The 60,948-nt window shown below is 49.2% G+C and overlaps 5 protein-coding genes and 1 long non-coding RNA gene across 11 annotated transcripts; 1 reads left to right on the top strand and 5 right to left on the bottom strand.

The window, feature by feature from the left end:
- Window positions 1-2,012: 2,012 nt before the first annotated feature.
- On the bottom strand, window positions 2,013-10,123 carry LOC147257971 (dynein axonemal light chain 4). 4 transcript variants are annotated; one of them, XM_086210288.1, is made up of 4 exons: window positions 9,868-10,095; window positions 5,381-5,460; window positions 4,727-4,810; window positions 2,019-4,304 (listed from the first exon to the last, which is right to left on the bottom strand). In XM_086210288.1, exons 1-4 carry the CDS (start codon window positions 9,959-9,961, stop codon window positions 4,140-4,142), a joined length of 423 nt encoding a protein of 140 aa, XP_086066414.1. In that variant the 5' UTR covers window positions 9,962-10,095; the 3' UTR covers window positions 2,019-4,139. The 4 variants fall into 4 exon arrangements, with proteins under 4 accessions (XP_086066415.1, XP_086066414.1, XP_086066417.1 ...); XM_086210291.1 differs by having other exon boundaries at window positions 9,863-9,925; XM_086210290.1 differs by lacking the exon at window positions 9,868-10,095 and adding an exon at window positions 5,913-6,011 and having other exon boundaries at window positions 2,021-4,304.
- Window positions 10,124-10,867: 744 nt separating this feature from the next.
- Window positions 10,868-34,676, bottom strand: LOC147257970 (uncharacterized). Its single transcript, XM_086212251.1, has 10 exons — window positions 34,124-34,676; window positions 32,649-32,692; window positions 32,107-32,172; window positions 31,371-31,437; window positions 29,056-30,343; window positions 20,224-20,987; window positions 18,675-19,029; window positions 17,599-17,840; window positions 15,246-15,425; window positions 10,868-12,775 (listed from the first exon to the last, which is right to left on the bottom strand). The coding sequence occupies exons 1-10, from the start codon at window positions 34,190-34,192 to the stop codon at window positions 12,530-12,532; spliced, it is 3,321 nt and encodes a 1,106-aa protein (XP_086068377.1). The 5' UTR covers window positions 34,193-34,676; the 3' UTR covers window positions 10,868-12,529.
- Window positions 34,677-36,589: 1,913 nt separating this feature from the next.
- LOC147257969 (transcription factor IIIA-like) lies at window positions 36,590-37,989 on the bottom strand. The gene has a single exon (XM_086212250.1). It carries the CDS (start codon window positions 37,830-37,832, stop codon window positions 36,801-36,803), a length of 1,032 nt encoding a protein of 343 aa, XP_086068376.1. The 5' UTR covers window positions 37,833-37,989; the 3' UTR covers window positions 36,590-36,800.
- On the top strand, window positions 37,912-43,541 carry yju2b (YJU2 splicing factor homolog B). 3 transcript variants are annotated; one of them, XM_086212247.1, is made up of 10 exons: window positions 37,912-38,032; window positions 38,674-38,724; window positions 38,835-38,888; window positions 39,173-39,255; window positions 40,676-40,731; window positions 40,819-40,879; window positions 41,316-41,458; window positions 41,546-41,718; window positions 42,132-42,270; window positions 42,367-43,540. In XM_086212247.1, exons 2-10 carry the CDS (start codon window positions 38,722-38,724, stop codon window positions 42,834-42,836), a joined length of 1,182 nt encoding a protein of 393 aa, XP_086068373.1. In that variant the 5' UTR covers window positions 37,912-38,032; window positions 38,674-38,721; the 3' UTR covers window positions 42,837-43,540. The 3 variants fall into 3 exon arrangements, with proteins under 3 accessions (XP_086068373.1, XP_086068375.1, XP_086068374.1); XM_086212249.1 differs by having other exon boundaries at window positions 38,013-38,105; window positions 42,367-43,541; XM_086212248.1 differs by lacking the exon at window positions 37,912-38,032 and adding an exon at window positions 38,129-38,333 and having other exon boundaries at window positions 42,367-43,541.
- LOC147257967 (aspartate aminotransferase, cytoplasmic-like) lies at window positions 43,440-50,392 on the bottom strand. Its single transcript, XM_086212246.1, has 9 exons — window positions 50,124-50,392; window positions 47,735-47,916; window positions 46,370-46,493; window positions 46,151-46,263; window positions 45,621-45,725; window positions 45,354-45,504; window positions 45,064-45,229; window positions 44,504-44,646; window positions 43,440-44,407 (listed from the first exon to the last, which is right to left on the bottom strand). The coding sequence occupies exons 1-9, from the start codon at window positions 50,230-50,232 to the stop codon at window positions 44,268-44,270; spliced, it is 1,233 nt and encodes a 410-aa protein (XP_086068372.1). The 5' UTR covers window positions 50,233-50,392; the 3' UTR covers window positions 43,440-44,267.
- A 1,741-nt stretch (window positions 50,393-52,133) lies between these two features.
- LOC147257966 (uncharacterized) lies at window positions 52,134-55,522 on the bottom strand. Its single transcript, XR_015117504.1, has 3 exons — window positions 55,411-55,522; window positions 52,339-52,493; window positions 52,134-52,156 (listed from the first exon to the last, which is right to left on the bottom strand). It is a non-coding gene; the product is annotated as an uncharacterized LOC147257966 (long non-coding RNA).
- Between the last annotated feature and the right edge of the window lie 5,426 nt (window positions 55,523-60,948).

Below are 60,948 nucleotides of genomic sequence, written 5' to 3'. Positions count from 1 at the left end.
GGAAAATTGATTGAAACACTGAGCAGGAGAGGAAAATCGAAGCACTCAGGACCCGAGGAGAGTTGAAGCGAGGGCAGCTTGAAGCTCTTTTGATGAGCAGTGGAACAACGCGGTTGCTGGGGTAACCCTGACACGACTCATTCATTATGAACCGTTCAGACAAAAAAAGACTCCCAAAACTCCTTGTGGGGACGTTACTCAATTTTTGGGAGATTTCCAAGGAGTTGGACATGCTTGTCTCAGACGGGTTTCTTTTTTGAAGAACTCATCGTAAAGTTGTCAGGTGGTGATGGTGTGAGGCCACATTCATGTAAGATCACGTCAAAATTATGAATCTGCATGACCGCCGGGGTGGAAGTCAAGCTGGCAACAGACCGATAAGCAGATGTTAGCGTCCCGTCAGGGCAAACCTGTGAAGTTCGGTGGTGTAAAACGTCACGTTTGCAAAGATTTCAGGGGGAATAAATGGAACTTTTCGTGATTTGTTGGCTGCTTCACTTTCTTTGGGCTCATCTTTCACCTCAGCGAGGTCACGCTGACCCACATCTACTCACGGTGCAGGTGGACGAGTACAGAGGTATGATGACCTCATAGAAGGTCTTAACGAGGAGGTTTCGGTGTCAGTCAGCAGAACTGGCGCTGGTGCGATCAGATCCACCGCCAGCTTCGTCCCATCTGTGAGGCCTGCGTACACCCTGACCTGATTCAGGGTCAGTGTGTTCAGGTAAACAACGCTGACGTTACCAGATCCCTCCTCTGCAGGGTCAGAATGACCTCCACTCTGTCAGGGTGCAAGAGGACAGTTCATGAATCAGTAAAGGTGGTGCACAAGCGGTGACGGGGCCCTCAGGTTTAGTCAGATTACCTCCACCGATGAAGTAAAGAGAACGGGGACCCACCTTTAAACATTCAACAAATACATGATAAAAAACCCCAACACATCGACTTCCTCCGTGCTGCTCCACCAAAGTAATCCAGGTGTCCTGACGCCTGGAGCAGCTGAGGCGTTCAGAGGAGCAGCGCTCGCTGAAGCTGGCGTTCCCTGCAGTTGTTTGGGAGACAATGACAGCGTCTTCTCCTGTGAGACTCCTCCAGTGCTCCTTGGACTAAAAGAAAAACTTCCACCCGACCTCCCATCAGCAGAAGGGAGGGAAGAGGACGACTGAGTCTTGGTTTATGAGGTCACCATCCCCCTCGTATGGTTCGGAACTGTTTCCTTACACCTGTTTTCTAGTGAAGTGAACTATTTTTTTAGATAATTAACATTCAGGTACCAGTCATTTTTAAATCTGGAAGCCTTGCTGCCGTGCCGGCTGTACAAATCTGAGGTTTTGAGTCTAAATGAAGACTTCCTCAGTCGAGCACAACTTAAAGTCTCACTTCCTCTCATTGTGAGTCTGTGCTCAGCACAACCATCAACCCTGATCAGACTCTAGGAGCTGCTGGGAAAACTCCTGCCTGCAGGTACTCGCTCTTAATGGCGCCTGGTAACTGTCGACTGAACGTTTACTGTAGTTTACGCTCGTCCTCCTACACGCCGCTGAGGGACGGGCTGTGAAAAGCCTGTTTTATGGAGACAAATTTTCAGTCGTGAACAAAGGCAGTGATGCATCTTTAGCAGCCTGAATCCACCGGAGCGCTCGTCATCAAACCGGCGAGCGGCTCAGGTTGCTCTCAAAGGGAAACTCCACAAGGGCGTTTCAGGAAACCTGACAGGCTGGGAAAAGTTTGATGCCAAATACTTGGAGAAAAACAACATTTTAACTGCAGTTCAAAATCGTTTTCAACACAAACTTCTTTAGTTTCTCATTGAAAACTGCCTGATCTAGTTTATTTTTTCTACTTTCTTTTATGAACAAAAAGCTGTGCCAAGTTATTTTTGGAGGAATCTGGTCGTGTCCGCTGAGCATTTGTTCAAGAATTTAGAAAAAGAAGCTGCCGGCATCCGATTCCTCTGTGTGAAGCATTTATTTACACACATTAACATTTCAAAACCAGGCATTCAGGTTTGAAATTGATCAGTAGATGAGAGCAATGACCTGTGGAGACCTCACAGTACTGGAGACGCTGGTTTGAGTTTAGAACTGTAAAAATCCCCCCAAAATATCCTTCATCTGACGAATCAGGCAACTACAGAACTGCGTTTGTTTACATGGCGATGCTGAATGTCACTGAAAAACTCACCAGAGTGACTTTTGGTGGAATTTTTAATCAAACATCTGTTTTCTCATGTCAGGAGAAGACGACATGGAGGTTGGACGCCGCTGCAGCGCTGCAACATTTAATTTAAAACCGTATTTTACACACACACTTTACCGAATATTGCAATTTCCTTCGATCAATGCTGCGGCCCCTGGCATCACGCTCAGTCAGCAGAAATTAAAATACTCTGGGAAAAAAGAAAGAAAACTTTGTGGATCCCATTGCAGTTTCATTCTGATGCCACTATGACGACCTCAGGGACCCTGGGGGCCTAAGACACACGCGCCATGTCAGCAGCTCTTCTAGTTCCCAGCGAAGGTTTAAAAAAAAAAAAAAAAATCACTTACGGAGATAAATGATGTCAAAATGCATTTGGGACACAGACGGCTACCAAAGTTCCTTTTTCACCACATTTCAGAGTTTATTGTACATTCAGGTCAGTTCACACACACACACACACACACACACACACACACAGGTCTGCTGCGCTGGCGCACTTTGACCGGCATCAACATGAAAACAGTCACATTGCAGATGTCGGCCGGAGAGGCGACGTTATTAAAAACACCTTTACTGGGAGGAAAGGCTGATCTCTGTTGCTGGGCTCTGAGATTCTGAGCTCTCAGCTGTAAGAAGGTTACAGTTGCTTTTAAAAAGAATTATTTTCTCAAGTCGCATCAAAATATATACACGTAAAAAATATCGAAAATTGTATTGAAAGACAAGTGCAGTCGGTCGAGAGAGAAAATGTACAGGTGGCATGACTGTCGCTCAAAATCTAACCGCACGTCTGAGGAAGGTGATGATGCAATGTTGTTTAAAAAATAGTGTGTGTCCAGCACACACAAAGATACACACAGCCCACGCAAGCACGCGCACACACACACACACACACACACACACACGCGCGCTCTCCCTGCAGAGGAAGGAGGATAAAGGACTTTGGAGACCCTGGCCAGCTGTGTTTTTGTAAAAGTTGGACTCTCTCTCCCTCACTCACACACACAAAACCAGAGGTCCCCAACCAGCGGGCCTCAGACCAGCACCGGGTCTTGAGTTGTTTAGAACCGGGCCACAAAAACCCCCCAGAAAGCAAGAGGGCGCATGTTCACACAGGTGTTGTATAAAGGATGGAAGAGAAGCCAGCGGCACCCTACGGCCCTGACGTGACACCACCTGCATGCGCCTCTAACATTCAAAGACTGAAGAAAAACAGTCGACTCGGCTGAGACGGTAGGAAGGTTGTCTCCGCGTCTGTGTTTTGACGTGGTTTAGTCTGCCGTCACGAACCTCCCTGGACTGTAGGACTTCCTGGTTAATCACCGCAGCGTGAACTACAGAACACCAGGCCCACGTGAGGCTCATGGAAGTGTTGATGATCCGAAGCGCTTGGATCCCCGACCGTATTATCCAGCCATCACAGTCCGACTTGGGAAAGTAGTTTCAGTTTGACTGACACGTTCACGTGGACCTCAAAGGTCCCGTTTTAGTTGGGCAGATCGAGATAAACAGGCTTCTTCTTAGTTTAGTTCTGACTGTTGTGTTACGATGCCTCTTATACTTTAACGTGACATCAGTGAAGGACACCCACCCCACCCCCCCCAGCCACCTGGTCCGAGGTTGGGAACCCCTGTTCTAGAACATGGACACAGCTTCAGAGAAGATGCAGGGTTAAAAGCAAAGAGACAGAGGAAGTGACAGATAAGGCAGGATGCTATTTTCATGACTATGAGTGACGGTCGCACCCAACATCACCAACAACCCTTTTCCCTGCCATCTACAGTTTAAACTGGACGAGATCTCTGACGGATGTGGGACTGGAGGCCACAGTGGCTGGTAGAGTCAACAACAGGAGTGGGACCAGCACGCGGCTGGTGTTCAGTCCCTAACCAGTGACCATGGCAGAGCGGCGGCGAGGCGTGGCAAAGGTGCTGCTGCTACGAGCATTTCCACACACACACCGCCAGGCTCCCTCCAAAGAACATGTAGAGCAGGTTCTTCACCTCGTGTGTGACCTCGAAGCCAAAACCTTCCCCGATCACCACGTGCCACGAGCTGCCAAACTTCTTGTCCATGGACTCCTTGATCATCTTCGCTGCACTCTGGGGACACAAGCGCAGAGATGAAACATGGGAAATGAACATGACTCAGGCAATTAACACAAATAAGAGCCATTAATTATAAATGCAATATGGCAGGAGCCAGAGAAGAAGCTAGAGACGCTTCTGTCCTATGTGCTGCATGAAGGAGCTCAGCCTCACGCTAGTTAGCTTAGCACAATGACTGGACAATAAGAAACTTCCCCTTAAATGTGGCGCGTTCCTTTAAAAATGGAGCCATTGACAGTAAAACCTGTGCGATAACAAAACAAAAGATGTAATGATTTTCTTTGACGCCAGGACGCAGGTGACCACGCTGGCAGGTCACCTGCCAACCAGCAAGTAAACACAAGTGGACAATATGAAAGTCCAAAAACACAATCAAATACACACAACAGCGCTGTAACAGCACAACACACACGCACCTCGTTGTTTGTGGCAAACTTTTCGCAGGCGGTCACGCACAGCTCCATTGTCTCAACCCTCATTTCCTCTGGCATGTCCGTGTGCTGAAGACCAACACATGTTGAGAAAAATTGTACATTTTCCACTGTTGATAAATGTTTGGATTGTTTTTCCATTTCTCTACAACTCTGCTCTGGCAGGTCCGAAAGGCCACTCGGTTCCAGGAGCCTTTCAGGCTGCCTGCTGCAGAGTGGATCACATTCTCGTTTGTTTCAAGGAGGTCTCAGTCCTCTAGTTTGGAGAGGAGTACTACAGAAGTCCCGACCACCACGAAGGTGACAGCACAAAGACAGACGGTCACACACTTGTTGCCATGACGCAGGACTGACATGGAATGTGTCAACACGGCAGGACACTGTCCATCCTTGATAACCGTCACATGAGCGTGACAGGGAACCTGACTTCATGTGTGTAGAGGCCATCTATCAGTCATGCACCTGAACTAGTGAACCCGTAGGGCACGTGAGAGGCCGTTTATGCTACCTACAGCTATATAAGTTGTTTTAATGACAGTGACGAAACTTATTCAATTAGACTTGCACAAAGCATCAAGCTAGCGTGGCTAACCAGGCTAGCACAACACAAGTGATGCGCATCTGCAGGTTCTCCCCTACCCTGATGAGGGGGAAGCTGTTCAGTCTCTTGTAGTCGGCCTCTTCTTTCTTCCCCTCGCCAGTGGCTGCCATTCCGACGCCTGGAAACACACATGGCCATCATGATTAACCTCCAGGCTTCTGTTCAGACCGAGACAACGCGCTACTCCGCGGTGTGTCACGTCCTGAGCCGAGAGTCCACTCGCAGCCGGCTAGGTTAGCTAGCTAACGCACTCCAACAGCGCTAGCTACTAACTAGTATCTCGCTCATTGCTTCCATAAAAAAACAAATAGCAGCTCTTAACTTTGGTGCCTTTGATCCGTTACAACTGGTTAATAAACGCGAGCAGCCGGATCAGAAACCGTGAGTTAACTAGCGGACCAGGATCCACGAGCTACCTAATTAGCTTAGCTTGTTAGATGGCGAACAGCTGATGCTACCGGGATTTATTTCCTTCCCAGAATTCTTCAAATCCACCAACGTGTCACTGCGAGTGACTGGACGCTGTCAAAAGTCGATACATGTCAGGCGACGTTGACGTGAGTTACTTACGAGACGTCTGTCCTGGAAAAACTTCTGTTGTTTGACTCCAGGGCGGTTGTTAAGGAGACATTTTAAACAAGACGAGCATGACGTAAACCACGTACAGGGAAACCCCGCCTCTTTCCCCTCGCTGCGTTCCTATTGGTTCGTCGTCCGTCAATCAACTGAACAGGCGTTGGCGCCTCTGCCCGCCTCTAACAAAAATCTGGCGCTTTGAATTTTATCCGTTAAAATCTACACACGATCTCAAGACAACAGGGTCAGGGTTTACGTATTATTTTTTTAATACTTTTTTTTTTATTACTTTGAACATAGAGAGAAAAAATGAAGAAAAACACCGTTTTTAAACGCCACTTTAAAACATGCAGTCTGCTCGTGACGAGTGAGAAAAGGAAGTGGGGGATGTGGAGGTGCTTTTCTTTCAGCACCCTTCATGCCTAAGCATGTCTGTCAGGGTTTATATACTTTATGTTTGCATACATTTGACAGAATACAGAAGCAATCCATCAACCGTATGAAATCTGTGTGTGTGTGGGGGGGGTATCTGATATCTATGTGATGTTATTTTAATTTGGGTAAATTGGTAGTTGTGGAAAGAAAAACCATTCTTGGTCTAATCTGAGGACAGTGATTCTTTTCATATAAGAATTTAACAGCAATATTTCCAGAGTGAACTATGAAACTGAGAGGCACAGAAAGTTAAACGTGTTTATTAAAACCGGATGAACGCGCCCCTTCCTACCACTCTCTATTCACCTGTTTTAAAGCTATTGTTCAGAGGAGCTGCAGTCTTCCTCTGCCCCACTTCATCCGTGCCCTCTCTGAATCTGACCAACATTCCGCTGGAAACATCGGCGTGGAATCTCCCGATGGAGAGATTTGACCCAGAATCCTGAAACCCGCACAAGGACACACAACCCGTAAAAATCCACCGAGGAGCCAGCCTCTCCTCGAGCCTCGTGCGTGTTGTGCATTTCGCGTCACACAGTGAAACCCCACCAATATCCGGATTCATGTGGAGTCAGAAACAATGTCTCGCTCCGGGATTAGCGCGGATTATCAATCTCTGGACAGGCAGATCACTCGGTAATCTCCATTCTCTCTTGTCTCTCGCCCTGCAATCAGAAGGAGGATCCAACTGTAACAAGTCATGTCCCCATCTCATCTGCGCCCACCGGTGTGTGGCGGCCATTAACTAATTGCTCAAGAACAGATTACGTAATGAAACCGGGTGGGAAGGTGAAGCCAGGTGACCCTGTTTGGGTTACGACATCGTTTAGAAACACAAAATAAACAGGTTGATGGGCATCTGGAGCCGTTCGGGGTTCCAGGACTCTTGTAAACTCTTTCCACATACAGGACGTCCTGCTCCGGCTGAGCAACCCCTCGACTGTATTTTTGCTCTACAGAACAGACAAACACGACACCCACACGTGTCATCCCGTAACGTCCCCACAGCTCCGGGGCACCGGCGGGATTTCATGTGACGCTCTGGGAACGTTCAGGATGTTCTGGGATATTTTTTTTTTCCCCCCCAGAGTTGTTTATGGGAATACCGGACATTCCCTCCCGGTTTCTACACTGTAGGATATAATCGATGGTATGTAAAGTCACTGGGTTTATCGTTAAATGGCTGACATGAAGTCTGTTATTAACACGAGATGAGGACGTTTAAACATTTTGTTCTACGGCGTAAAACACATCAGTAAAAACTACTGTGAATATCCTTTGTCAAAATGCGTCGCGGTCTGAAACCGTGGGAACTGGAAGTGGCACCCTGCAGTTGTGCGTCTGCCTGGCACAGTGACCTTTGACCAGCTACATGTTTCCAGTTCCTCCTCAAGTCCTTGTGGATGTTTCTACAGATTTGCTCCAGGTGTTCCTGAGACATCACGCGAACGATAACCGGGGGGCAGGTATCAGCGGCGTGCACGTGAGGTCGAAGTCAACGTTTGTCTTGAATTTGGAGGAATTCTCTGGGGGTGCTGCGTTCGCGGGAGGGAGGGTGTGTGATATCTAAGCGAGAAAATCAGGAAGCAGAGTGAACAATGAGAAAAGTCAAACAAAGCGCAAAAAAAAAAAAAAAGACGGAGAAACAGGGAGAGATGTGGTTGGAGGAGGCGGTTAGAGGTCAAGGGTCAACTCTGTAAACACTGGTTAGCCAAAACATGCTGCCGAAGGGGACGAGGAGCAGGAGTTTGGATCATGGAGGGCAGGTTTGGAGAGGCGAGCCCGGTCAGAGCAGGCAGCAACGAGTACAAAATCAATTTTTAATCTGTCTCACAGGGAAGGCTGCTCCCGGCATCTGAATGAGAACGATTATGAAAGAGATCGGGATGTGTCGTGGTTTCAAAAATATGGACAAATATACATTTGTTTGTTGGTGTTTGGGAACGGTTGTGGTGGGGCGTTAAGGTCACGCGAGGATTTCCATAACGCCTGTCGCGCTAATGAAGGTGTATCTATTATTCAGGAGCGGCAGAGGCAGATTGCCAGGGAGGAGAGAGGAAGGCCCCATGTGAGTGCGCTAACGAGCAGCGACAGCGGCAACACCAGCACAGACCAAGGTGAGAACCTGGAACTAGCACAGCAGCTCCGAGCGACTCACCGCTGAGGACTCACCGCTGAGGACTCACCGCTGAGGACTCACTGGCTGAGTCACACTTCCATCACTCACTGAAAGATTGATTCTGAAATTGATTATCGTCTGGCTCGCTGAGCGGCAGCAGAATAAATCAGCCTCCGCTCCTCCTCCAACCTGTGTTGATTTATTTACTCTCGTTAACCGGCAGCTCCTCGGTTCGGAGACGCATCAGCGACAACTCAACAAACAGCAGGTTACCCTTCGGTCAAGAGTGGGTTGGGTTTTTTTTGCCCAAGATGTTAATTACAAGTTCCACATTTCTGACACTTTACCTTGTTTATGAATGAAAGTTCAAATAACCTCCCTTCTAGTCACCTCTGTCTTCGTTGGTTGTTGTCAATGTCTCGCCAGAACTGCAGCTCAAGAACAAAATAATCCTCCAACCCCAAAAAATCAAAACCAAAAATCTGTAAGAGAAATTAATTTGACTGACAGAAGCTTGCGTTTGAAGTCTGGCTTGAAATACGTGTTTGCTCATCGTTAGGATATAAAAAAAAAACAACTACAAATACCGTCGCAGTTTTATGATACAATGACCTTTGACCATCCCTCCCTCCATGTTCCCCCTCTTCTCCTGTTCAGGGTGGTGGGGGTGGAGCCTATCCCAGCAGCCTTCCCCCTGGACAGGTCACCAGTCCATGGCAGGGCCAACACATAGAGACAGACAACCATTGGCTCTCCCAGCCACGCCTACGGTCAATTTAGAGTCTGGATTAACCTGGTCCCTCTTGATGTCTTTGGACTGTGGAGGAAGCTGGAGTACCAGAGAGAACCCAGCAGGAACAGGGAGAACATGGAGACTCACACAGAAAGACCCCGTGCTGCAGCCGGGGGTCCACCCACAACCTTCTTGCTGGGGGGCCACAGGGAGGACCACTGCTCCACCAGGCCGCCCCCGACCTTTGACCATCAGATATTTTTAGTTCATCCTGGAGTCCCAGTGGATGTTTGTGCCAAATTTTAAGAAGATGTCTAAAAGCAGGGATGGGATGGACTGAAACCAGAACGTCTCTGGTCCACAGAAACAAAATATTTCATATCTGAGAATAATTCATTCTGTGCTTTCCGTCCTCGCAATGAATAAAAGTCTGCTGTGAAACTGTAATGATTACCTCAGACTGTGGGTTTCTTGTTTGCCAGCCTAACATGGCGGCGGTTGTAGCCCGGGTCAGAACACAACCTTAGGGCCAGATCCCGCAGCACAGTGAGCAAGTGTGTGTGTGTGTGTATGTGTGTGTGTGTGTGTGTGGTGGTCTGACCTGCTTCAAGCGCATATTAAAGTATTAAAGGAGGTGGTCTTTACTCCTGCACTCACCTTACCTGGCTTTCTTCCCGTTCCTTCTTGTCTGAAGTCCCTTTGTCTCCCGTTTCCGAACCAGCTCTCCGTGTTCGTCTGTCTTCTGTGGCACGTCATTCATGTCCGGGTTCCTGAGTGATGGCCTGATGTTGCGTGCTGTCGTTCATGACTTGTTTTTATACGGAATTTGTATTTTAACCTGCTCTTTTTTGACGCCGCCATCCCAGGTCTTGTCAGAGAGGTTCAAACCTCAACGTGGCCTCCCGGTAAAAGAAGTGTCAATCATGGCGAAGGTGTGTGTCCTTCAGAGGAGGGCGGGCTCTGCAGATTCCCCGGCTGTCTCCAGTGTCGCAGGGCAAGACGCAGAGACCCCCCCCGGTACCAAGCGCCGCACCCCCAGCAGCCCGGCTAAGTGGCAGCCAGAGTGAACATCTCACCCTGGTGATCCGTCACACTGCTGGTGAGTGACGTGAGTGAGGCGGTGAAGCTGCTCCACCGCTCGTAGAAACACAGTTCCAGATTTAATGTGGGGTTACAGCTTCGGTGACAGAGGGGTTAAACTGAACTTCCATCCTGCTTCTTAGTCACGCAGCTGAAGCGATGAGGCAGCCTGAGGAGAAGAGACGCGAGCGGAGGAAGGTTACACGTCAGGTCACCGCCGAGCGGAGCCCCACGCCAAGAGACGCGCGCGTGGGCGGATCAGGGATCACGAATCAAACCTGTGTGTATTAGACCTCCATTGAAGTTCTGAATCTCTCTCACACACACACACACACACACACACACACACACACACACACACACACACGTCAAACCCAAATTAGTCTGACAAATTTGCTGTACAACTACATGAGATGAGACTAAGACACGCGTCTGTGTGTGTGTGTGTGTGTGTGTGTGTGTGTGTGTGTGTGTGTGTGTACATGTGAATATTGGATTAATGGCCCCTCATTAACACCCCTGCGCTCACAAGGACACACTCGCTCAAACTCGCCAGGAACAACTCCAGAACTGTTTGTCGTGACATTCTTTTTTTTTTTTTAATCCACCGATTTCACAATATCACAGAGAATCCATGAAGATGCAAGTAAACACGAGCGCAACACCGTCACAGCCTTTAATCGTCAAAAGCACAAGAGATGGAAAAAGAGAGACAGAAAGCAGTAGAAGAAGAAGAAGAAGAAGAAGAAGAAGAAGAAGAAGAAGAAGAAGAAGGCGTTCAAGCCCAGACAGGCACTTTACAACCAAAATGAGTGAGGGGCTCATGTCTTGAGGTAAGAAGAAACCAGAAGTGCGCAGCGCTGGAACCACAGCACACTTCACTGCACAGTGACTGGAATCTTGTTGGTGTGGTGGGAATCAAACCCTCACGCTCCTCTCCACTCAACACCCACGACGCTCCTTTTGAGCTTCACCATGAATGCTGCCGTGACCTCGCCACTCACAGCGGCTGCAGGTTTCACCAGCATTTGACTCGGTCGCCGCCCTGCGTTCGTCCGTGTCTGCTCATTTCAGGGACAATGCAGGTTAACGCAGGACCGCATCCAGCCGCCGGGTCCGTTTTAACACACGTTAGCGTTGGTTGCCCGTCCGGGTTCACGAGCACTCGCGTCTGACTCTCACGTGTAAAGGTCAAAAGGTTCATCATGGAATCAGTCGACTTCCTACATTTCCTTCCCCGACAACGACTCAGTGAGGATCTGATTAGCCAAAAAAGATATTTGTGTGCTTCTGTGTGTGTGTGTGTGTGTGTGTGTGTGTGTGTGTATGGGGGGGGGGGGGGGGGCAGCATGGACACCAGTGTTGGAATTGACACATTTTGAGTGCTGAAAACACCTTTCACATGCAAATAGAGTTACATTCTCACTCAGGTTCGTCACAGTTTCAGTGTCGGACGGGTGGACGGGTGGACGGGTGGACGGGTGTGTGCTTGGACATCGAGGGTTGAGGAGGACTGCTGCTTTGCCTTAGCTGCAAAGAAGATGCTGCTACTTAGCTTAGTAGGAGTGTGAGGCTACATGGGGGGGGGGGGGGGGCAGACTAGCACGGAGCCACATTAGCAGGGATACATTACACAATAATACACATTTATAAGACCACTAATTTATCCAATCATGGAATGCAGTAAACTGTGTAAAACCTGAAGTACACACAGTTTGGAAATGAACAGAAGTCATTTAATTCCTCCCATTGAGTGTGAGAAGGTTTCAGCATCCCGGAGATCGGTTTTAGCAATAAACACAACCAGCACGACGAGGACAAACAGGACTCTGTGTCACTTTTCTGGAAAATCAAGACGCCGCTCATCGGTCGACCACGTGTGGTTAACGGACCCTCAACACTCCTACCTGAAACAGAATCAATCATGGAATACGTCCGTTACAGTCCTGCTGCTGCCAGAGTGTGACCCTCCCATGCAGCCCCCCCACCCCCACCCCCACCCCCACCCCCCACTGAGGTGACCCTGGGACTAAACTCACTGCAGAAGTGAACACGTGAGCATGGACACCGACACAAAAACAAAACAGATACACCGCTCTGAACAACTGAGGAGCTCACACGAAGCCTCGCCTCGCAGTCCTCCAGCAAGCTCCCGTCTCCAGACAAACACGCGTGAACTCCAGTGTGACTCGCTTTACATTTCTGCTTCATCCACCGCCACACGGACCTCTGAACAGTCTCCCTTCACTGTTTAGGGCCAGACGGGTTGGATCTCTGGGCAGCGTGGCAGGGATCCAGCGATTCCTTGGTGGCGCCGCCGTAGACGTCCACGTCAAGATCGGTCCAGGGCGCGATGTTGCCGAGGGCCGAGGAGCTGCAGTCGGCCAGGGCCGCCACCTCGGCAGGCTTCAGCAACCGGTCCCACAGGTTGAACTGGGAGAGTTCACCGACCAGAGCTTGAGAGGCATCGAAGCGGCCGCCGAGCGTGTCCTTGATCACGAAGTGTTGGAAAAAAGAAACAGCAAAGGAGAGTTTAGTGAGACAGACGAGCAGAATCTCCTCCCTCAGAGGGTCAAGAGCCTCACCTGAAGACTGAGTATTGAGTTTCGCTGCTCAGGAACACGAAGGCGTCAGTGAACACAGCATTCAACCCACAGCGCAAACGGGAAGTTCTCGTACAAGAATTTGGAATGAGAGTTGAACTTCGGTCCAGTGGGGGTCAAGAATCTCCTTCGCAGCTGAAATACGGCACCAGACGTTTTTAGATGAGATCCTCAAGTCCACCAGCGTCCGCCGGCGCTTGGTTTCTCCACGCAAACATTTCTATCGCGCTTTGTTTTCTTGTTGTTGTTTGTGTTTTGGTGCTCAGCTCATCGACCTGACAGTGACTCGTCACTGAGGGATCAGTGAAACGCCGCTCGCCCTTCTCATGTGGAAGCAGAGTTGTTGCATCATTGCAGCAACTTGTAGATTGAACTCTCGTTCTTATCTATCATGCAAACGTGATGAGCTGGTATTTTAACGCCAGCGAGAGGCTGGAATGTCTGATTCCTAATGGTTATGTAATCCATGTGGGGCTACTGGGGGGGGGGGGGCAGCCCAGCGTGGGGGCCAACGCCGTCAGCTGTCTGGTCGTGTGTGAAAGGCTCTTTAATTAGTCGCCTCCCTGGCGATCCGTGCCCTCCTCGCCCGGCGCCGCGGGACTGCGCTGTCAGACCGTTACAGACTGAAATGTTTATTCTGAATACATAAAGACCAAAAACAACAAAGTAAAAAAAAAAGAATTAAGAAAACACAAACTGATTAAAGCCAGAAAAGAAGGAATAACCTGTTAAAGTCCAGCTCTCCTCCACCAACCCTGATGTTGATCTCTGCATTAACTGCCTTTTTCCCTCCGACACACGCAGTCATTCATATACACACGTATGATCGAAATATAATAACATGTTGATATACACAAACTGTACATTGTTTTACAGTACACACACACACACACACACACACACACACACACACACACACGAGCAAGCACCTCAGCTCGTCTTTCTATAATCGAGCCGATACCATGAAGTCCCACCCAGCATTTATGTGTCCATAAATCCACTCATCCATCAGTTCAACATCCATCCACTCATCCACTCATCCATCAGTTCAACATCCATCCACTCATCCATCAGTTCAACATCCATCCACTCATCCATCAGTTCAACATCCATCCACTCATCCATCAGTTAAACATCCATCCACTCATCCACTCATCCATCAGTTCAACATCCATCCACTCATCCATCAGTTCAACATCCATCCACTCATCCACTCATCCATCAGTTCAACATCCATCCACTCATCCACTCATCCATCAGTTCAACATCCATCCACTCATCCACTCATCCATCAGTTCAACATCCATCCACTCATCCACTCATCCATCAGTTCAACATCCATCCACTCATCCACTCATCCATCAGTTCAACATCCATCCACTCATCCACTCATCCATCAGTTCAACATCCATCCACTCATCCATCAGTTCAACATCCATCCACTCATCCATCAGTTCAACATCCATCCACTCATCCACTCATCCATCAGTTCAACATCCATCCACTCATCCATCAGTTCAACATCCATCCACTCATCCATCAGTTCAACATCCATCCACTCATCCACTCATCCATCAGTTCAACATCCATCCACTCATCCATCAGTTCAACATCCATCCACTCATCCATCAGTTCAACATCCATCCACTCATCCACTCATCCATCAGTTCAACATCCATCCACTCATCCACTCATCCATCAGTTCAACATCCATCCACTCATCCATCAGTTCAACATCCATCCACTCATCCACTCATCCATCAGTTCAACATCCATCCACTCATCCATCAGTTCAACATCCATCCACTCATCCATCAGTTCAACATCCATCCACTCATCCATCAGTTCAACATCCATCCACTCATCCATAAGTTCAACATCCATCCACTCATCCATCAGTTCAACATCCATCCACTCATCCATCAGTTCAACATCCATCCACTCATCCACTCATCCATCAGTTCAACATCCATCCACTCATCCATCAGTTCAACATCCATCCACTCATCCATCAGTTCAACATCCATCCACTCATCCATCAGTTCAACATCCATCCACTCATCCACTCATCCATCAGTTCAACATCCATCCACTCATCCACTCATCCATCAGTTCAACATCCATCCACTCATCCATCAGTTCAGCATCCATCCACTCATCCATCAGTTCAACATCCATCCACTCATCCATCAGTTCAACATCCATCCACTTATCCATCAGTTCAACATCCATCCACTCATCCATCAGTTCAACATCCATCCACTTCCACCCATTTATACACTCGTTAATACACCAACTCTTGGCGGGTGTGTCCTTTCATGGAGGTGCCCCTCCATCTGGACCTCCAGCTCTCTCACCTGCTCCTGGCCCAGAATGAGGACTCCCCCGGGTTTGATGGGATGCCAGGCAGCCAGTCCTTCTCCCCTCCCCTTCATCTTTCCTCCCTGGTAGGCCTTCCACACCCCATCCCTCAGGGTCCAGCTGACACAGATGTGCTGCCACTCGTTTTGTGGGAGTGACAGAGGCAGCTGCGCCACCTACAGGGCAGAGGATGGATGGGGGACAGATCTGATCACACTGGTGGCCAATATTCACTTTTTTCAAATCGTGAGAGATGAGAGTGAGTTGGCAGCTGCGCTCCCAGCATCAAAGCTTCAACCACCGTTACAAACATGAACAAATGATGGACGCCATCAGTCTCCTTTAGCCTCGGCCTCCACTGGGACTCCAGGATGAACCGAAAAGACTTTGCTGGTCAAAGGTCGCTGTGACAGACCCGCATGGCACAGCCGTACAACCGCACTGCAGTATTTCGACTTCAAAGGTCCTATAATTATGTTTTCCTTTGTCTTTGTTGTTTCTTTTCCACGCAGGTTTTCTTATTTATTTCACTACGTTACATCATCTCCTCACTTGCAGTAGCAGACAGACTCCCTCTGTGTCCTCAGAGCCAAACACCCCCACAACCCTAAACTGCAGTCCTCATCGCTCTCCCTCAACTATTAATTGGGGGTCGGGACATCTTCACTTTCATTCTCAACCACAAACCACCGGAGTGGGCGCCGCTGGAGCGCTGCGTTCGTTAACATACCCTGAAACTTTGAGGGTTCAAGTCAGTTCATCCCTTTCACCAAAAGGAGCCATTTATTTCCTGATATATGATGATGATGATGATGATTGTTATTATCATCATCATCCAGGTTTGTCTTTCAGCCACGTGAGGTCTAAATCCTCAGCTATGAAAAAACACGAGGTGGGAATCAGCAACTCCACCACAACTCAATTTTTCTCTGAGTTTTTGGGTAACAATAAATGATATCTGATGACATCACAAGGTTGATCTGACGGGATTCAGAGGCCTGCCACCGGTGTGAGGCGATATCAGATTCCCATTTAACGCGATCTGTTACATTTATATTAAATCACGAGAAGCAACGAAATCATCGATTCGAGGGTTTTATTTCTGAGTGTCAGTCCAGGCGGTGAAAGAGAGACGGGTCAAGAATGGAAGGTAAATGCAGATTTTAATGCATCGATGTTCTGACGTTGATCATTAAATCAACGTTTCCATGTAGTCAGATGTAAAAATTTGATTGCCAAGTGAATTTTATTTCATGTGTTTGAGTCCAGGGAATAAAATATGTCCTGCTGCCAGAAGATGGCAGCATAGGCAACGTTACACACGGCTGTAACAGACAGTAGAAGAAGAAGAGAGACACTTCAGGACCATGGCTGCGTCCGAATTGCCAAGTAGGTCTGATAGTGGGTCTCAGAGCAGGTCTTAGGCTGTCTGAAACCACAACTGGCGCGAGTAGTGACCTGCTTCGCAACCTAAATTCCAGCCTAAACACGCCCACATTGTAGGTTGGTTCCGGTGCACCCTAAGGAGCAACCTATGGCCCACAATGCACCGCCGACTTCTTCTTTGTCCCCTGAAAACTTGTGGACGCGCAAGCCAAGTGTGTGCCACCAACAGTCTCCCATTCTTATGCAACACCAACATTTATAGTCGTTGTTGACGACTGAAGGTGCGTTCACACCAAACGCGACACGTGTGTGAGCACCTTTACAGGTGCGTTAATGTGCTTAATAACAGAGAATGAATGAAGGGTGTGTTCAGAGTGGAGTGCAGTACCACAGTCAGGCCAGCAGGTGGTGCTTTCGTTGGTGCTGTCTACCTATTTACGGTATCCGTGCTCTGCCAGCAAAGGTCGTGCTTCACCACCAATCTTCTAGGGTGTCTGAAAGGTGCGGCCGTGTTTAGGTTGTAGGAGTAGGCTGTGGCGGCAGGTCGTAGCAGTAAGACGTAGGTTACTACTTGACTATTCGGACACAGCCCTTGGAATTGTCCTGAAGTTCCGGCTTTGATTGGAGACAAAGTTAGGAAAACCTGCGTAGACGACCGCAGCAACAGCTGGTCGGTCACGTTATGTTTGCCGAAGCTCGCCTGAGCTACCCCACAGTCATGGGTAGCAAACCGTTTCTGTTTTTTTTTAATTTTTTTATTTTTCCTGCCATATCTAGTGACCCACACTCCAGTCCAGTAGGTGGCGGTAACAAATCTATACGCTGTTCCAATCAGACCCGTAGAAGAAGAAGCGCCTTCACTGTGCACTTTCAAAAAGGCAAAAAAAACCCACCAGGCATGAGTTTTCATGGAACCTTTTTCTAAACTTCCAACTGCTGATGGAAACCCAGGCAGCGGTGTACCTTGTCGTTGATGAGCAGCTCCACAGGGTTGTGGACTCCTTGCAGCAGCACCAGCTCGTTAGGCTGATCCGGCACCGAGTAGGAGAAGGGGGTCCCGATGCCCCCCTCCTTAGCCTTCAGCCATACGCAGGCGGTGAAGGCGTACATCTCGGTGATCTCCTTCCTCACCAGGCCGTACATGTAGTTGGTTCTCATGGGGAAGGAGAGGACAAAGCCGTCGGGGAAGGACGGCTCTGTCAGCGCTGCTGGGAAAAGGAGGAAAAGGGAGAGAGAGAGAGAGAGAGAGAGAGAATGATGATGTCTTTATGGCCACACACACACACACACACACACACACACACACACACACACGCACGCACGCACACACACAAGATTTCAAGCAGTCCAGTTAATGATTGTCCTCTCTTACTCAAGGCCACAGCGAAGCTCGGAGGAGATGGGAAGGCCATCGGGGACGTTGGGAGAATAAAACGGCTTAAAAAGGCTCATGGAAGCTTTACGGCGTCTGAACAAACGCAGCGACGACACGAGACGCAGACAGGAAGCTCAAGGGCTCGTAAAGCTCAGCTGTCAGGGTGAGTTCAAACCCCCGAGCGGCTGCCCATCATCATCATCATCACCATTTGTTAATCTTCCATCCATCCATTGTCAACACTGCTCATCCTTTAAGGATCACGGGGGGGTGGAGCCTATTTCAGCTGACGTTGGGTGAGAGGCGGGGTTCACCCTGGACGGGTCGGCAGTCTGTCACAGGGCCATCAGGAGCAATTAGGGGCTCAGTATCTTGCTCAAGGACACTTGGACAAGGTCACCAGGGAAGGTGGGGATCGAACCGGCAACCTTTCGGTTGCTAGACAGCCACTCTACCTCTGAGCCACGCCGCCCCTTGTTGACCTTGTACCTGCCAAAGTTTAATAATAGAAATCATAATAAGGTGATATTTCTGAAGATTTATGGTTATGTTAGTGTTTCTAGTCATACGTGAGCATCTCACACACACACACACGCCCCAAGACAGAGGAACACACCACACACACACTAAATATGTAGCCAACATCTTGCGCCCCCCCACTCACTGTGCTCCAGCTCGGTGATGCGGTGGTTGACGGTGTCGATGCCCTGGTTTATCTTCTCATGCTGCCCCTGCGTCTCCTTCCTCATAGCCTGCCGCTCCTTCTCTAACATCTTTATCTTCCTCTCCAGCTCTCCCTCGAGGTCTTCCACCCTCCAGGGGCCTTTTCCGCGCCCAGGAGGCCCCTTGGACGGGGGCCTGGGGGCGGAGGAGGTGGGGCGGCGGCCCCCAGGGCCAGCCACAGCAGGTGGAGTGGAAGCATCACCGGTAGAAGCAGCGGGAGCCTTGACAGACGGGTTGCTGCTACCGGCGCCCACAGAGGAGTCGGTCAGGTTCAAGGCAGCAGGGCCGATCTCCGCCTGCAGGGAGACATTTGAAATTCATGAGGAGATATTAATAAGATCATAAAAGAAAAACTGCACATCGACGTGTGGAGCAGCGGGGACAAGAAGTGTGTCTTAGGTTTCGTTTTAATAAAGTAACGCAGGATTCAGTAGTCAAACCCAGAAATGAGCTCTGGCCTGGAAGGTCTGTGGTGGAGCCGCAGGGAGGCTGATCCTGCTGATGTTTCTTCTGGGTCAGTGCGCTTGAGAACCACACTACGTTTTCTGTGTGGTGACATTAATAATACACGCACATAATTCAGGTTCTGGGTGGTTCTAATGGAAGTAGAGTGGGAGGAGGGAAACAGCCACCCCACTTGTTGTGGTAATGACGATGGCCGGGCAGTGTTAGTATTCACAGCTGAAGTAGAAAAACATGTAGGAGAAGAAGTGAAGACAGAGATGCTCTGTAGACGAGGAGCCTGCCCTGCACACACACACACACACACACACACACACACACACACACACACACACACACACAGAGGTGCTGAGGCAGGAGTTGATGTTCAAGATATAAATTCACACTGACAGAGAAAACCTCACTGTGCTCAGAGAGGCAGTGATGCAGCACTGTGTGTGTGTGTGTGTGTGTGTGTGTGTGTGTGTGTGTGTGTGTGTGTGTGTGTGTGTGTGTCCACCAAGCTTCATCTTTTATTTATGTCTCTATTCTGTTGCTGGATGCAGAGGTAAAAGGTGGCCGTTGACAGGGTGGTGGGGGTGGGAGGGCCAGCAGGTGGAGAGATTTCCCTGGGGTGGGGGCGGATGGGGGGAGGGGGCTTCTGGTGTCAGGAAGGATGAGAGTTGAAGATAAAAGAGGAGTGGATGGATAAATGGAAGGGAGGAAGGGAAAGAGCAGCGTGCTGCAGACGTTGAACAGACTGTTTCCATGCATCCACCTCTCTGGTCTGAGCTGGATGATCGGCGGGAGGTGAGGACGCAGGTTTACCTGGACGGAGCAGCCTTTCACATCTAGTCTGTCTGTTGATGGGAAACCGTTTCCTCTGTGGGATGAATAAACTTCAGTCTTATCTAATCTAATCTAATCTAATCTAATCTAATTAACTATGCAAACAAGCTTCATGTTTTTGGTTTAAATCCAAAGGCAAATAATCAAAACTCAAAAGGAGGATAAAGAGCTCCAGAACAACAGGTAGGCTCTGTTCTTACCTCCAGTTTCTCAATGCGGTCCTTCAGGTCCATGATGGCCCTGGCCAGCTCCTCCACGGCCCGCGCCGTCTGCAGCTGCGCCGCGGCGGAGGAGCTCACATCGTCGCCGGCCATGACCCGACGGTTGCCGCTCCAGACCCCGATGCTCCGCTCCGGGGTGCTCTTCTCGTCCTCCAGGCCGCTCTCGCATTCACTCAGCTTCCCGGTGAGCTCCCGGATGGTCCTCTGGTCCATGAGGATCTGGTCGTTCTGCTGCAGGACCATCTGGCGGAGCTCCTCCGCGGTGGTGCGGAGGTAGGTCCAGTCCTCGTCCCCGGCTCCGTAGAGCGGGTCGTCTGCCTGCTGCTGTTGCTGCTGCTCCCGCCGCTGCCTCAAGTCTTTGGTCTTACACTCCCCGGCGGGGACCGGTGTGCAGATCAACCGGCTGAAGCTGAACTGCTTTGGCGGGCCGCCGGCGTTCTCCCCCCCGAGGTTCAGCTCGTTCAGAGTGGGGACCTCCAGGCCGATGCCGCCGAGCCCGTTCCCTCCATCGAAGGACTCAGAGCCGTGCAGAGCTCCCAGCGGACCGGCGTGGGCCACCGAGCCGGGCTCCAGTGGCTGGAGCAGCGTCTCCGACGTCAGGGTGCCGTTGTCGCTGAGAGGCGCGGCGCGCTTCCGCGGATAAACGCTGGCGATGATGCAGATCACCGCGCCGAGGAAGGCGAGGGTCCCCGCGCCCACCAGCACCACCACGAACTTCATCGAGACTGCGGGGGTCGAATCAACCAACACGCACGCGACCGGACACCCAGCGAGGAAATATCGAGTTGTTAAATCTTGGATCTTAAAACATCAACTCACGCGAGACTCCCGGAAACGCCGCCGCCGCCGCCGCTGCCGCTGCTCTCTTCCTGCCTCTACCTCGGTGTAATATTGATGGCACCGCGCTGTCTGGAGCGGAGCTGATATGAGATGCTCCCTCTCTGCGTTGCTAAGCTGCTCTCCTCCATCCGTTACCATGGAGACGGCGAGAGAGAGCGAGAGAAGAGGAGGAGGAGCGAGGTTGCGGGTATGCGTCAGTGGTAGGGGTGAACCTCCAGCAGCAGCGTGAACAAACAAGACATGGATCAATGTGTGTGTGTGTGTGTGTGTGTGTTTGTGTGTGTGCATGAGAGAGAGAGATTGTGTGTGAGGGGGCAGCGGGTTAAAAGGCTGTCAGGTGTGTCGTTGCATGCTGGGACAAGGATTTTCTTGAGTGGTTTGACTTTGTAATCAAGTTGTGAAGGGCCCACTGATTCAGACTGAGAGAAAAAAACTAATAAAATATAAAAACACAGGAAAAAAGGGGGTAAAAAAGAAAAGAAAGAAAAAAAGTGGCAAGAAACAAAATCTAAAACCCAAACATATTCCAACAGGTGGTAGGGAGAAACTCTCCATCGTCCCAGAGCCAGACGTGACGACGGACCCCTCCTCCTCTCTGTGCTGCACCAGGGATCTGAGCCCCACTCTCGTTAGCTTAGCACAATGAATGGTAGTGGATGGGAAGTGTTAGCATACCTCCATCAAGAGCTATCATACATTTTTCACCATTTTTAAAAAAATCTTTAGCATCATAAAAACAATGAGAGTAATTTGTTTAAATTTTAATTCACAAGATCCTGCAGTTTTAGAGTTTAGACATGTAGCCGGAACTACTTTCCTAATTGTGGGGACTATTTGAATCAGCGTTCTCTGCCTCCTCCGCTTTTTGCGTGCGGGCCTTCGCTGCGTGAAACAATGGCGAGCTTGTAGCAACCTGAAAGTAGCAAAGATCATAAACTACGGCTGGTGTTTTGTTGGGTGTTTTCAGAATGGTTGTAAAGGTAGACGATAAAAAGCGAAGCACCGCCCACCTTGAATGTGATTGGCTGACAAACCACACATACAAACAAAGTAGGTGGAGCCAGAAGTTTATTCTGTGTCTGAACTCTGAACTTCCCACACCCGTCTGATGGACACGCCCACTCCTGCAGCCTTTGACGCAAAATAGAACCTGAAACAAAACACGCACAGAGTTGTAAACATTTGCCGTTGAAGCGCAAACCGGCGCTGCTACGATGACTTCATCAATTTTAGACGTGACACATCACAGCGCCTCTGAGAGAGAGAGCAACAACCAGCGCCCGGACCTGCCGACCCAGGACTCCCCTCCAGGACTCCCCTCCAGGACTCCCCTCCTGGCTGCATGAATGAAGCAGAAGCGGCATGAATGTGAGACTTTGTACTGATTTTAACAGTTCTGGTGAGGAAAAAACAAAAGCCGCATCAGCACAAGAGGCAAAGAAGAATCAAGTTTTTTTCCCCACAGGAGCTTCAACGTGACTCGACTCAGAGGTCTTAAAAGGCTGTACCTGCAGCTCCTCGTCTGACCGACACCACCTCGATGAAGTCACACAAACTCGTGTCTTTTTGTCAGATGAAGCTTAAACATCGACCACAACACGATGAGGCTCAAACACACCAGTCTGCTCAGTCTATGCTGTAGCCCAGATTGTGGATTAATCCCCAGTGGTGGTTGATGTTGCTTTTATACTCACTCTCTCTCACACACACACACACACACACACACACACACACACACACACAGAAGTGGGCCAGTCGTACAAAACCACAGTGACTATTTTAGCTCCATCTGGCTTCTAAACTGAGTGGTATCCAGCCTGAGAACATGGATGAACACTGACGTATCCCTCCTCCGCTCTGTTTTAGCCTCATTACAACATTCTAAAGAGTAGAAAACTAGAAAAAAACAAACAAACAAACAAAAAAAAAACCTAATCAAAACCTTAAGAGATGAACACCCCAGTGTTGTGACCTTGTTGTCGGGCTGAAGTCACAGGCAGCAGCTCAACAGCGCCTCTCTGTGGGGTGACGTAAACCTACAGCAGCTGGAGGGAAGGAAGCGGCGGATGATCAGGCGCCACAGATGCCAGCCTTCTCCCGGGCTCTCAGCAGCTCCTGACAGGTGGTCAGAGGTCACAGCGACCTCACGTCCACACATCACCAGCACTGTGACGACTTCGAAACCCCTGGGGGGGGGGGGTTTATCTCGTCCGCCACAAAAACACGCTTGAATGATCAAAGTCACCGTGACCTCACACGTTTTCAGCCATGACCCGAGGATCCAAATGCTGATTTTAACTGCATTTCACGTGAGACAAAGAACAATGCGCCCAGTTTGTTGACACATTCCTGACTGAATTAAAGAAGGTGTCACAGAGAAAGAGAGAAGGAAATGCAACAATTCACCGTACCTCCGCATCAGGGGAGAAGTCCAGTTCTCCCTGGAGACCCATGCAGGAGGGAGTGACCTGAGGTGGTTTGGACGTCGTGATTCCACCTGGACGCTCCCCAGGCAGGTGTTGCATCCACCTGGTCCCCGGTCGGCCCGTGGCCTCCTCCCAGCTGGAAGGACTACATCTGGTGCCGGTCTGGGAACAGTCCCTCAGTCCGGGCTCAAGTGATCGTTACTTTTCTGGACTCTGAGACATTTGGACTGAACCGTCATGGCAGAAAAACAAAAAATCAGTATTTGAGGGTTCTTTTGGAAGGTCAGGCAGCGATCGGGCCTGCGTCAGTGCCCTTCAGGAGACCCAACTTACCCTTCAGTCGTGTCAGAAAGTGTCAACGCATTTTGGAGCAACAAATGTGGTGACATGTTTGACAGGGACACCTCTGGGTGGAAGGGAGCAGCTGAGGTGGCTCGGGCATCTGGGAAGGCCACCCCCCCTGTCAGGTGCTCCAGTGAGGACCAGGTGGAGGGACCACATCTCCAGTCAGAGGCGGCTGCTGTGGCCAGGCAAGGAGAAGTCTGAGGTTCCCCCGCTGGACCTGCCACCTCTGGAAGGAGGCCCCCGAACCGCAACGAGAAGACCGGGGGGGAGAACCTGGAGGACGTTAAACTAAACACGGTCTCTGACAGCCCCGCCTACAGAGGGCAAAAACAAACTCTTTGGGTTTTTCCTTTTTCATTTTTTTTTTTTGTGTCGTTGGCGTAAAAATAAGAGCGCATTTAAAAAAAAAAAAAAAATTCTTTTAAGGAGCTTTTAATCAAAAGCCTTGTACAAGAAACACACTGAAAGCAACAACAGTAACATGTAACATGACACTGAATACATAATCTGTACAATAAGGGTTTGCAAAACATGCTTCAGATACAATACAACGTCGTCCTTATCTTCAGCCTCCTCGCCATCGCCACCGATACAATGGACATAATTCATATTCACCCGGACAAAACTGCAGTCCCGTCCGTTGGAGTTGGCCTTCTTAAAAACCCATATTGGACCTTTGAAAGTTGCATTCAAATAAACAGCATCACATTAACATAATTATGCATATTTCAATAAAAGTATTAAAAGTACAGTACAAAGGAAAAAAGGCTTTAAAAGCACAATTTTCAATTCATTAAGCATCGTTATCCACACCTTCAAACAAGGATCCTTCTTTTGTTTCGGTTTTTTTTCTTTCTCCAAATTAGTGCCAAACATCGCACTTCTAAATGATATCACACATGAATGCAAAACAATTCATAAAGGGAACGAAAGCTTTAAAAAAAAAAAAAAAATCAAAAAAAAAATCATCACATAATAAAATCAAGAGCCCTATTTGGTTGAAAGATAGGCCACTAAGTTGAGTTGTGCTACCCCATACGAGAGAAAAGAAACTTGCTATCAACAGTTGGAAACAACACCGAGCAGCCTAAGACGGCACACATCTACCAACCGCCAGTCACTTCTACCCACAACTTAAAGATATCAAAGATAATAGTCGATGAAAAAGTCTATTCCAAATCCACAATGTATCCATTTGGAGAAGAAAATAATGGTTGAACCCATCGGTTGCCGGAAAATATAAAAGGACACGGTCTGAGTTTTCATTTTGTCACATGAGGACTGAAGTGAACGACTGTCCTTCAGGGAAGGGTCAGAATTTAAATTTGCGCGAGAGACCATTTCAAGAACTGTCACTTTTCTTTTCTTTTTTTCTTCGTGCAATGGATGTGTACGTTTGGAATAAATCCTTCCATGTGTAACCTATGAGTATTGAAACAGTATCGACGACAACGAGAACCATCCAGTACATGACAGGAGAGGAGGCGACTTCTTCCTCGTCAGTGTTCAAAAACGCCGCGCTCACCCGGACCCGGGAGAGCGGACGCCATTTGAGGTTTGCACAGTTTGCAGTGATGTATTTGTCATATTTACCAGGTTTACAAGGGACACTTCACATTTATTGCAGAGGGGTTGTATGAGGTTGGGGGATATGGTACAGGTCTGACCTCCAGATGTTCGCTGCAACCCGGCTCACCTCTGCAGGGGGATGAAGGTAGGTGCCTCTAAATCTGAGGCCATGATTCAAACGGGAATGAGTCCCGAGCCCTCGGCGCGGGAGCTCACGCACCGAGGGGTCTTGCTCTTGAGTGGAGGGACGATGTGGCGTGAGATGAGCGGGAGAAACGGAGCAGCAGGAGCGGGTTCGCATTCCAGCAAAAGCCAAAAAAGTTGATCGTTTCAGGTGGGCTTTCATTTTGAGGATCAGATACACGCAGATGTCTCATACGACCCCACTTTGATAAATATGAATATCCATTCCAGGAAGTGTGTATTTTAAAGCTGAGAAAGACGAGGTAAAGGTCGCCTGAGGTGCAGCTGGGGTTGAACGGAGCAGCTATAAGGCAACACATCTGGAAGATTTGTATTAAATATTAAAACACGGTCATAACAGAGTAAGAGACAAGGTCTAGAAAGAACAGGTAGCACCAGAGAAGGGTTTGAAGTCTGGGTAAGGGGGCCAGAAGTCCTTCAGACGCACTTAATCGTTTGAAACATGATAGAAAACTTTTTTTTCTGTACATTTTCTGTTGGCAGCCTGGAGTGGATGAGCTTGGCCGAGGTTTGCAGGCTCAGAATGCAACGGGGGGATGCGTCAAACTCTCAGAAGTCAAGGGTGAGCAAAAGGCTCGCGTTCATTGTGTAACGTGACGCCACGAGAAGACAGCACACCGAACACATGCAGGGGAACGGCCTGGGCCGACACCCCTCACCACACATCTGCTCCTACGTCCATGGTTTCTGACAAGGAGAAGCAGCTGAACTCAACCTGCTCCACTGCAGGAGCTGCATCTCAAGTGTAGACACACATCAGCTGGAGCACAAACATTTACAGCTAAAGAGAAAACTCCGCCAATCTGAAGATCCTCTCTCTGTCAGGGAGAGGAAGTCTTGATCCATGCACCCTGGAGTCCAAAACCCCATGTGGCTCCTTTGAATGTTCTCAGGACCATTGAGTCACAACAGAGAGGAATTTACCAGGTCAAAAGGTCAGTGTCCTAACCCAGCGTCCAGCAGGACAGATGCAAGTCTAGACGCTTAATGACCTCCAGAGGCCTGGAGAAGGATTCCTGCACTCTTGTGTTGCTATGGAATGTCCCGTAGTCCCGTAGTCCAGACCACATGTTCACATTTCTATTCTGGCGTATTTAAAGAGGAACCTACGTTCTTTTACTCCTCTAGACACAATCTCAGCCTGCCGACAGCAGACAGAGGTGCCAACGCTCTCCACACCGATTCATTTCCCTGACCAATCAACAGAGACGAACTCCTCTGCCTGAATACAACATCACTTTTAACACTGATGGGCAGCCAAGCCAAGAGCGGAGCAAAGGAACAACCCGCTACGCAGAGATGCAAGTCTTTTGTTGTAGAATCAAGGCAAGTCTCAAGTCTCTGATGGCAGGTACACGTCAGGTCTTGAAGCGGGAAGTCCTCGTAAAGTTGAGGTCTTTGGTCTCGGGTCCAAGTCAAGTCTCTGACATCAGCTTGCAGGGACCGGCACAGGAAAACGTCTGGTTGTGGGAAAGCCAGAATAAACCAGTCTGATCAAGGGTGGGTCCCACTACGCTAGCAGCAAGCTAATGTTTAGCTGATGCACTGAGCTACCAATGAGCAAGTAACCTCAACTTTAATGTCACATGACCCTGTGACTGACCTTTTGACATGCAGGTGCCTGATGGAATTTCATCCATCCGGCTTTGTTTATTTTAGCACAGCAAACACAGCATGTCAGCATTCTGTCATTCCATCCATCCATTTTCTACCGCTTGTCCGTTAAGGGTTGTGGGGGGTGGGGGGTGGAGCCTATCCCAGCTGACATTGGATGAGAAGCGGGGTTCACCCTGGACGGGTCGCCAGTCCGTCGCAGGGCCATCAGGAGCAATTAGGGGTTCAGTGTCTTGCTCAAGGACACTTGGACATGGTCACTGGGGGAAGTGGGGGATCAAACCAGCGACCCTTCGGTTGTTCGACGGCCACTCTACCCCCGAGCCACGCCGCCCCATTCTGTTGTTTTAAGTCTTTATTGCCGAGATTTACGACAAAGGGTGAAGGTGTGGCCGTGTACTCAGGGTCCAAAACCTGAGTCTGGGTCAAGTCTCAAGTCTTTTGAGGATAAACCCAAGTCAAGTCTCAAGTCACATGCGTGGGATTTATGTGCAACTCCAAAATCTCTGCAACAAAGCTGGGCAACAGAGAGAGGATGCATCACACAGCCTGACAATGGCGCTTGGGTCCCTCGTGGTTGTACTCATTGACTGAGAACCTGAGGAGGCTGAACTCTCAGGTCTGGACCCAAGCGGGGTAGCAGGAGGAGACCGAGAACAACGCCACGTAACACCAAAGCAGCTGGAGAGCGGTTTGCTCCACCCGGCAAAGTGGAAGTCAAACCCACAATCCTAGCAACTACTTTTGATTTTTACTATCCAGGACGTAATGGTCACACACTCCACAGACTTCAAACACCTGCCAAGTGGATATTACAAACTATTTTACCTGCATTGAACTGGTGACTGCAGTTTAGCTCACAGCACAAACTGGTTAATCCAGGGATCTTCTAGACCTTGACAAATGGAGGAGTTAAGTAGCGCAATTATGGTGTACAGAGCAACCATCTCAACAAACCACAGGCCAGTTTAGAGTCTTGGTGGACGGTAGAGTCGAGGAAAATGGTGGATTTTTTTTTTTTTTTTTAAGAAAACAAGGCAAGCAGGGAGAGACGGCAAGGACAGCAATAACTTAAAGTCTACCTTTGCAGCTTTTAAGGTTGTGCGTGCATATAAATACTTACTCATACTGTATATATATGCGTGTGCGTTCAAGAGAGCAAGAGAAAGAAGGCATTGAAAAATTGATGAACTACAGAATAGGTTGTTTTTAGATGCAGTCAAGTGCATTGCATTTACCTCGCTGTATTGATGCAATATGAGAGTCCAACTGTGTTGAGTGCAAAACCACATCACCTCATTTATCATTAACAAGCTGGACTTCTGGTGAAATTGGGGGCAGAAATTTGGCACAACAGCCTTCGCAGCAGGGCTCGATTCTAAACGGTATTTACTTCTTCCACTCGCGCCAAGAGTCTCAGGTACAGTCTTCACCCCACATCCCAGACGGGCGAGCCGCTCCCTAAACACGGAAACTTTTGTGTCCCAACAAGCTGGAACGTCCGAAGCAAATGAAGGAAACAAATACCACTTCCATCCAAGTCCGCTCGAAAGAGTTGGTGCTGTGCAAGTGGACAACTACGACGATCTCAATGACAAGAAGGGCATATTAGCTGCCCTCTTTTGAATTTAGGCTCTTCTTTTAAAAAACATATGTTTTTCTTTTTCTACTATTCAATGGCTGGGTACTAAATTAAAATATATTCATTGTTACATACTTGTGGACACACCTTTAGAAAAGGTAGGAGGGACAGAAGTGGCAACATTTTTTTCCCCCATCATCTGGCAATGGCCTTCGTAACTTCTGGTCTCCTATGGCTTGGGCAGAGCGGGGCCATCGCAGGTGGTGCTGGGTGGAGGAGAGGACGCCACTTCAGGGCTGGCAGAGGAGGGAGAGGCAGGGCAAGAGGCAGGGGAGGGGAACTCTTTTATGGTAACGGTGACAAGGTTGGTGGTGACATCGGTGACCACGACATCCTTGCAGCTCGGTGCCATTTCAGGGTGCCAGTCGGGGTCCCCCTCGGCAGGCACCCTTTGTGGTTCGGCAGTGGTACAGCTCTGGTCGCCGGTGGTGACAAAAGTAAGGGCAGCAGGCAACTGGCGTTTGGGTCGGCGCAGGGGATTTTTCCTCACTCCCTCCTGGGGCATGGATCGGTCCAGGGAACCCTCTTCCTCATCCTCTTCCAAAGAGGAAGAGGGTGATGAGGGGAGAAAAGGAGACGCTGACGCTACAGAGTTTGCATCTGGAGACAAGGCAAGAGCCGATGGCTTGGCACTCTGACCTTGCTGGGTCAATGACTGAGGTTTACTGAATGCAGGACCCTTGCTAGAAGGTGAGGCCCCTGTAGCTTTTGCAGCTGTGGCAGTGGTGGGAGACTTTCCATCAGAGCCACTGGAGCTGGAAGGAGAGGGAGGTGACCGGTACTGGGAGGAGGTGGAGTGGGTGTTCCTGGCCCCTGTGCTGGAGCATGATCCCGAGTGGGGGTGAAAAGGCACAGGGCCTCCACATTGCAGGCCAAATGGCTTCCCGTACATTGGGAAGCCAAGCATCTTCAGAGGAGGCTGGAAAGGTCTATAGGGAGCCTCTCCTTTCTTCCCGATGATGCGATTGCGTGAAGGAATGTTCTGGCGGCCTCCTGAAATATTCCTACTGCCTGTAACTGTTCCACCGCGACCAGGCTTGTCAATGACCTTTAAGTTGAGGATGATCCGACCTCTCTTGACCTCCCGGGGTTTGACTCTACGGTTCAGGATGCGGACGGTCTCAGAGAATGGGGATGCATGCGGGCGGGAAGGGAAACCACCAGGGTTGGAGAAGGCACTCGCCATAGGGTCTGAGCGAGGGAGAGGGCGCCTGGACATCCGGTGGCAGCGATGAATGTCTTTCTTCAGCTTATGGGTGGCGGCTAGAGAATTTAGTTTGGGAGAGGGTGCCAGAGTTGAGGAGGAGGAGGATGAAGACGCTAAATGAAGTGGAGCAGAGGAGGAAGGAGTGGCTCGACCAGGAGTGGCGGAGGAGGAGGAGGAGGAGGAGGAGGAGCGCGAAGTTGCCTGGCGAGACTTTGAGGCTCGGCTGCTTGTTTGTCCTTTCTGCGCACGAGCCTGAGAAAGAAGACAAAGTATTTGAGGGTGTGATTTCAATTTTTATCCGACACTGAGAAACAAAAGCCTTTTCTATTTCTAGAGTGCTGCGGGGGGATGCGTTTTTGTAGGCCAAAAGGGAGTTAGCATCTCCACGGGTTCTCCTGACCAAAATGTGTTTTCCAATATTAAATAATATGCTTGGAGAGAGGAAAGACTACAGTAAATTTATGATTTATGAACCGACTTTCCAACTGACTGACCACTTCGCTTTGCTGTAATAATGTGAGATAATGGGCCTCGAGATTCCCAGCTTCACAAAATGCATCGACTGGAGATGCGTTGATCATCTTCATCCAGGCCCTCGTATCATTATCAGATCAGATCTTGAGATGCCTGAAGATCCACTATCAGATTTTTTTTCTGCTCTAAAATTGGGATCCGCCTCGCCAGTCCCATATCGGTCAGGCTCTCTTTACCACGGCTCTTATTTCAAGCGTTTGAACAGAGGACTCATTTCTGCCCACATTCTTTATTTTGTCTCCTCCTTTAAATAATTGACAAAGTCATTTTTGGACATCCCCCCCCCCCCCCTAAAACAACTCCTTATCGTGTTTTGTCTCCAATTTCTTGTGTTTTCTGAAAAACTTGAAGAAAAAAAAATGACTCAGGCGATTATTTTAAGAGGGTGACAATTAAAAAAAAAAAAAAAGTTTGAAGCAACACCGTCTTTTCATTCTATTTCCAGAGACAGACAGAAGCACTGATGTGTTCCCAGCAAAATTTATGTTGTGAGCAGAGACGTTTAAGCGGCTTGACCTCGTTCTTTCTTTAATCGTAGAAACCACAAACAAAAGTTTCCACTCTGCTGTAACATCCTGCGACCTGAGCAACAGAGACAATCTGAGAAAGGCTGGAAAAACTGACAAAGAAATGATGACTGCAATAATTCTGAGACAACGTACCTGCAGACAAAAAGACTCATACTGAGGGAGAACGTTAAAGTACATGCTCATTCCATCATGGTAGCAAACACTACAAAATGTACCTTCATGACAAAGTTTTTGGGTTTTGGCCCCCGTTTCTTTGGCCCATGCATTTCCCTTTCTCGTTCCCTGAAAACAATGTAGAAAACATGATGTCAGTTTGAGAATTCAATCACAAAAAAGAAAAAGACGATGACATCCAACGAGATGAGCTGTGAGTGCGACAGCCATGTTGAGGAGAGCCAGGTTCTGAGGCTTCACGTTCCTGTTTCTGACGTGCCATCCTAGTTTATGCAATGTCCATGAGCCCGGTGTGTTGGGCGTGCCGTGTGTCTTTTTTGAAGCTGCATTTAATTGTTTGTGCCCCCCCCCCCGGTTGCAGACTGGACTGGGACCGCCAATGGCTCAGTTCAGGCTGGGAAGTTGCCCACGTGTGGACTTGAATTTCGTTTCCAGCCAATGCAAGTTCATCTCAAACTGCCGTTGAGTGAATTAGCCCTGATGGACTTTTAACAATCGGATGGAAACGAGTGAAAAGTCACTGAGAACTGATGGCTTCTGACCCGCCATGAGTCAGAGCGCCTGGGAGAATGTCGGGAAGATCAAACCGGACCCCTCAGCAGCCTGACTCTCCTGAAGCGTGTCTCATTTGAAAGGTAAATTATATAATTTCAGATTATAAAGAAACAACAACTGAAATGAACACACCACACATCATGGTGACGCATCTTAAAATGCTGCAACTTCAGACGAAGTAATGGTGATTTTGCACTCATACATCCTGCAGTCTTGACTCACTTTTGCTCGAAGCCGAGTATCAGCCGGTCATCCAGAATGTTCTCCTCCGGCTCCCAGGTGCTGTGCCTAAACAAGAAAGGATAAACCACAAGAATATTAAAAACGAAAGGGAACAATTTTTTAAGAAGGAAATCATTTCAATTTACATCAAAGCAGCATCAAGTGTTCTCCTGGAGGGGACGCTGGAGTCAGAAAACTGACGCATAGTTTGCTGGCGACGAGTTAAAAGACCCTCCTGGGCACAGGCTACATACAAGTTTGATATTTTCATGCTAGCTGGTATAAAAGTACCCATAAGGCACTGGTACTTCCTGAAAACCCAAGGGTTTGACTGCTGAACATCACTCTGTTGTTAGTTCTGCTGAGAAAGAACAACAACCTTCATTAGATTTACAGAGCGACCCCTGAACGGACGTTGGGTGTGGTGTTAACTGCTGTCCCCAAATTACAAATCAAAACAACGATTACTGTTCATCAAATTGCATCTCATCCAGACTTGTGGATTTGGGTGAGGACATTAAAAACACATTTCCAGCACTCACTTCATTGCCCATCCTTTCCACTTGACCAGGTATTCAATTCTTCCCTGCAAAAAAAGAAAGAAACAAACAAAACAGCCAAGAACATGTAAGGTGGGCAAACCTGGACAGAACACAATTTCCTAAAACTAAAACACTGCATTTCCCTTTTGCTTAAATCAGAAATCTGACCTGAAGTGAGGAGAATCTATGGAGTCTTTCAAACACTGTGTGGAATGTTCCAGTACAGGAAGCTCCAGGTCCCGTTGCATTATTTTCTGTAAGAGTCTGATTGTAACTTTGTGTTCAGCTTGTTGATTTCTTCCCATTCCATCAGGGAGGTTCAACCGAGCTGCGATTTTCCCATAAATTACAGAAACGCACCGACTTTCTTCAGTGCCGATCTGCTCCTACTGACACGAGCTCAGATAGCGGAGCTCTTCATCCGTGAATATCAACATCATCCTAGACATTCCGTCAAATGTTACATCATAAGTCCGTTGTGGACATCAACGCACTTTGTTTTACATTTAAAGGCAGGAAAGGCGATTTATTTGAACCATGCATGTATGGAGGGTCTCATATTACATCACGCGATGTTCATTTTCCAGTGCAAGCTACTGTGTGGAAAGGATTCCTTGGCCCCCGGGATCAGAACCATCATTCTGATATTCCTGATCCAATATTCCATACATACACACACACACACACACACACACACACACACACACATATATATATATATATATATGTGTGTGTGTGAACTACTAGGAATCCTGTGTTTATATAAATGGAAGTGGGTTCTCAGTCATAGTCAAATATAAAGGATGAATCCATCTGCACATCTAGTGAGGAGTTCATCCTGTTACCGTTGCTTTTTTTTAAGTTACAAACACACACACACACACACACACACACACACACACACACGACACAAGGGGTCTCAGCAGAAGACGCTGCAGGCCTGCTGGGGACCACCTATATAATCAGGGACTCTGCCATTGTTTACAGGCTTTTTTCCCCCTAAAATACATGTCGAGTTAAAAAAAATACTCAAGTTCCTTATTGACGAGTGTGAGTGTGTGTGTGTGTGGGGGGGGGGGGGTTGCGTTCTCAACACTAATAATCTGGAACCAGCTACCTCAGCCCCACTGCAGACCCTCCTCAGGCTATAATAATAAAATGCAGCTTTAGCGACCATTTGCTGCCAACAAAATCAGGCCCCTCCATTTCAGCGCCCCCCTCTCATCCCCTCGGCTGGCCGGCCTTGTTCCTCAGCAGCGAGCCCTTCTTTGTGTCGCTGGTTTTTATTACCCTGCTAAAACTTGAATGATAGCCTGGCTAGTTAGCTTCTAGCTAGCTCTGTTTAGCAAAAAAGTAAAGGGAGCCACAAGGCCTCTATAGCCCCGCAGCCCCGCAGCCTATGGACTGGAGCAGTGCCGTGCCGTGCTCACCGCGGAATAACATCTGTCAAAATACGCGGGACGGTTCTGGCTCACCTTACGGACGCGGCGCTTCAGTATGGCTTCCGCGGCGAAAATCCGATCTCCCGCCGCCGAGGGCTCCATCTTCCCAGCCCGAACTAAGCTACCCGTGTGTAAGAGTCTCTCCAGGCGGCAAACTGCGCTGTCTGCTCGGGCCGACCAACCACAGCCAAACCGAGTGATCGGCAACAGACACGCATACAAACACGCACAACACCACTAGAGCGGCGGCGGCGGCCAAGGAGCTCTCTTGGAGTCACGTGGCCGGGGTCAGCCCCTCCGGTCGCCCTGGCAACGGCGAGGACACTCACGAGGATGCAGAGAAGCGCGCGATTTCATCCCCGTCGTAGAAACCCGAGGCCAACAAACCGTGAAACGCTCAGGGACCCGGTGGCTGCGGCAGCAAGAAGCTGGTGTTGCTGGCGGGTGGAGGTGGAGGTGGAGGAGGTGGAGGAGGTCAACTCCCGGCAGAAGCAGCTTCTTCTGATTCCTTCTTCTTTTCTACTGACTTGGTGTATCCTGACACCTCCAGCTAGCCAACAAACCCCCGGTGTTAACATTAACAGAAGGTTAGCTTGGCCACGAGCCATGGGGCTCCGTTTCCAAGACAACGACGTCCAACGCAGTGGGACGTCAAACCAGCTCCTGGAGGTTGAAGCAGCAGGTATGGGACGCACTTTGTTTGTTTGTTTGTTTGTTTAAAACGCAAACGGCTAGCAGTGGAAATGACGCTATGTTAGCTAGTGCTAGCTTCTGATTATACTGGGCGCAACCGGGACCAAACATCTGGAAAACCTTTGGGAACATCTGGCTAACCAGGGACTGATCCCAGTTTCGATTATAATATTCTGTTTATGTCGTGGAATCTTTTTTTTTAATTTTATCTCTCTTATTTCACTGTCTCTTATATGTGCTACTATCTGATTATACACCAATTTATTTTTGTATGATTGTGCAAATAAAAAATAACAACTTTGTCCCGAATCACGTGATTTCTGGTGTGCGTCTCGGTGTCTTCCTTCACTTCCAGCAGACTCGGTGGCTCATGACTGCCCTCCACTAACATTTACACTTCATCACATTGGTCTTTCCAGCACGTGTATTTTTCCCAAACCGTGTTTAATTATTAATTGTAAAGCATGAAAATAATTTTTATCGTGATTTGCGGAGGGAAAACACCGCCTTTGCCTCACTGGTACAAACGGAGGGGTCACTGTGAGGTTACAGACCGAAGACTTCTTATTTTCTACAGTTCCTCTTTCGCAGCCCTGCTGATTAAACGATGCAGAACGACTTCTTGATTCCAAGATTCAGGTCAGATTTCATCACCAGCTTTTATAAAGAACATGTGTGCGTTATTACGTCATGATGTAACAATGTTGATGTGATGTCATAGTTTCAGCACCAATAAGGCCATGTGACCAAGCCCCCCCCCCATGTGATTAGTTCACTATTAATTTCACATTAGTGGCTACAAAGGTTCCGAACCTGTAAACCGCGGCCCCCTGGTGGGCCGCAAAGGTATTGCAAGTGGACCGTCAAATCATTTCCAAAATAGTATGATTTCGGGGGGGGGGGGGGGGGGGGTGGAATGTAATTACAAAAAAATACAGAATGTTTTAAATGGTAAAACCCAGTTACTTCTAAAAGGATATGAAAATGTTTAAATATTATTATATATTATCGTATATTATTAGGGCCTGAGCCTGAAGACCCTATTGTGTTTGTCATGTTTTTCCTTGATGTGTGACGAGCAAGTTAGAGGTCAGAAAGTTTCTTGTTGTGGGCCGGACCCCCGTGCAGCGGGACCGCATTGCACTTGACTCGTTTACGTTTCAGGGCCGGCTGAGGCACCAGGGGGCCTGTTGTTTTTTCTTTTTGTTGTTTGTTTTTAAACATATTAAATATCTTAAAGAAGTGACGACATAATTAAGGAATGAATGAATAATTCAATACAAGAAGATTCTGATTTCATGATCCACGCATCCTGTAGACACCTCATCGCCTGCAGAGCCAGACGCTGCAGGCGATGAGGTGCGTTTGGAAGAGATGGTAGTGTGACGTTAAGAATGACACTTAAAAGGAACAAGATAGAGGGTTGTCTGCGTGATTAACGGTGTGTTTGGTGCCAAAATCAAATTCTGCTTAGGGCCCCCTTGAGGTTCGGGCCGGCACTGTCAGGTTTGATGCTGGTGGCTGAAAGTGGAGTGAGGATGGAGCTGCGAGCAACAGGACGAAGCAAAGTGAGAGACGAGACGCTGATGGTGAATCAGCGAGAGCTGCGTGCTGCTACTCTTAAAGATGCTGTCAGTGACTGGAGCCTCCTCGTTGTTTCTCCTGTTTCCAGCTCAGTCAGAAACAAGGAGGACCACCACGTGGCCTCCATGTTTATGGGGTCGGAGGAGACCTAAAAGTGGGCCCTGAGTGGGAAAAGGTTGGGAACCACTGGGCTACAACGTGGATCTGGAGCAGAAACTCTACTGGAGGCTGGAAAGTGCATTTATTACAACTTTGCGTGAGTCAAAAATATATTTTTGTGGAAACAAAGTGCAACATTCATTTGACCTCAGAAAAACAGACGAAAAATAAAGAGTTTGATTCACAACCATCCTTCATCTCTCCAGTGTACACAGTCAGTATCTTTGAGGGGTTTTCAGGTTGATGGACTGCAGGGACGCCGCCTCTCTCCGAGCTACGCCGTCACGGGTGCAGTCAGACCCAGTCCGTGAGAGTCCACAGCCCCGCCGCACACAAGCGTGGCGTCCTGCAAGAGCGACACCAGCTCAACCGACCCAGGTTGACCTTCCGCCTTCTGCCCCGCCCTCTTCTTGCTGAAGCCACTTAACTTGGAGGCCAGAGACCGCTTGGGCCGAGGCCGCTTCTGCTTCCTCCGTTCCGGGTCGTGGACGACGCTGTGGCGATGGAGGCTCTGCTTCATGGCGAAGGTCTTCCCGCAGCCGGTCTGGGGGCAGGTGAAGGGCCGGAGCTCCTCGTGGAAGGAGTTGATGTGGCTCTGCAGGTTGAAGGTGGTGGTGAAGGACCTCTGGCAGCCGTTCCTGGGACACCTGTAGACTCGGCGTGTCTCCGAGTGGACGCGCTGGTGCTGATGCAGGAACCAGGAGTCCCTGAACGCCTTCCCGCACTGGTCGCACCCCCAACTGGGACGGTGCTGCTCCCGCTTGTGTTTCAGGAACTCGGTCCAGGTTTTCCCCGTGAAGGTGCAGCCCTCTCCCTTGCAGGGGTACCCTCTGTGCACCTTCTCGTGTCGCTTCAGCTTGCTGGGGCAGGTGAACTGCATCTGGCAGCCCTGGTGTGTGCAGGGGAAAGCAGGTAGCCGCGTGTGCTGCTCACACACGTGGGACTTCAGCTGCTTGTTTTTCTTGAACCGGAGCCCGCAGCCCTCGTACTTACACTCGTACATTTTCTGGTCCTGGTCGTGGACGCGGATTACGTGTCGGGCCCGGTTGGAGTTAGTGGTGAAGGCCTGACTGCAGCCATCCACGGTGCAGGGGAAGGGCTGCTGCCCGCCGTGAGTGAGCTGGTGCCGGGCCAGGTGGTAGCGGCTGCAGAAGGACTTCCCGCAGCCGTCGAGCTCGCACGCGTGCGGCTTCACCCCCGTGTGTTTGCACAGGTGAGCGTCCAGCTTCCACTGCTTGTTGTAGGCGGCCGAGCAGCCCGGAAACGAGCAGATGAAACGCTTGTGAGGCGGTGGGTTCTCCTCCATGTCTGAGCCGGTGGCGAATTTACTCGTCCGAGACGCCGCCGACACGTTTTCAGCCTCGAACGGACACTTCCTCAATCCCACAATCTCTTGCGACGTGACATCATTTCCGAGACCGGAAACGCTCCACGGTGGAGGAGATCCGCAAACAGCTGTGTTTTGGTAGAGGCTGAACACCGCTAAAGACTCTCACAACCGTGGAGGTAACGGATACAACAACAACCGGACGACCTGTGTGTGATTGTGACAACATCTGCTATTCCGTGAATACTTACGGTTTGTCTCACAATTGCAGGTGTTGCGACAGTCTGAATCTCTTTACAGCGGACGACAGGACGTTGACATGTTTACAATAACAGTTACAAACGACGGCTGAATCCGTATTTATGTGGACTTTAAGACATGTGGTTTATTTCTGCTTTTGGTTCAGTTTGCCGTCTCCCGGGTTGAACCGTCTCCGGAACAACCAGGCGGCACCGGTAGCTGAAGTCGTTCCAGTTGACGGTTCGTTCTGCAGGCTTCCCCTGAGTCTGCGGGAGCATTCGTGGATTATTTTGCGTGTGCGTGTGTTATTGAGCACAATGTGGCACTCGAGACATTTCAAAATGATGGGATCTTCTTCTCAGCGGAAGCCATTCAGGGACGTACCGCTTGCGTGAATAGGATGCTAGCGTGAGCTAGCATGTTAGCTTAGGCTGCTAGCTCGGTTCCTAACCAGCCAGGTTGAAGTTTGACCAACCTTTTACCCTCAGTAACCAACCTAAACCGTTACACACACACCCGTGTTAACATTGCGCATAATTAACATCAACATTAACCTGTGGGGGTGTGTTTTCACCTCTAGGTGTGACCAGGGTGACTCCATCACTGCTGTGGAGCTTCCGGCGTCACTATGGTGAGTCGGTCAGCCGCCTGTGACCTCTTCAGTATAAGTAACCAATGAGGGGAGATTAAAAGGGCTTTGATATTTTCCTAATAATTAATTCTGCGTCGTTTTGTTGACAGGGTGAAAGAAAAGGAACAAATAAATATTATCCTCCAGATTTTGATCCAGCCAAGGTGTGTATGAACACTCTCACACACACACACACACACTAATGGATTTTGGTGTTTTACTTTTTGCGTGTCTGTATTCTGACTCGTAGGGCTTGCCACTGCATCTTATATTTAATTGAGATAAACAGAGGTGATCATAACTGAAATGGAGCAGAATAATTGAGAACATCCATGTGTGGCAGAAAGTCTGTCAAATGATTCTGATTCTAACAGCCTGGCCTGGACGTGTAAGTGCACGAAATAATGGTAGCATTGATCCGATGGGCTCCATCATCTCTTGTCTTTAGCACGGATCTCTCAATGGCTACCACAAAACTCACGCGCTGCGGGAGCGGGCCAGGAAGCTGTCCCAGGGCATCCTCATCATCAGGTCAGTGCACGCGTCCGCCGGTGATCAGCTGACGTTTCATGTCCAAACACTGACATCAGATCAGTTTGTCATCGTCGTTTATCATTTTCAGAGGCCGTAAACACAGAAAATCACCCAACCACCATCAGCAGTGCAGCTGTGCCTTTGTATTGAATGAACTCAGTTACAACTCATGAGCATAATTTTGTTATAAAACACAACGATGAAAGTAATACTTGGGAAGCAGTGTTTTTGGGAGGCATTTTAGATTTAGTTTTAGTCTTTTGGACCAAACGCTTCTTAGTTTTAGTCACATTTTAGTCATTTCTGTCCTTGATAGTTTTAGTCGACGAAAACTCAAAGGTTTTAGTCAAATATCAAAGATCCCTCTTAATAAGGATGTGTGAATGTACTAAATAGGCCACTACAGTGTCAGAATGAAGCACTAAACTGATCCACCTTCAAAGGGGAGTTCTTCCCCTCTTTCTTTCTCTACCTTTTACTTTTATTATTTTGTTGCAGAAGCAGACACCACACTGGCACACAATGGGAGGATTGTATCACAATAAAATAGGATTAAACAAAAATAAAAGCACACTTGACTTCCATGTGAACGACCTCATGTCCTCCATGTTGGCTTCAGCTGCTGTTATTGGTTAAAGCATCCAGGTGTGTTGCTTAGACAGGGAACAGCAGCAGGTCTGAGGACTCCCGTGTTTCCCAGTCCCACAAACGTGGGTCAAAGCATTCCACCTGCCCCCCTTCCACAAATGGACAGGGTTTTATTCCTAACATGCTAAATTAATAGAAGGCTGCTTTAAACCAGCCAACATTAGCGGGCCCATTCATTCTAGCTTTAGCACGTAGCACTAGGAAGCGGTCTCTGCACCACGGGGAGGTGGAACCACCACCAAACTTTAGGCTGAATACAAAAAAGAAACTGCATCTCAGGGCGAGCCTCACAGACTAAAGCTATGCTTTAATCGTCCCTCTTTTCACGACCAGCCGACACCGCTGCTGCTGCCGTGGTGAGAGTCTCCTCCGCGGCAGACAGGCCCAGACTGTTTGTGTGTGCGCGCGCGAGAGGCCTTTAGTGGGTGTGTACTGATGATGGGGGCGTGACCATTAGGACCAACAGCCACAGCTGGCTCCATGCTGATGTTTGAGCTCTTGATTGACATTGCAGGCATGTTTTGAAGCTTTGATCGTCCACCCACTCACAATTTAGTCTCGTCTCGTTCTCGTCAGACGAAAATGAGTACAATTTCGTCACATTTTAGTCTTTACAGGGCGATGGTGACGTTCGTCTTAGTCTCATTTTCGTCATGGAAAAAAGGGGTCTGACGTCGTCATTTTGGTTTTCGTCCAGCGTGACGAAAACAACACTGGTGGGAAGAAGTGGAAGTTGGAATCATTTTTGGCTTTATTTTTGTCCCTTAAGGTTCGAGATGCCCTACAACATCTGGTGCGACGGCTGCAAGAATCACATCGGCATGGGTACGTTGGTACGGACACGCCGGTTCAGGCTCGATCTCTCACGATCGTCTCAGGCATTTTAATAACTGTTGTGTTCCGCCTGCTCAGGGGTTCGTTACAATGCAGAGAAGAAGAAAGTGGGGAACTACTACACCACGCCAATCTACAGGTGAGGGCCGGCGGAAGAGGTCGGCTGCGTTTCACCTTCAGGAACCAGGGTTGTTGATCCAGACTGGGACAGCCCTTGCTTGGGGGGGGGTAGGACTCTACAAACGTCCGATAGCTTTTGGGGGCGGGGCCAACATTACTAAACATTTCTGATAGGTTGAGCAGTCAAAGCATTTTTTTCCCCCACCTGCCATGTTTAGTCTGCAACACTCATGGGTTCCATCGTGCTCGGAGGCTGTTTTTCAGAGACGGTGAACATGCTAACGTTGATGTGCAGCCTAAAATACAGAGTACCTGGACCTAGAAGTTTTGGTAGTTGTGGTGCTGCCTGTGTTGACCGGCCTCCCTGGCTGTTGGGAACTGTTCTTACTCACCAGGTTCTCTCACAGCGTGACAGAACAGTTCCGCATTCATTCAGAGGGTTTGCCTCCACACAGGTTCAGGATGAAGTGCCATCTGTGTGTGAACTACATCGAGATGCAGACGGACCCTGCCACCTGCGACTATGTGATAGTGAGCGGGGCGAGCAGGAAGGAGGAGCGCTGGGACATGGCCGAAAATGAGCAGATTCTTACCACAGGTACACCATCATCTCGACCGCTGATTGTGGCAGAAATCTAGCGGACTGACGGCGTTTTAACGTCTCTCCTTGCACCTCTGCGAACAGAGCGGGAAGAAAAAGAGAAGCTGGAGACAGACGCCATGTACAAGCTGGACCACGGCGGCAAAGACAAAGAGAAGCTTATGAAGGCCCTGCCCTCGCTGTCGGAGATTCAAGACTACCAGTCCAGCTGGAAGGACGACTTTCAGCTCAACAGCTCCCTCCGCAGGAAGTTCAGGGTAACATACTGACCCCTAGTGTTTCTCTCGAGCTACTTCAGATTTGTTGAGGTGGGATTGTATGAGGTTCCTTCAGTCAACAGTGGTGCTCTGTCGCCCGCTTCAAAAAGATCAGAATCTGTTCACACAGTCAGTCATTGCGGCGCCCTCGCCGTCGGACAGGCCTGGGTTTTGGCTCTGCCACAGAACTTCCTTCCTAATCCTGCGCCCTCAACTCGCCGGCCTCACAGATAAGATGTCTGAATGATCGGAAGTTGGCGCCGACCGCTTGTGATCGGAGCACTCGATCACATCTCATCTTTGCATCATTCACATGCGCACCAGCCACATACAGCACCAGGATCTGAGCCCAGTCGTTAGATGGTTTTGCTCGTAGGTCGCTGAGGCTGTAACGACTTTACTTGGTGTTGCAGATTGAGAAGAAAGTTCTGGCTGAGCAGGAGGAGAAGGACAACGCTGTGAGGATGAGGACTAACCTGTCCATCCCTCTGCTGCCAGAGAAGGAGGAGGACAAGAGGTTGGCGGCTCTGCTCACCTACCAGGCACCCGACTGTAAGCAGCCACCATGTCTGAACATCGGTTTTGTTGTCATGCATGTAAACAGAAGAAAGTCTGGATTCCAATCATTGTTTTTCTGTCCCACCTCAGCCTACGAGGACAGGCAGCACAGCAAGAGGAAGGAGATCTCTTCTCGTTCCTGGTTCAACTCCAGCTCAGCCACACCAGGGGGCGCTGCTGGTAGTCTGCTCCACAAGCTGGGCCAGCAGGGGAAAGAAGCAGCTGTGGCCAAAGCCCTGGCCACCTCCCCCAGTCCCCTGATCCGCAGACGAGCTGGAGGACCTGGACTCAAATCTGAACCCTGCACCACCGTCACCTGCACAGAGTCAAAGCCTGAAACCAGCCACCCGGGAGAAGTAGCACAAGTTACTGTGGAACCAACACAAGTGGGACCAGAAGTATCGAAGAAAAATCCCAGTGACTCCCAGGAGATTGCTCCTCCATCCACTTCCTGTGTGGTTGTCAAGGGAGAGAAGAGGAAGGAGCAGGAGGGAAGTTGTGGAGACGTCCGATCGTTGGTGGCAGACTACAGCGACTCCGACTCCGACCCTGCACCGTGAACTCTCCTCTAGGAACTCACTGTTCCAGTCTTACTCTATCATTATGGACACGTTCAACTGTGTTCATCAATTTAGAAGTCAAGTTGATGCAAACACATACCTTGGACAGCGATGTCATAGTTTGACCCCTCAGATGTGGCGTGGACGGCCCAAAGACACCGACTCACTTCATCGTGAATGTCAGCTTTCATTAAACCGCCCTGTTGTATCCACGCACTCTGATCCTCTCCAGATTTCACACATTTTGAGTCGCGCCCTGAAGCGTTGACAGACCGAACGTTGACACCTGCTGGCAGCAGGAGGTGAGCCGCCGCCACAAACTACGTCACAGCTGCTCCGTCACATCAACGTAGAGAAACTCCACATACGTAGAACGTGATCACGTCAGCCGGCCCGCTCATGTCAGATCTGAATATCAAGGTCCTCCACGCTTCTACCCCACATCCATGTCCCGATACGCACAGCAGGAGGACAAACGCACAACTGCAATGAAACTCCAAATTTTAAGTTGTTTTTTGGGGTTTTTTTTTAGAAAATTTAAGGTTTCAATGTTACAAGCTATGAGCTTTATTCCTGCGGTTACCATAGAAACTGGAGAAATGGAGGAAGACAGACTGATTGGTTTCCTGTGATTGATGTTTTATTTGCATATGAATTAACACAAAATTGTATGCCATTAAAACCACCACCACATAACTGGAGTGTGTCTGTGTGGTGAATGGGTGAGCAGAGAGGCTCAGCACAGCCGGCAGGTTTGAGGCCTTTTAACGAACACAAGGGCGCCGCTGGGTGGGGAGACGACAGAGGGGAGGGGAGGGGAGGGGAGGGGGAGTGTACCTCAGTGATTTCATCACAATTAACCGTCATCATCATCGCTGATGTAGGCACATCAGTGTAACAACAGTCCTGGGTTACCCGTTAGCTGTCTTCAACGTCTCTTCTAAAATCAAAAACAGTACTTGTGATAAAGTGACGCGTCTGGGAATCACCGGTGACTCCTGACGGCGGTGGAAGTGATGCGTTACTGGCACAGAGAAGTGAAGAAGAGCAGTTCTGTGACTTTACAGTTAGAACCAGGACTTGAACAGTGATCACCATCTATTTACATCGAACGGTCGGAGCTACAGACCCACACACATCTTAAATACCAACGTTCTGATGTCCAATTTGAAAAGAAAAAAAAAATTCAAGTAAACTTGTTTGATTGCAGAGGCAGGGACCTTGTTTAGTTTTGACCCGGCTCTTCCTTCAATCATTGCACCTCCCGGAGGTTTAACCCTTTATGTGGAAAACTAAGCGTTTGTCCTCCCATTGGTGGAGCTGAAGCAGCTGAACCAATTAGAGGAGAGGATAGGCAGGGTTTGGGCACAGACTTGACGATACTTCCTGTGGTGGACAGGAGGCAGGAAGTGGGCGGACGGTGAAGCGGCCTTACTGGACCTTGGTGACAGCCTCGTGGATGGACTGGGCGATGTAGTCGATGTTCTTGGTGGTCAGGCCGCACATGTTGATGCGGCCGCTGGCCATCAGGTACACATGCTTCTCTTTGATCATGTACTCCACCTGCTTGGCTGTGGGACCGCAACACAGTGTTTGGTTTAGTTGGGGGTGGAGCCCAGTCTACTCAGTGTGTGTGTGTGTGTGTGTGTGTGTGTGTCTCCACTCACGGTTCAGGCCTGTGAAGCTGAACATGCCAATCTGCTGGGTGATGTGGTCCCAGGTCCCTGGGGTACCCAGATCCTGCAGCTTGGTCTTCAGCTGGTCTCTCATCAGCAGGACGCGGTCGGCCATGGTCTTCACGTTCCCTTTCCTAGAGACAGGACAAGAAATATAAATCCCCAGACACCAGTAGCTGGGTCCACTTCTGTAGGGAGTGTGTGAGGTGAGCAGCTGCAGGTGTCTGATGGTCACAGTGGAAAGTTTCCCCAGCGTCTTTTTGACCATAAATGTCAGTTCCTAAATTCTAAAAGTTGATTACATTTGGCACCAAATCTCTGGCGCAACGTCGCTTCTAACGGGACAGCTTGGCCGGTCGCTGCTCGAGCCCAAATATGGCTGCCAGCTCTGATCAATGTGTGCCAAAGCTTTGCATCCTCCAGTGTATTTGGACTCGTCCGTCCCTCAAGACACGGATATTTGCTTCGCTCTACAAACATCACATGTTACAAACGCAAAGGAAGCGTCATCTGGAGAATCCCGAGGCAGCGGCAGTAACTTGAGAACGTACCACTCTGCAAAAAGCTCGGGGCTGTTGAGGGTCTTGCTCACGATGCGCGCTCCCTGAGATGGTGGGTTGGACCAGGTCGTCCTGACAATCTTCTCCATCTGAGACAGGATGCGGGTCAGGTTCTCGCTGTCCTTGGCAACCACCGTCAGGTTACCTACTCTCTCATCTGAGACAAAAAAAAAGGAATTTCATTGAAATGTTTTGTGGCTAAGAGTGATGTTTGTATCAAGAACTAGTGTGTGTGTGTGTGTGTGTGTGTGTGTGTGTGTGAGAGAGAGTGAGTCACTCACTGTACAAGCCAAAGTTTTTTGAGAAAGACTGAGCGACAAAGAGCTCAAAACCCTGCGAGACAAAGTAGCGGATGGCCCAGGCGTCTTTATCCAGACAGCCAGAGGCGAAGCCCTGGTAGGCCGAATCAAAGAAGACGAACAGGTTTCTCCTCTGGAAAAGAAAAGAGAGATGCGTGGTGGGTGAAAGGTGGAGGTGAGGGAATCACTCAGCAGTGCAATGACATCACTACCATACGATGTTCATCTACAGCGACCAGGTGACCGCACCTTCATGACCTCTGCGATCTTCTTCCACTCCTCCTGGCTCGGGTCTGTGCCGGTCGGGTTGTGCGCGCAGGCGTGGAGGACAAAGACCGAATGTTCCGGAGCTTTCTGTTGACGATTATTAAACATGTGACCACAGTGTACTTTTTACTGCATTCTTCCTCGTTTTCTGGCTCATCGAATGTTTTCCTCAACCCGTAACTGCACTGGGCTGCTGCGGAAAGGTTCCCAAGAATATTGCAGTTTTAGGCACGAGGGGTCAACGAGACGCGGAGCAGCACTCAGATCTGTCAAGAACCGCGGCTGAGCACGATGTGCGCCTCCACACAGGCTCCACCCTGGAGGGTGCAGGCTAAAACGCAGAGCATTTTCAGTCGTTTTTATGTTTGTGAGTATTTTTTACTGTCCTGCCATCTGATGTTGGTTTAGATTTTATTTTCAGACCTGGTAAATATTAAATTCAGAGGAGGAAGAGTCGTTGGTTCAGCCACATCACTCATCATGACCCGGAGTAAAACCTGACCCGTCCTCACCTCCAGGTCATCCAGCAGGCCGCTGAGATCCAGGCCCCTCTTAGCAGCATCCCAGTAGTGGTACGGACGGATGTCTTTGAAGCCAGCATCAGCAAACACGCCATTGTGGTTCTCTGGGGGACAAAAAACCCAAAATTTGTCAGATGTTCAAATCCAGACACAGTCGGAGGATTTGAGGGATTTCAGGGGATTTGTAGTTTTCTCCAGCGGTCTACTCACCCCAGGTGGGTGCAGAGACGTAGACGGGTGTGGCTGTGTTATTGACGCCATTGTACCAGCGCCGCAAGAACTCCGCCCCTACCCTCAACGCACCGGTCCCACCCAGAGCCTGGACTCCTCCCACCTGAGACAGGAAACAACAAGAATCTGCTCAAGATTTTTATGAAACCACGGAGAACAACACCTGCCTCCACCTTCCGTTAGCTTTGTACCGCTAACGGTTGCATCGATGCCTCAAGACTCATCCAAGTGGTGTTCATCTTCATGAGTAAACCTCGTCAACTTCTGTTGGAGTTTATTTCCAGCAATAATCCAAAATCTAGAGAAACGATCTCATTGGCTTTCATTTGAGGGAACCCATGGAGATGCTGACTTCTTGTTGGACTACAAAAACAAGTCATCCCTGCAGGGGTCCACTCCAAAAACTGTGTGTGTCTCGTGAGCTGCGTTTCCATTCCCCCTAGAATTGCGCAAAACCGAAATATCGCAATAACAAACTGGTAATGGGAACACCTACATTTTGAAAAACCTCTCGAATATCGCTGAAACTTTTTACACTCTCCATCCATCCATCGTCTTGCGCTACATTAAGGGTCGCGGGGGGTGGAGCCTAACCCAGCATCAACGCTGAGAGGCGGGGTTCACCCTGGACGGGTCGCCAGTCCATGGCAGGGCCAACACACAGAGACGAACAACCATTCACACTCACATTCACACCTACGGTCAATTTAGAGAATCAATCAGCCTCGTCCCCAATTGCATGTCTTTGGACTGTGGGAGGAAGCTGGAGTACCAGAGAGAACCCTGCAGGAACAGGGAGAACATGGAGACTCACACAGAAAGATCCCGTGCTGCAGCCGGGACTGGAACCCGGAACCTTCTTGTTGTGAGGCAACAGTGCTGACCACTGCACCACCGTGCCGCCCTTTTTACACTCTCATGAGGTGGTTTTTCAGACGTGTCGATACAGAAGGATATCGCGAATGTGCAATGGAAACACTTTTTTTCGCTACGTTAGTTACGTTAAATCTCTCATTAATCCCTCGTTGGTGTCCGCCTCCATACATACGGACTTCACCTTTGAACCATCACTCGCTGCCTTCGTCTTGTGATGAGAACAGCAGCGGCAGCAGCGAGAGACAAAGTAGCCGCTCCAAACTAAAGAATGTTTGGACCTCCAGCCTCCTCAAAGTGGAGTCTCGCGGGACGAGATTTCACGAGAATTATGGCTCATGCGCTAAACACCATTCAAAGGAAACACCTGAGAATCACAGTTGTACTTTGTCAAAATTTTAGAAATATCACTTTTATTTTGCGAAAAACCGTAATGTAAACACAGCTACAGTGTTAGCTTGTGCGTCTGACCCTGTTGTCCTTGATGGCGGAGCTGTCCTCTCCCAGGGCGACCTTGGAGGCGGCGGAGCGGAACTCAGGCAGGCCGAGGATGGGCAGGTACTCGTGGTTCAAGCTGCTGTCCTCCACGATCAGCTGCTCCACTTTCTTGACCACCGGCAGCACCCAGGGCTGGCTGTCGTCGGTGCGGTACGCTGGAGGGGACGCAGCCAGTTAGCAACAGTCACCTCCGGACTGCAGTCAACACAATGGACGGAACACAGTGACTCTACAGTGTGACCCTGATGTTCCTACACGGAGAACTCGTGTCACCTGACACACTGCATAATTTAGAAAAAATAAAAGAATCAAAGAGCTGCTTTAATCTCTAGTTTTCTTCCAGTTTTGGTGAGAAAGTTGCAGCTTCTATAGAAGAATTTCAGTGGACCTTCGGTGTTAACAGGGGGGAAGTGTGTGAGCGCTTGTTTATTTCCATATTAATGTCACACTTTGAAGGTCACCTTCACTACGACCAGCCAGGCTGTACCAAGTGTGCGGGGGGGGGGGGTATTTATAAGAGAGTGACTTCTGAAGAACTCTATCTCTGGGTGCAAGTGCAGAGCCGTATCACATATCAGCCTCCAAGCTGAGGACAGACACCATGGATGGGGGGGGGGGGGGTGTCAGTGGTCAGCAGAGGTTTTAGACCAGCAGACCTCCAGGACCACCAAGACCTCAAAACTTACAGAAACATGTCAGCATATTTGGAAATACAGTTATTGTCCAACTCCCCCACCCCGAGACCAGCTGTTAGCTTAGCACAATGAATGGTGGTGGATGGGAAGTGTTAGCATACCTCAGTCAAACATAATCAATAAAATCAAAGAGGGGTCCAGCAGCAAAGAGTCTTATAAACTAGGAGTTCTGACATCATCACACTGCCAGGTTTCTCAGATGTGAACGTTTTACATCTACTGGTGTTCTTAAGAGGTGGCGGCGCCTGCGCTGGCGTCAGACCTCCACCCTCAGCTTAGGCTGCGATAAAGTTCACAGTATCAGAGGAAAAAATTCATTTTGCCTCACTGCTCAGATTTTAAGCTGAACGTAAGCCGTTAAGAACGCTTGTGCTCCTCCAGCCTGAGACTGAGCTGGTGGTTCATTGTAGCTCCGTGTCTGAGGGAACCTGCTGAGTGCCAGCTTCTCACTCAGTGGTTTCAAAGATGTTTCAACACTGTAAATCTGCGTGACGTGAACACTGTGATGCAGACACACGGGAGGCTGAATCCTCATGCAAGCTGAATGGTTAAAGAGTGCCCACAGCTGCTCAGCATCGGCGAACAACCTTGACGTGCTGCTGAGAAGGACCCGCCCAACACCCTGCATAGAGGACGGCCGATGTGACACGGCGAGCTTGGCTCATGAGCTCTGTCATGGTTGTGACTGCTCCTCTTGTACAAGATCAGTAAACTGCCCCTGATGCACCACAGCTGCCTCTGAAGTCCATCCCTCCATGTTCTCCCTCTTCTTCTGTTCAGGGTGGTGGGGGTGGAGCCTATCCAGCAGCCTTCCCCCTGGACAGGTCACCAGTCCATGGCAGGGCCAACACATAGAGACAGACAACCATTGGCTCTCCCAGCCACGCCTACGGTCAATTTAGAGTCTGGATTAACCTGGTCCCTCTTGATGTCTTTGGACTGTGGAGGAAGCTGGAGTACCAGAGAGAACCCAGCAGGAACAGGGAGAACATGGAGACTCACACAGATAGACCCCGTGTTCCAGCTGGGGCTCCAGCCACACCCTTCTTGATGGGGGGCCACAGTGAGGACCACTGCTCCACTGGGCCGCCCCGCCTCTTAGATCTTACAGACAATAACAAGAATATCAGGATTTTCTTTGCAACACGTGGGTATTATTAATCCCGGATGATGTGACGTGGCACACCTGTATGAGGCCGTCACGTGTGTTTGCAACCTCTTGTTATTGTTGCTGATTGTTTATGTCCAGATTTCTCAAGGTAAACCCAGTTCGCTACTCCAAAAACAATTTCTCCATACTTGCACTGTTTGATCTCAGTAAAAAAAATAAATAAAATAAATCAATAATAAAATTGCACCGGTGTTTTTTACAGTTGCGTGTTATTTCTACTGGATCTATTCAATCATAAGGAAATATTCTTTCCTTTGTTGTTTGTAGTCACGGTTTTAATCCCGCGATGCTGTTTCAATCAATAGCAGCTCGTTAGCTTCCCCGCTAGCTGCTGGCCAAGGTCGCCGTCAGCCGCCGCTAATATTTGATCACGTAGTAACAAGAAATAGCTAGCATTCAGACTGGTCACGCGATGCTAACTTGCTAAATGAGCCCCTCTTCCTCCTTCAATGACGAGCTGTCAGAGTAAGCTAAGCTAACGTTAGCCATCGCTTACCTCCAACTCCCAGATTCACCTTCTGCGGGTGGCTGTCCTCCCTAAAGTCAGCGGTCAGTTTGAAAACCGCTACCGGGGGGGCCTGAGGGACGTCGCTGAAGATGGACATGGCTGGAGACACGGCAGGTTACCCCGGGACAGTGTTGGAGGAGGAGCGGGGAGCGGGTGCGTCTGGCAGCGGAGGGAAGAGAGAGAGCGAGAGGCAGGCCGGGTTCACCTTCACTCTGCTGGGTCAGGACGCACTTCTTCCTCCCGGTTTGATTTGACAGGCGGTTAACAACCAGCATTGCGGGGCATTATCGCCCTCTACCGGTGGATCCGGTGTGCTGACAGAATCAGACTCAGAACAGCTTTTGTTGACAAGGGCCTCTCCGAAAGGAACGAAATTGGTGCTGTGCAAATTGTGAAACAGAATAAACTCGTCACTAAAAAGACAATAAAACCATCAAGTAGTCATACACAGTAAATGAAAATAAAATAGTTACACAGGAAAGCTGACAGGTCCATGTGGGAAGCTTCCATCCAGCTGGCGATGGGTCTGAATGCGGAAACTATGGATGCATCATATTTTTTTTTAAAAAAACAAACACTTTTTTTTAATCGATAACGAGAGAACAAAAAACAATGGATTACATATTAATTTATTCTGTCGTGGTCTGTCTAGGCAGACATCCTGTTTCAGCCTGATGTCAGCACCGCCCAGCTTAGGAAGCTTAGGAACACAGAAATACAAATAAATACAGAATCAAGCAATAACATCCCAAAATGTATGGAAAAACTAAAAAAAAACCTTTGATAATAAAAGAAGGCGGCTGCTTCATTTGACTGATGTCAGGACTGCTCGTCTCATCAACATATAATTTAGAGATTCAACACTTCATGACAAGCACACATTAATGATGGTGAGTTCATGCTTGGTTACATAGAAGAGTGTTGATTAAGCATCACCAAGGCACGATTAGTGTGCATTATTATGAGATTATTACACATACTATTATATGATTATTATGTTGATTAATACAGACAAGGCCTGAAAATATAAGACGGCTTGTTTTTTTGATTTCTTGCTCTGAAACAAACTGAGCGATAAGAAGGGGATGAGAGCGGCGGCGTGTGGAACGTCCACAAGCAGAGCCTGAGTTCCACCACAAGATGTCAGCCTGACCAAACCCCAGGAAGTGCAGCGTCACCGTGACGCCAGATTCTCCCTGGACTTCCTCTGCAACTCACCGTGAGTGGAGAGAAGTCAGCTTAACCTCTCCATGCACTTCACTTTTCCTCTATCAAGTGTTTTCTTGTCAACATGTACTACGTGCTTTTCATAGTCCACTGTTCTGTTTAGTGACATTTTTAACCCTCTGTTGAATTTCTGAGAGAATGATCTCCTCTCTGATGCGCCTCCATTTTTTTCCCCTGTCAGGTGGGGTGTTTTGGGTTATTTTTTGTTGTCGTTGCTGTCATTTTTGTAATAAAAATCAAAACCGAGGGCCCGAGGACAGACGGTGTCATACTTGTACGCACTCAAACCCTCCCAGGCAAATATTTTCAACGATTTTTCAATGAGAAGTCCTGCAGATGTCTAAACAGAAAGTAGCATATGAATAAATGATGATATCTGGGGGAAGCATCACTGTAATTTCCACTCAGTGTGTGTGTGTGTGTGTGTGTGTGTGTGTGTGTGTGTGTGTGTGTGTGTGTGCACTGGAACACTTGTAAAACCCTGCACACAGAACCATGTGTCTCGTCCGTCACTCTGCTGGAGTGAGAGGTCAAACAAATACTCAGGTGTGTTTCCTGTCCTCCTCTCTCTCTCGCTCTCCTCTCCCCCGTTTGATCTGAAGGGTTTGATGAATGGCTGCAGCGCCTCGTCTGTAGAGACTCCACTTCCAGCCTTCTGAAGCTTAAGTAACAGGTTTTTGTGTGCGACGCGCTCACGTCTTGGTGTTTCCATCCCTGTGAGGACACCCATTGACAGCGGAGGGCCTCTGGCGGCTCCCTCGCCAGTTACCATCCACCACAACGGGAGCGTTTGTCTGAATAAATAAACAAAACTGTTAGGAATGTGTGGGGTTCGTGCAGCATTTTTATGGTATCCCCCCCCCCCCCCAAAAAAGCTTGCAATGTTAAAGAAATTTGAAAAAAGTGATCCAGATTGGCCCTAAAACTGAACGGGTTCTTCCTGGACCAGGGCTCCAGGGCCACACCAGGTCCTCACCGAGCTGATGAGATCGGAGGTCTCTTGCTGACAGACGGGAGCTCTGAGCCTTTTTGGCCGTCTCTCATGGATCTGCTCCGGTGAGTCACGGCCTCTCCGCTGACGCCTCCAGCAACTTTGGTGAAAACAACTGCCTTCCTCGTTTTCTCCTGATCCTGCAAACAGAGAAACAAACAGCACTGAAAACAGGAGCTCTTTACCTTTACGGAGACCAACACAGGTGAAGGCCTGACCCCCACCTGTACCCTAGGCATAACCTGACCTCTGACCCCTGCAGCCCCTCAGATGAGCTCTGCCCCCCCCCCCCCCCCCCCCCTCAGTTGCAGCTCTGCACTGAATGATTTTGGACCTCCTCGGTTTACTCCCACTTGTGCCTCATTCTGGCTCCAGTCACCTCAAACTGAACTCCCGGGGGTTTTATTGGCGCTGATGCTCCAACGTTTTAGTCACGCTGGCTTCAGTAAACACGGAGTTCCCACACCTGGAGGGTGAGCGCGCAGGATATTTACACCACCTCAGAGACGATGGAGTCATTGTGTTGGTCCGACTTCTAAAATATGTGTAAACACGTTAGTCAGACCGCAATCGCACTTTTCAAAGTGAGACAGTCAGAACTGACATAGTGCAGACCCCCCCCCCACTCACACACTCAGACACGCACACACACACTCACACACACACGCACACACACACGCACACACACACTCACACTTCACTCCTGCTCTGTCATGCTCAGAGATGATGAGGCCTCCCTCTCGCTTCCAGTCTTTTCTTTTTTCCTCACCAGAAACACTTCGATGAACCATCAACAGACTTGGATTTCAAAGGAGTGGGATGGTGTGTGTCTGTGTGTGTGTGTGTGGGGGGGGGGGGTGTCAGGGGGGCTAACCCTGCAGGATGATGCTGATTGAGTCAATTTGTTGACGTGATGGATGTTCCTCGGCCTCGGCTTCGTGGGAGACAGAGGATGCTTCACTGTTTGACTTGAAACAAAAACTGTCTGGACCACAAAACCTGGACTGTGACCCGGTTTGTGAGGGTCTAGCAGCTGTGATCCAGATCCAGTCCAGCAGGAGACGCCCACAGGGGTCGAAAACAATTTATTTGTCTTAATACAAATATTGCTGTTAGATTTCCTTCTTGTTTACAACAACATGGAAAATAGTTTTTGGGAGCTAAAACTGTCTTACTGACGCTTGTTCTTCCCCAGCTGCTCCAGCAGAACCTGCAGATGAGCCAGTGTGTAGATGTGCACAGCACCACACTACACACCACTACACAACACACACCACCACACTACACACCACTACACAACACACACCACCACACAACACACCACTACACTACACAACACACCACTACACTACACTACACACCACCACACTACACACCACTACACTACACAACACACCACTACACAACACACACCACCACACTACACACCACTACACTACACTACACACCACTACACTACACTACACACCACTACACTACACTACACACCACCACACAACACAACACACCACCACACAACACACCACTACACTACACAACACACCACTACACTACACTACACACCACCACACAACACACCACTACACTACACTACACACCACTACACTACACTACACACCACTACACTACACTACACACCACCACACAACACAACACACCACCACACAACACACCACTACACTACACAACACACCACTACACTACACTACACACCACCACACAACACACCACTACACTACACAACACACCACTACACTACACAACACACCACCACACAACACACCACTACACTACACAACACACCACTACACTACACTACACACCACCACACTACACACCACTACACTACACAACACACCACCACACAACACAACACACCACCACACAACACACACTACACACTACACTACACACCACTACACTACACAATACACCACTACACTACACAACACACCACCACACAACACACACTACCACACTACACACCACTACACTACACAACACACCACCAAACAACACACAACACTACACAACACACGCTACCACACAACACTACACACACTACACACCACACCACACTACACACCACTACACTACACACCACCACACTACACACCACCACACAACACAACACTACACACACTACACACCACACCACACTACACACCACTACACTACACACCACCACACTACACACCACACCACACTACACACCACTACACTACACACCACCACACTACACACCACTACACCACACAACACACCACTACACAACACACGCTACCACACAACACTACACACACTACCACACACCACACACTACCACACAACACAAAACAACACACACTACCACACAACACACTACACTACACACACTACCACACAACACAACACTACACTACACACACTACCACACACCACACACTACCACACAACACTACACACCACCAAACAGCCCCCGTGGGATCTTTAGTTTGAGCCAGAATCCAAATCTGATTTCCTTCAGCAGGAGCAGCTTCTTGGTCTCAGTCATCACCTGTTATCCTGCACCAAGGCCCGTGTGTGTGTGTGTGTGTGTGTGTGTGTGTGTGTGTGTGTGTGTGTGTGTGTGTGTGTGTGTGTGTGTGTGTGTGTGTGTGTGTGCTATTAACAAGGGCATACAAGGGGCAAACCACCTGCATGGAGCCTCTTACACCATTCCCACCCATCCAACACACACATTCGTTTTCAGGCTTCAGATGTTTTCATTCCTATGTATGTTTCATGTTTGAAACATCCGCGGAATGAGGGGTGTATACACACATATATACATATGTGTGTGTGTGTGTGTGTGTGATTGAAGTATCTTATGCATTCTTTTATGTTTGTCATCCGCTGAACAACTGCATAAATCTGTGAGCCCTCAATGGAGCTCCTATGAGTTGGTAGAACTGGTGGAGCTGCTGGTGGTGGTGGTGGTGGTGGGGGGGGGGGGGGGGTTGATGGTGGGGGGGTAAGTTCAGTAATTATCAGATTTGCCAAGACTTCTGCAGAGACAGGACACACACACACACTCACCCTTCGCGGCCCCAGGGCAGCCATGGCGAGGCTGAAAGAGGAGGGTCCTCAGTGGGACGAGCTGACAGGTCCGACCCCCCCCCCCCCGGAGGGAGACGATAGCCAGCTCTTCTCTGACAGCTGCTGAGCGGAGCTTCCATGCACACAAACACACACTCCAACAAGCTCAGACATAAACATACAAACACTGCAGTTATACATTTAGAAGTTCTATGCGTATAAATACGAACATCGATCAACTCCTGGACAAACAACTTTCATTAAAAAGAGAACCGCGCCTATCACCAGGGTGTTGCATTCATCGGGCACTGACCGATATAAATGTTGCCACGAAACCTTCCTTCAGGCAGCAGCTGGTTACACAAGATCATGCCAGTTATGCTTTTGGACCAATCGGCTGCCTTCAGGAGAATATGGGCGTGGTTTAGGCATGAGAGAGCCAGCGACAGAGACTGTGGCAGCGTTTGGCCAGCGAGTGATCAAGGAGGCGGATTTGGGCTGGACGTGTGCGCTGGTCTCCGCCGCGTCGTAGCGTCTAGAACCAGAAAAGTTTTACTTTGGTAGTTTTTCGATCACTGGACGTGTGCTTCGATAAAGAAGATGTGGCGTCTAGCAGATGAGCCGCTTCAGAGTTTGTGATAGGACAGCTTTGATGCTGTTAGCCGTCAGTCTCCGTTAGCTTCAAGCTAAATATAAGTGGCTGGCTCTTCCTGCATTCTGGCGTCACAAAGAAGTGATGTGGGAGGGAAAAATGTCTTTGTGAGCTCAACACACCGATTTGTGTATTTACATTTTAGGTGAAGTTTTGCCTTAAGAGCCGCGCTCTCTGGGCACAGAGGGGTTTCAGCCTCCATGCTAGCGTGTCCCCCTCCCAGGCTGTTATCGTCAGTCCAGCCGGGGTTGTGCTCGTGACCCTTTAGCCAAATGCAGAAAGTGATTTTCAGACAGTTGTGATGAAGCAGTCACAAAGCATTCTTTGGACTGAACAGAAAAATCAAATGTTCTGACATCTCGAGAGCAAAACCTGAAAATATCACGACGTCTCGCCAAAAACAAGTCGTTTTTTTCCACTAGAATCATGGCTACAGAAATCTGACTTCTTGCTCCTGGCTCCTCGGGTCGTATATGAATGGCCGAGCGTCATGTTTCATGGGTACGACGATGGACACGAACAACATTTTTAACATGAATCGGTTTCCACGATGCTGCTCTGAACGAGGCGTCTGAGGCATTTATTTAAAACGGCGTCATAATAATTGACACATCGTCAGTAAAGCGTTTTACAGAGCCGTTCCCACCCGGCCGAGTGAGTGGTGTGGGGTTTGTCAGCGAGTGTCAGGTCTCGTTTCCTCCTCTGTCAGAACGTGGCGCACAACAACTTGTCAGCACAGTCATTTGCAGGGGTCGGATGAGATCGCGACCCTACGGAAGGCGTAGGTTGTGGCGTGTGTGTTGTGTTACCCCCTCACACACTGTTATGTCTCAGTGCATGAGCTCTCTGCTGTCTTGTGTGTGTGTGTGTGTGTGTGTGTGTTGAGTCTGGGCGATCCCTAACAGGAAGTGATCCGTGTCACAGTGTACACATCAACAAACAGGACCTGGGTCTGTGAGGACGAGGTGGGGGTGGGAGGATGGTGTGTGTGTGTGTGTGTGTGGGGGGGGGGGGGTGCGACTTTCAAGGACACAAACCAGACTTACTGTAAAAAGCAGTTAAATGTGACAGCGTGTGCAACTCGGGACAAAAAAAAATGTATCTTGATGCTAAAAGACCTGCTAACGCTCGCTAACAGTCGGCTTTTGTGCCTTCAGTCCTGGATCGAATGACCCTGCTGCAGGAGTTTCACAGCGCCGGCTCCGATCAGTGTTTATGTAAACATAGAAGTCGTGTAATTTGCTACCTGCTTGTGCCTGTCACTGTCACCATGACCTTTGACTCCCTCCTTTTTTTTGGGAGTCATCCTTGCATCCTAGTGGATATTTGCACTTTATTTACAGGAACTCCCCGGAGGCGTCGCCCGAGGTAGCACCTTTATGCGAGTTGACCTTTGACCACCTTCAGATTCTCTTTCCCTCTTGTTTTACCTCCCAAATTATATTCAGACTGTCCTGGTCACTGCTCCAGCCCCTCTGCTGACACAGGGGCGTGGGGGGGGGGGGGGGGTTGGACTGAAGACTACCGCAACTCACCTGTCACATGTGAGATCATCAGCTTCATCTTTACACCTGACGGCCAGGAGTTTCACCAAGAGAATTTTAGCACGTGGGACAGGACATTCACTGACCGGATGACACGTCTTTGTCCCCACAGACTTCTGGAGTATCCCTGAACCGTCCGATGGGCGGCGTCCTCCCTTGGCTGACTGATGGCCTTATCGTCAGCACGCCAGCCAGCTGCTGTCAAGGTTTCTGAGCCCCGCGATGGTCCGAGTCTGGGAACAGTCGGATCCTATTTTAAGGTTTTCAGGGCCGTTTTATTAGAAGAACAGCAAAGGCCATGGGACCATAGAGTGAGAGTGTGTGTGTGTGTGTGTGTGTGTGTGTGTGTGTGTGTGTGTGTGTGTGTGTGTGTGTGAAGACTCAGAATTCTTCATCTCTATCACTGTCAAGATGTCCATGCAGCCTTTGGAACAAAGAAACCCCCCCCCCCCTTCATACAAGCCAGGGTGGTCGTGGTGGGGGTTCGGTTCTCCCTGCTAGTCAGGGACACTGACAGCAGTGGTTGATGCTGAGTGAAAGTGTCCTGCTGGTGTCAACTTACCGCAGACGTCGGAGGTAAAACTCTTGTTTTGGCTTACAGACCTTGAAGCCTAGTGGGCCGCATCCGCTCGGCTTCAGACGGGCCTGCAGCTGCATCGCCGCGTCCCCTCATCAGCTCACACACAGGCTCCAGATTCACTCTTTTTCATGTGTACTTATGTCCCAAAACGTGACAGAGAAAAAAAAATTTAGTCCAAAAAAAAAAAAAGAAGAAAAGAAAGAAAGAACTGGGATCTAAATCTCTAACCCTTTATTTACAGCGTGTTCATTTTCGGAGGAACCACGCAGTCTCTCGCAATAACAGGTTGTCATTTTGATGGCGATGCCACAGGAGGAGACAGCAACAGCCTGAGTCCATCCCTCTGAAACGCTGTTTACTCACTGGAAGGTCACAAGGCCGCATCACAGCACAGACACACACACACACACACACTTCCACACACGTTACTTTGTGTGCATGGAATGTTTCATTTTCTACATACAGAGTTCATGCGTTCTGTCGATTACTCATTTTTCTTGTTAAGTAAAAGTCGTTTAATCTTCTTAACTCGTTATTTAATGAAAGCAAACAGCCTGAAAGGGGAAATCTAAGTTATCAATCATCATTCCTTGTCACGGGTCATTATTTTGTGTATTTCAGCCTTCAGCAGGGAGGATATATGGGAATTCTAAAGTGCCTTAATCAATCACACGCAACTTGCGCCCTATAGATAGATTTGTGTAAACGTACAGTCATTAGAACACGCAGCGACACGAATACACACACATACAAGGCAAGTCGACTTCCTTTCACATGAGTTATAGTCACTCCACAATAGCTCCAATAATAGTTTCCCATCTCTGTGCCAGTGACAGCAGTGACCCCTCCCTGACCTTCAGTTCTGGTCATGGGGCGTTCAGCGTTGCCTCTGGTTTCATTCATACAAGCAAGCAGAGGTCAAAACCTGGACCTGACGGTGTTTGTCCAGCAGGGGTGCTGCAGGACACCGCGGGGTTTTTATATCCAGGAAACATAACCAAGGAAAACATCTCATGTTGAGATATTACTGTAATACTATGAAGTACAAATACAACATTTGTGGCATAGTGGATCTAATAAGGGGCTTTTGCTCAACTTGTCTGATGATCAACAGCAATAAAACCGTCTTTAGGGGACGCGCCTCTCTGCCTCCTCTCCCTCCTCCCCCTCCACTGGAGAATGCTAACCCTTCTGCTGTTACCCACTGTGCTAAGCTAACTGGCAGTCAGCAGGTCTCTGAGGGTCTCAGCTCCCGCCTGCAGCACAGAGACAAGAAGAGTTTCCATCTTCGTCTGGGGGGGGCGATCAATCAGTGAGTTTCCCAAAAAGTTGCTGCTCCCTTCATTAAAAGGGACAAAACCTACGGACCTCAACCTGTAACACAAACTCACCAACTTGCACCAACACTGTCACTCACACCTGCTGCGCTGGCCGTGTGTGGCAGGTCCTGGGGGAGGTTAACCACATCCTGCCACAGCCGAGTTCCCAGGTGCCCAGAGAAGTCCTGGATCTGGGTCCGCTGGAGCAGGAAGCATCAGGATGTTTTCCTCCTCTGGTGGAGTCAGCAGGGAAATAAGCCATTAAACGGGAGGAAGAGCTCCAATCAGAGGAGTGGGAGATTTTATTCACAGATACAGGGAGGCGTGGCGGGATTTTTAATCTTACACATTCACACGCTTGCGTGCGTGTGTGTGTCAGTCAGAGGTCAAGGTGAGTCAAGGCAGAAGCTGAAGGGAATTCAGTGTCTCGTTGCTGGAGGGTGAGTGCTTGTTGAAGGACAGCATCCCTCCTTCATCTGGACGTTTGCGTTCTACAGAGGAGGAATGACCGGGCACAGGAACGAGTCCTAAACCCCTGCAATCAGCTGAGCGTTGTACTGTAGCAGGGTCACAGTGTCATGGATGAAGAGTCTGGACCAGAAGACGCCGCTGCGGCGAAATACAGAGTGAGACGTGTGTGGGAATAAAACGACGAGCGAGGGTTGAAAACTGCAGAGTTCAAGTGTGAGGAGGGCCTCCGCTGGGGGGCTCCGGACAGTCAGGCTCAGCGACTGCAGCTGAGATGAGATTATTTGTTCGTCCAGATTCAAAATCAGCATAAACTGGTCAAGAGTGCAGCAAACGACCACAGAGAAACTCAACAGGACGACGGGAATAAATGTGACTCCAGGCGCCTCGTGACATCACACCAGTACGTCAGAACATGGCTAACACCTCCCGGCATTCCTGTCGCCGCTCAGACGCAGCGAGGGAGAACGTTGTCATGTTGTCTTATCTGTTGGCCAACACACACTCAAGAGACACACACATACACACACACACACACACACACACACACCAGGACGCACAACAAACACGCAGAGTGGCGAGGACAGGCCTGAACATGACGTGAGCACCGCCACGTCGCCGAGAGTGCGTGTACGAGAACTCTTCAGCTTGTGAGAACAAAAAAACAAACAAAAAAAAACCCACGTTCTCAGTCACACGTGTGGATTTGACTCCTGCTGGAAATCCTCGTTATTAAAATGATTAAATTACATCAAGGTACTCATTTGTGTCTTGAAAAAAAACAAAAAAACAAAACCAGAACGACTGTGAAACAAGAGCATGGCGGTCGTCGCTGATACTGAACTTTGTCACGCAAGGAAACCAGAAGAGGGGTGATGATTACGTTGCTTTACAGACGTTTACCTCGGAAAAGTAAACTGGTACACCACTCAAACTCAGAGTTCCTACTCAGAAACCCAGCACCTGAACCTCACA

The sequence above is a fragment of the Aulostomus chinensis genome, chromosome 8 (assembly GCF_037954235.1).
Source record: "Aulostomus chinensis isolate RoL2024-O1b breed Wild chromosome 8, RoL_Achi_v1.0, whole genome shotgun sequence".
Lineage (NCBI taxonomy): Eukaryota > Metazoa > Chordata > Actinopteri > Syngnathiformes > Aulostomidae > Aulostomus > Aulostomus chinensis.
This window is presented reverse-complemented; position numbering and strand designations above follow the sequence as displayed.

Excerpts from the sequence above, each read along its gene's own strand:
- LOC147257970 (XM_086212251.1), bottom strand. The coding sequence starts at position 34,192 with ATGGAGCCCTCGGCGGCGGGAGATCGGATTTTCGCCGCGGAAGCCATA. Across the intron at positions 17,841-18,674 it reads CATCACCGAGCTGGAGCACA|CGCTGACAGAGCCGTCCTTC; the intron begins GTGAGTGGGGGG and ends TTTTCCCAGCAG. Across the intron at positions 12,776-15,245 it reads TCATTCTGGGCCAGGAGCAG|GACACGCTCGGCGGCCGCTT; the intron begins GTGAGAGAGCTG and ends TTCGTGATCAAG.
- LOC147257969 (XM_086212250.1), bottom strand. The coding sequence starts at position 37,832 with ATGGAGGAGAACCCACCGCCTCACAAGCGTTTCATCTGCTCGTTTCCG.
- yju2b (XM_086212249.1), top strand. Across the intron at positions 39,256-40,675 it reads CAGGGCATCCTCATCATCAG|GTTCGAGATGCCCTACAACA; the intron begins GTCAGTGCACGC and ends TTGTCCCTTAAG. Across the intron at positions 40,732-40,818 it reads CAAGAATCACATCGGCATGG|GGGTTCGTTACAATGCAGAG; the intron begins GTACGTTGGTAC and ends CCGCCTGCTCAG.
- LOC147257971 (XM_086210288.1), bottom strand. The coding sequence starts at position 9,961 with ATGACGTGCCACAGAAGACAGACGAACACGGAGAGCTGGTTCGGAAAC. Across the intron at positions 4,811-5,380 it reads ACAGCTTCCCCCTCATCAGG|CACACGGACATGCCAGAGGA; the intron begins GTAGGGGAGAAC and ends GTTGGTCTTCAG. Across the intron at positions 4,305-4,726 it reads AGTTTGCCACAAACAACGAG|AGTGCAGCGAAGATGATCAA; the intron begins GTGCGTGTGTGT and ends TTGTGTCCCCAG.
- LOC147257967 (XM_086212246.1), bottom strand. The coding sequence starts at position 50,232 with ATGTCCATCTTCAGCGACGTCCCTCAGGCCCCCCCGGTAGCGGTTTTC. Across the intron at positions 47,917-50,123 it reads GGTGAATCTGGGAGTTGGAG|CGTACCGCACCGACGACAGC; the intron begins GTAAGCGATGGC and ends CGTCCCCTCCAG. Across the intron at positions 45,505-45,620 it reads AGATCGCAGAGGTCATGAAG|AGGAGAAACCTGTTCGTCTT; the intron begins GTGCGGTCACCT and ends TTTCTTTTCCAG.